Source organism: Hyperolius riggenbachi, chromosome 12 (assembly GCF_040937935.1).
Source record: "Hyperolius riggenbachi isolate aHypRig1 chromosome 12, aHypRig1.pri, whole genome shotgun sequence".
Lineage (NCBI taxonomy): Eukaryota > Metazoa > Chordata > Amphibia > Anura > Hyperoliidae > Hyperolius > Hyperolius riggenbachi.
The window spans coordinates 128138486-128210574 of record NC_090657.1 but is presented as its reverse complement, the minus strand read 5'-3'; positions in this window follow the sequence as shown (position 1 = coordinate 128210574).

The window sequence follows — 72089 nt, the reverse complement described above, 5'->3', positions numbered from 1 at the left end:
CTACCGGCCATGGCTGAGATTTATGTACGTCAGCATCACTACCATTGAAATTGCCCAAATAAACAGGTTTTTGTGACCCTAGGCTATGACCTCTTTGGCCTAGGGGCCCGAAACTCACCAGTCATGTTCCCCCTAAGGGTCCCTACAATGCTAGAAAATGTGCCACTGCTGAGCCATTGCCCTTTGAAAAGATGTGAGATTTTGGAAAGTGAAATAGGGAGGCAATGAAAGCCTATGGGGGATTTTACCAATTTTGCACCCCTGTAACTCTGGTTTGCAGAGATGTAGGGACCCCATCTTTGGAATCCAAGTCTAACAATATGTCTTCTACCTGCATGAGACATTTCGTGAAATTCAGACGTTGCTACCGGCCATGGCTGAGATTTATGTCAGTCAGCATCACTACCATTGAAATTGCCCAAATAAACAGGTTTTTGTGACCCTAGGCTATGACCTCTTTGTCCTAGGGGCCCGAAACTCACCAGTCATGTTCCCCCTAAGGGTCCCTACAATGCAAGAAAATGTGCCACTGCTGAGCCATTGCCCTTTGAAAAGATGTGAGATTTTGGAAAGTGAAATAGGGAGGCAATGAAAGCCTATGGGGGATTTTACCAATTGTGCACCCCTGTAGCTCTGGTTTGCAGAGATGTAGGGACCCCATCTTTGGAATCCAAGTCTAACAATATGTCTTCTACCTGCATGAGACATTTCGTGAAATTCAGACGTTGCTACCGGCCATGGCTGAGATTTATGTACGTCAGCATCACTACCATTGAAATTGCCCAAATAAACAGGTTTTTGTGACCCTAGGCTATGACCTCTTTGTCCTAGGGGCCCGAAACTCACCAGTCATGTTCCCCCTAAGGGTCCCTACAATGCTAGAAAATGTGCCACTGCTGAGCCATTGCCCTTTGAAAAGATGTGAGATTTTGGAAAGTGAAATAGGGAGGCAATGAAAGCCTATGGGGGATTTTACCAATTTTGCACCCCTGTAACTCTGGTTTGCAGAGATGTAGGGACCCCATCTTTGGAATCCAAGTCTAACAATATGTCTTCTACCTGCATGAGACATTTCGTGAAAATTCAGACGTTGCTACCGGCCATGGCTGAGATTTATGTACGTCAGCATCACTACCATTGAAATTGCCCAAATAAACAGGTTTTTGTGACCCTAGGCTATGACCTCTTTGTCCTAGGGGCCCGAAACTCACCAGTCATGTTCCCCCTAAGGGTCCCTACAATGCTAGAAAATGTGCCACTGCTGAGCCATTGCCCTTTGAAAAGATGTGAGATTTTGGAAAGTGAAATAGGGAGGCAATGAAAGCCTATGGGGGATTTTACCAATTTTGCACCCCTGTAACTCTGGTTTGCAGAGATGTAGGGACCCCATCTTTGGAATCCAAGTCTAACAATATGTCTTCTACCTGCATGAGACATTTCGTGAAATTCAGACGTGACTAACGGCCATGGCTGAGATTTATGTACGTCAGCATCACTACCATTGAAATTGCCCAAATAAACAGGTTTTTGTGACCCTAGGCTATGACCTCTTTGGCCTAGGGGCCCGAAACTCACCAGTCATGTTCCCCCTAAGGGTCCCTACAATGCTAGAAAATGTGCCACTGCTGAGCCATTGCCCTTTGAAAAGATGTGAGATTTTGGAAAGTGAAATAGGGAGGCAATGAAAGCCTATGGGGGATTTTACCAATTTTGCACCCCTGTAACTCTGGTTTGCAGAGATGTAGGGACCCCATCTTTGGAATCCAAGTCTAACAATATGTCTTCTACCTGCATGAGACATTTTCGTGAAATTCAGACGTTGCTACCGGCCATGGCTGAGATTTATGTACGTCAGCATCACTACCATTGAAAATGCCCAAATAAACAGGTTTTTGTGACCCTAGGCTATGACCTCTTTGGCCTAGGGGCCCGAAACTCACCAGTCATGTTCCCCCTAAGGGTCCCTACAATGCTAGAAAATTTGCCACTGCTGAGCCATTGCCCTTTGAAAAGATGTGAGATTTTGGAAAGTAAAATAGGGAGGCAATGAAAGCCTATGGGGGATTTTACCAATTTTGCACCCCTGTAACTCTGGTTTGCAGAGATGTAGGGACCCCATCTTTGGAATCCAAGTCTAACAATATGTCTTCTACCTGCATGAGACATTTCGTGAAATTCAGACGTTGCTAACGGCCATGGCTGAGATTTATGTACGTCAGCATCACTACCATTGAAATTGCCCAAATAAACAGGTTTTTGTGACCCTAGGCTATGACCTCTTTGGCCTAGGGGCCCGAAACTCACCAGTCATGTTCTTCCTAAGGGTCCCTACAATGCTAGAAAATTTGCCACTGCTGAGCAATTGCCCTTTGAAAAGATGTGAGATTTTGGAAAGTGAAATAGGGAGGCAATGAAAGCCTATGGGTGATTTTACCAATTTTGCACCCCTGTAACTCTGGTTTGCAGAGATGTAGGGACCCCATCTTTGGAATCCAAGTCTAACAATATGTCTTCTACCTGCATGAGACATTTCGTGAAATTCAGACGTTGCTACCGGCCATGGCTGAGATTTATGTACGTCAGCATCACTACCATTGAAATTGCCCAAATAAACAGGTTTTTGTGACCCTAGGCTATGACCTCTTTGGCCTAGGGGCCCGAAACTCACCAGTCATGTTCCCCCTAAGGGTCCCTACAATGCTAGAAAATGTGCCACTGCTGAGCCATTGCCCTTTGAAAAGATGTGAGATTTTGGAAAGTGAAATAGGGAGGCAATGAAAGCCTATGGGGGATTTTACCAATTTTGCACCCCTGTAACTCTGGTTTGCAGAGATGTAGGGACCCCATCTTTGGAATCCAAGTCTAACAATATGTCTTCTACCTGCATGAGACATTTCGTGAAATTCAGACGTTGCTACCGGCCATGGCTGAGATTTATGTACGTCAGCATCACTACCATTGAAATTGCCCAAATAAACAGGTTTTTGTGACCCTAGTCTATGACCTCTTTGGCCTAGGGGCCCGAAACTCACCAGTCATGTTCCCCCTAAGGGTCCCTACAATGCTAGAAAATGTGCCACTGCTGAGCCATTGCCCTTTGAAAAGATGTGAGATTTTGGAAAGTAAAATAGGGAGGCAATGAAAGCCTATGGGGGATTTTACCAATTTTTCACCCCTGTAACTCTGGTTTGCAGAGATGTAGGGACCCCATCTTTGGAATCCAAGTCTAACAATATGTCTTCTACCTGCATGAGACATTTCGTGAAATTCAGACGTTGCTAACGGCCATGGCTGAGATTTATGTACGTCAGCATCACTACCATTGAAATTGCCCAAATAAACAGGTTTTTGTGACCCTAGGCTATGACCTCTTTGGCCTAGGGGCCCGAAACTCACCAGTCATGTTCCCCCTAAGGGTCCCTACAATGCTAGAAAATGTGCCACTGCTGAGCCATTGCCCTTTGAAAAGATGTGAGATTTTGGAAAGTGAAATAGGGAGGCAATGAAAGCCTATGGGGGATTTTACCAATTTTGCACCCCTGTAACTCTGGTTTGCAGAGATGTAGGGACCCCATCTTTGGAATCCAAGTCTAACAATATGTCTTCTACCTGCATGAGACATTTCGTGAAATTCAGACGTTGCTACCGGCCATGGCTGAGATTTATGTACGTCAGCATCACTACCATTGAAAATGCCCAAATAAACAGGTTTTTGTGACCCTAGGCTATGACCTCTTTGGCCTAGGGGCCCGAAACTCACCAGTCATGTTCCCCCTAAGGGTCCCTACAATGCTAGAAAATGTGCCACTGCTGAGCCATTGCCCTTTGAAAAGATGTGAGATTTTGGAAAGTGAAATAGGGAGGCAATGAAAGCCTATGGGGGATTTTACCAATTTTGCACCCCTGTAACTCTGGTTTGCAGAGATGTAGGGACCCCATCTTTGGAATCCAAGTCTAACAATATGTCTTCTACCTGCATGAGACATTTCGTGAAATTCAGACGTTGCTACCGGCCATGGCTGAGATTTATGTACGTCAGCATCACTACCATTGAAATTGCCCAAATAAACAGGTTTTTGTGACCTTAGGCTATGACCTCTTTGGCCTAGGGGCCCGAAACTCACCAGTCATGTTCCCCCTAAGGGTCCCTACAATGCTAGAAAATGTGCCACTGCTGAGCCATTGCCCTTTGAAAAGATGTGAGATTTTGGAAAGTGAAATAGGGAGGCAATGAAAGCCTATGGGGGATTTTACCAATTTTGCACCCCTGTAACTCTGGTTTGCAGAGATGTAGGGACCCCATCTTTGGAATCCAAGTCTAACAATATGTCTTCTACCTGCATGAGACATTTCGTGAAATTCAGACGTTGCTACCGGCCATGGCTGAGATTTATGTACGTCAGCATCACTACCATTGAAATTGCCCAAATAAACAGGTTTTTGTGACCCTAGGCTATGACCTCTTTGGCCTAGGGGCCCGAAACTCACCAGTCATGTTCCCCCTAAGGGTCCCTACAATGCTAGAAAATGTGCCACTGCTGAGCCATTGCCCTTTGAAAAGATGTAAGATTTTGGAAAGTGAAATAGGGAGGCAATGAAAGCCTATGGGGGATTTTACCAATTTTGCACCCCTGTAACTCTGGTTTGCAGAGATGTAGGGACCCCATCTTTGGAATCCAAGTCTAACAATATGTCTTCTACCTGCATGAGACATTTCGTGAAATTCAGACGTTGCTACCGGCCATGGCTGAGATTTATGTACGTCAGCATCACTACCATTAAAATTGCCCAAATAAACAGGTTTTTGTGACCCTAGGCTATGACCTCTTTGGCCTAGGGGCCCGAAACTCACCAGTCATGTTCCCCCTAAGGGTCCCTACAATGCTAGAAAATGTGCCACTGCTGAGCCATTGCCCTTTGAAAAGATGTGAGATTTTGGAAAGTGAAATAGGGAGGCAATGAAAGCCTATGGGGGATTTTACCAATTTTGCACCCCTGTAACTCTGGTTTGCAGAGATGTAGGGACCCCATCTTTGGAATCCAAGTCTAACAATATGTCTTCTACCTGCATGAGACATTTCGTGAAATTCAGACGTTGCTACCGGCCATGGCTGAGATTTATGTACGTCAGCATCACTACCATTGAAATTGCCCAAATAAACAGGTTTTTGTGACCCTAGGCTATGACCTCTTTGGCCTAGGGGCCCGAAACTCACCAGTCATGTTCCCCCTAAGGGTCCCTACAATGCTAGAAAATGTGCCACTGCTGAGCCATTGCCCTTTGAAAAGATGTGAGATTTTGGAAAGTGAAATAGGGAGGCAATGAAAGCCTATTAGGGATTTTACCAATTTTGCACCCCTGTAACTCTGGTTTGCAGAGATGTAGGGACCCCATCTTTGGAATCCAAGTCTAACAATATGTCTTCTACCTGCATGAGACATTTCGTGAAATTCAGACGTTGCTACCGGCCATGGCTGAGATTTATGTACGTCAGCATCACTACCATTGAAACTGCCCAAATAAACAGGTTTTTGTGACCCTAGGCTATGACCTCTTTGGCCTAGGGGCCCGAAACTCACCAGTCATGTTCTTCCTAAGGGTCCCTACAATGCTAGAAAATTTGCCACTGCTGAGCAATTGCCCTTTGAAAAGATGTGAGATTTTGGAAAGTAAAATAGGGAGGCAATGAAAGCCTATGGGGGATTTTACCAATTTTGCACTCCTGTAACTCTGGTTTGCAGAGATGTAGGGACCCCATCTTTGGAATCCAAGTCTAACAATATGTCTTCTACCTGCTTGAGACATTTCGTGAAATTCAGACGTTGCTAACGGCCATGGCTGAGATTTATGTACGTCAGCATCACTACCATTGAAATTGCCCAAATAAACAGGTTTTTGTGACCCTAGGCTATGACCTCTTTGGCCTAGGGGCCCGAAACTCACCAGTCATGTTCCCCCTAAGGGTCCCTACAATGCTAGAAAATGTGCCACTGCTGAGCCATTGCCCTTTGAAAAGATGTGAGATTTTGGAAAGTGAAATAGGGAGGCAATGAAAGCCTATGGGGGATTTTACCAATTTTGCACCCCTGTAACTCTGGTTTGCAGAGATGTAGGGACCCCATCTTTGGAATCCAAGTCTAACAATATGTCTTCTACCTGCATGAGACATTTCGTGAAATTCAGACGTTGCTACCGGCCATGGCTGAGATTTATGTACGTCAGCATCACTACCATTGAAATTGCCCAAATAAACAGGTTTTTGTGACCCTAGGCTATGACCTCTTTGGCCTAGGGGCCCGAAACTCACCAGTCATGTTCCCCCTAAGGGTCCCTACAATGCTAGAAAATTAGCCACTGCTGAGCCATTGCCCTTTGAAAAGATGTGAGATTTTGGAAAGTAAAATAGGGAGGCAATGAAAGCCTATGGGGGATTTTACCAATTTTGCACCCCTGTAACTCTGGTTTGCAGAGATGTAGGGACCCCATCTTTGGAATCCAAGTCTAACAATATGTCTTCTACCTGCATGAGACATTTCGTGAAATTCAGACGTTGCTACCGGCCATGGCTGAGATTTATGTACGTCAGCATCACTACCATTGAAAATGCCCAAATAAACAGGTTTTTGTGACCCTAGGCTATGACCTCTTTGGCCTAGGGGCCCGAAACTCACCAATCATGTTCCCCCTAAGGGTCCCTACAATGCTAGAAAATGTGCCACTGCTGAGCCATTGCCCTTTGAAAAGATGTGAGATTTTGGAAAGTGAAATAGGGAGGCAATGAAAGCCTATGGGGGATTTTACCAATTTTGCACCCCTGTAACTCTGGTTTGCAGAGATGTAGGGACCCCATCTTTGGAATCCAAGTCTAACAATATGTCTTCTACCTGCATGAGACATTTCGTGAAATTCAGACGTTGCTACCGGCCATGGCTGAGATTTATGTACGTCAGCATCACTACCATTGAAATTGCCCAAATAAACAGGTTTTTGTGACCCTAGGCTATGACCTCTTTGGCCTAGGGGCCCGAAACTCACCAGTCATGTTCCCCCTAAGGGTCCCTACAATGCTAGAAAATGTGCCACTGCTGAGCCATTGCCCTTTGAAAAGATGTGAGATTTTGGAAAGTGAAATAGGGAGGCAATGAAAGCCTATGGGGGATTTTACCAATTTTGCACCCCTGTAACTCTGGTTTGCAGAGATGTAGGGACCCCATCTTTGGAATCCAAGTCTAACAATATGTCTTCTACCTGCATGAGACATTTCGTGAAATTCAGACGTTGCTACCGGCCATGGCTGAGATTTATGTACGTCAGCATCACTACCATTGAAATTGCCCAAATAAACAGGTTTTTGTGACCCTAGGCTATGACCTCTTTGGCCTAGGGGCCCGAAACTCACCAGTCATGTTCCCCCTAAGGGTCCCTACAATGCTAGAAAATGTGCCACTGCTGAGCCATTGCCCTTTGAAAAGATGTGAGATTTTGGAAAGTGAAATAGGGAGGCAATGAAAGCCTATGGGGGATTTTACCAATTTTGCACCCCTGTAACTCTGGTTTGCAGAGATGTAGGGACCCCATCTTTGGAATCCAAGTCTAACAATATGTCTTCTACCTGCATGAGACATTTCGTGAAATTCAGACGTTGCTACCGGCCATGGCTGAGATTTATGTACGTCAGCATCACTACCATTGAAATTGCCCAAATAAACAGGTTTTTGTGACCCTAGGCTATGACCTCTTTGGCCTAGGGGCCCGAAACTCACCAGTCATGTTCCCCCTAAGGGTCCCTACAATGCTAGAAAATGTGCCACTGCTGAGCCATTGCCCTCTGAAAAAATGTGAGATTTTGGAAAGTAAAATAGGGAGGCAATGAAAGCCTATGGGGGATTTTACCAATTTTGCACTCCTGTAACTCTGGTTTGCAGAGATGTAGGGACCCCATCTTTGGAATCCAAGTCTAACAATATGTCTTCTACCTGCATGAGACATTTCGTGAAATTCAGACGTTGCTAACGGCCATGGCTGAGATTTATGTACGTCAGCATCACTACCATTGAAATTGCCCAAATAAACAGGTTTTTGTGACCCTAGGCTATGACCTCTTTGGCCTAGGGGCCCGAAACTCACCAGTCATGTTCCCCCTAAGGGTCCCTACAATGCTAGAAAATGTGCCACTGCTGAGCCATTGCCCTTTGAAAAGATGTGAGATTTTGGAAAGTGAAATAGGGAGGCAATGAAAGCCTATGGGGGATTTTACCAATTTTGCACCCCTGTAACTCTGGTTTGCAGAGATGTAGGGACCCCATCTTTGGAATCCAAGTCTAACAATATGTCTTCTACCTGCATGAGACATTTCGTGAAATTCAGACGTTGCTACAGGCCATGGCTAAGATTTATGTACGTCAGCATCACTACCATTGAAATTGCCCAAATAAACAGGTTTTTGTGACCCTAGGCTATGACCTCTTTGGCCTAGGGGCCCGAAACTCACCAGTCATGTTCCCCCTAAGGGTCCCTACAATGCTAGAAAATGTGCCACTGCTGAGCCATTGCCCTTTGAAAAGATGTGAGATTTTGGAAAGTGAAATAGGGAGGCAATGAAAGCCTATGGGGGATTTTACCAATTTTGCACCCCTGTAACTCTGGTTTGCAGAGATGTAGGGACCCCATCTTTGGAATCCAAGTCTAACAATATGTCTTCTACCTGCATGAGACATTTCGTGAAATTCAGACGTTGCTACCGGCCATGGCTGAGATTTATGTACGTCAGCATCACTACCATTGAAATTGCCCAAATAAACAGGTTTTTGTGACCCTAGGCTATGACCTCTTTGGCCTAGGGGCCCGAAACTCACCAGTCATGTTCCCCCTAAGGGTCCCTACAATGCTAGAAAATGTGCCACTGCTGAGCCATTGCCCTTTGAAAAGATGTGAGATTTTGGAAAGTGAAATAGGGAGGCAATGAAAGCCTATGGGGGATTTTACCAATTTTGCACCCCTGTAACTCTGGTTTGCAGAGATGTAGGGACCCCATCTTTGGAATCCAAGTCTAACAATATGTCTTCTACCTGCATGAGACATTTCGTGAAATTCAGACGTTGCTACCGGCCATGGCTGAGATTTATGTACGTCAGCATCACTACCATTGAAATTGCCCAAATAAACAGGTTTTTGTGACCCTAGGCTATGACCTCTTTGGCCTAGGGGCCCGAAACTCACCAGTCATGTTCCCCCTAAGGGTCCCTACAATGCTAGAAAATGTGCCACTGCTGAGCCATTGCCCTTTGAAAAGATGTGAGATTTTGGAAAGTGAAATAGGGAGGCAATGAAAGCCTATGGGGGATTTTACCAATTTTGCACCCCTGTAACTCTGGTTTGCAGAGATGTAGGGACCCCATCTTTGGAATCCAAGTCTAACAATATGTCTTCTACCTGCATGAGACATTTCGTGAAATTCAGACGTTGCTACCGGCCATGGCTGAGATTTATGTACGTCAGCATCACTACCATTGAAATTGCCCAAATAAACAGGTTTTTGTGACCCTAGGCTATGACCTCTTTGGCCTAGGGGCCCGAAACTCACCAGTCATGTTCCCCCTAAGGGTCCCTACAATGCTAGAAAATGTGCCACTGCTGAGCCATTGCCCTTTGAAAAGATGTGAGATTTTGGAAAGTGAAATAGGGAGGCAATGAAAGCCTATGGGGGATTTTACCAATTTTGCACCCCTGTAACTCTGGTTTGCAGAGATGTAGGGACCCCATCTTTGGAATCCAAGTCTAACAATATGTCTTCTACCTGCATGAGACATTTCGTGAAATTCAGACGTTGCTACCGGCCATGGCTGAGATTTATGTACGTCAGCATCACTACCATTGAAATTGCCCAAATAAACAGGTTTTTGTGACCCTAGGCTATGACCTCTTTGGCCTAGGGGCCCGAAACTCACCAGTCATGTTCCCCCTAAGGGTCCCTACAATGCTAGAAAATGTGCCACTGCTGAGCCATTGCCCTTTGAAAAGATGTGAGATTTTGGAAAGTGAAATAGGGAGGCAATGAAAGCCTATGGGGGATTTTACCAATTTTGCACCCCTGTAACTCTGGTTTGCAGAGATGTAGGGACCCCATCTTTGGAATCCAAGTCTAACAATATGTCTTCTACCTGCATGAGACATTTCGTGAAATTCAGACGTTGCTACCGGCCATGGCTGAGATTTATGTACGTCAGCATCACTACCATTGAAATTGCCCAAATAAACAGGTTTTTGTGACCCTAGGCTATGACCTCTTTGGCCTAGGGGCCCGAAACTCACCAGTCATGTTCCCCCTAAGGGTCCCTACAATGCTAGAAAATGTGCCACTGCTGAGCCATTGCCCTCTGAAAAAATGTGAGATTTTGGAAAGTAAAATAGGGAGGCAATGAAAGCCTATGGGGGATTTTACCAATTTTGCACTCCTGTAACTCTGGTTTGCAGAGATGTAGGGACCCCATCTTTGGAATCCAAGTCTAACAATATGTCTTCTACCTGCATGAGACATTTCGTGAAATTCAGACGTTGCTAACGGCCATGGCTGAGATTTATGTACGTCAGCATCACTACCATTGAAATTGCCCAAATAAACAGGTTTTTGTGACCCTAGGCTATGACCTCTTTGGCCTAGGGGCCCGAAACTCACCAGTCATGTTCCCCCTAAGGGTCCCTACAATGCTAGAAAATGTGCCACTGCTGAGCCATTGCCCTTTGAAAAGATGTGAGATTTTGGAAAGTGAAATAGGGAGGCAATGAAAGCCTATGGGGGATTTTACCAATTTTGCACCCCTGTAACTCTGGTTTGCAGAGATGTAGGGACCCCATCTTTGGAATCCAAGTCTAACAATATGTCTTCTACCTGCATGAGACATTTCGTGAAATTCAGACGTTGCTACAGGCCATGGCTAAGATTTATGTACGTCAGCATCACTACCATTGAAATTGCCCAAATAAACAGGTTTTTGTGACCCTAGGCTATGACCTCTTTGGCCTAGGGGCCCGAAACTCACCAGTCATGTTCCCCCTAAGGGTCCCTACAATGCTAGAAAATGTGCCACTGCTGAGCCATTGCCCTTTGAAAAGATGTGAGATTTTGGAAAGTGAAATAGGGAGGCAATGAAAGCCTATGGGGGATTTTACCAATTTTGCACCCCTGTAACTCTGGTTTGCAGAGATGTAGGGACCCCATCTTTGGAATCCAAGTCTAACAATATGTCTTCTACCTGCATGAGACATTTCGTGAAATTCAGACGTTGCTACCGGCCATGGCTGAGATTTATGTACGTCAGCATCACTACCATTGAAAATGCCCAAATAAACAGGTTTTTGTGACCCTAGGCTATGACCTCTTTGGCCTAGGGGCCCGAAACTCACCAGTCATGTTCCCCCTAAGGGTCCCTACAATGCTAGAAAATGTGCCACTGCTGAGCCATTGCCCTTTGAAAAGATGTGAGATTTTGGAAAGTGAAATAGGGAGGCAATGAAAGCCTATGGGGGATTTTACCAATTTTGCACCCCTGTAACTCTGGTTTGCAGAGATGTAGGGACCCCATCTTTGGAATCCAAGTCTAACAATATGTCTTCTACCTGCATGAGACATTTCGTGAAATTCAGACGTTGCTACCGGCCATGGCTGAGATTTATGTACGTCAGCATCACTACCATTGAAAATGCCCAAATAAACAGGTTTTTGTGACCCTAGGCTATGACCTCTTTGGCCTAGGGGCCCGAAACTCACCAGTCATGTTCCCCCTAAGGGTCCCTACAATGCTAGAAAATGTGCCACTGCTGAGCCATTGCCCTTTGAAAAGATGTGAGATTTTGGAAAGTGAAATAGGGAGGCAATGAAAGCCTATGGGGGATTTTACCAATTTTGCACCCCTGTAACTCTGGTTTGCAGAGATGTAGGGACCCCATCTTTGGAATCCAAGTCTAACAATATGTCTTCTACCTGCATGAGACATTTCGTGAAATTCAGACGTTGCTACCGGCCATGGCTGAGATTTATGTACGTCAGCATCACTACCATTGAAACTGCCCAAATAAACAGGTTTTTGTGACCCTAGGCTATGACCTCTTTGGCCTAGGGGCCCGAAACTCACCAGTCATGTTCTTCCTAAGGGTCCCTACAATGCTAGAAAATTTGCCACTGCTGAGCCATTGCCCTTTGAAAAGATGTGAGATTTTGGAAAGTAAAATAGGGAGGCAATGAAAGCCTATGGAGGATTTTACCAATTTTGCACTCCTGTAACTCTGGTTTGCAGAGATGTAGGGACCCCATCTTTGGAATCCAAGTCTAACAATATGTCTTCTACCTGCATGAGACATTTCGTGAAATTCAGACGTTGCTACCGGCCATGGCTGAGATTTATGTACGTCAGCATCACTACCATTGAAATTGCCCAAATAAACAGGTTTTTGTGACCCTAGGCTATGACCTCTTTGGCCTAGGGGCCCGAAACTCACCAGTCATGTTCCCCCTAAGGGTCCCTACAATGCTAGAAAATTAGCCACTGCTGAGCCATTGCCCTTTGAAAAGATGTGAGATTTTGGAAAGTAAAATAGGGAGGCAATGAAAGCCTATGGGGGATTTTACCAATTTTGCACCCCTGTAACTCTGGTTTGCAGAGATGTAGGGACCCCATCTTTGGAATCCAAGTCTAACAATATGTCTTCTACCTGCATGAGACATTTCGTGAAATTCAGACGTTGCTACCGGCCATGGCTGAGATTTATGTACGTCAGCATCACTACCATTGAAAATGCCCAAATAAACAGGTTTTTGTGACCCTAGGCTATGACCTCTTTGGCCTAGGGGCCCGAAACTCACCAGTCATGTTCCCCCTAAGGGTCCCTACAATGCTAGAAAATGTGCCACTGCTGAGCCATTGCCCTTTGAAAAGATGTGAGATTTTGGAAAGTGAAATAGGGAGGCAATGAAAGCCTATGGGGGATTTTACCAATTTTGCACCCCTGTAACTCTGGTTTGCAGAGATGTAGGGACCCCATCTTTGGAATCCAAGTCTAACAATATGTCTTCTACCTGCATGAGACATTTCGTGAAATTCAGACGTTGCTACCGGCCATGGCTGAGATTTATGTACGTCAGCATCACTACCATTGAAATTGCCCAAATAAACAGGTTTTTGTGACCCTAGGCTATGACCTCTTTGGCCTAGGGGCCCGAAACTCACCAGTCATGTTCCCCCTAAGGGTCCCTACAATGCTAGAAAATGTGCCACTGCTGAGCCATTGCCCTTTGAAAAGATGTGAGATTTTGGAAAGTGAAATAGGGAGGCAATGAAAGCCTATGGGGGATTTTACCAATTTTGCACCCCTGTAACTCTGGTTTGCAGAGATGTAGGGACCCCATCTTTGGAATCCAAGTCTAACAATATGTCTTCTACCTGCATGAGACATTTCGTGAAATTCAGACGTTGCTACCGGCCATGGCTGAGATTTATGTACGTCAGCATCACTACCATTGAAATTGCCCAAATACACAGGTTTTTGTGACCCTAGGCTATGACCTCTTTGGCATAGGGGCCCGAAACTCACCAGTCATGTTCCCCCTAAGGGTCCCTACAATGCTAGAAAATGTGCCACTGCTGAGCCATTGCCCTCTGAAAAGATGTGAGATTTTGGAAAGTAAAATAGGGAGGCAATGAAAGCCTATGGGGGATTTTACCAATTTTGCACTCCTGTAACTCTGGTTTGCAGAGATGTAGGGACCCCATCTTTGGAATCCAAGTCTAACAATATGTCTTCTACCTGCATGAGACATTTCGTGAAATTCAGACGTTGCTAACGGCCATGGCTGAGATTTATGTACGTCAGCATCACTACCATTGAAATTGCCCAAATAAACAGGTTTTTGTGACCCTAGGCTATGACCTCTTTGGCCTAGGGGCCCGAAACTCACCAGTCATGTTCCCCCTAAGGGTCCCTACAATGCTAGAAAATGTGCCACTGCTGAGCCATTGCCCTTTGAAAAGATGTGAGATTTTGGAAAGTGAAATAGGGAGGCAATGAAAGCCTATGGGGGATTTTACCAATTTTGCACCCCTGTAACTCTGGTTTGCAGAGATGTAGGGACCCCATCTTTGGAATCCAAGTCTAACAATATGTCTTCTACCTGCATGAGACATTTCGTGAAATTCAGACGTTGCTACCGGCCATGGCTGAGATTTATGTACGTCAGCATCACTACCATTGAAAATGCCCAAATAAACAGGTTTTTGTGACCCTAGGCTATGACCTCTTTGGCCTAGGGGCCCGAAACTCACCAGTCATGTTCCCCCTAAGGGTCCCTACAATGCTAGAAAATGTGCCACTGCTGAGCCATTGCCCTTTGAAAAGATGTGAGATTTTGGAAAGTGAAATAGGGAGGCAATGAAAGCCTATGGGGGATTTTACCAATTTTGCACCCCTGTAACTCTGGTTTGCAGAGATGTAGGGACCCCATCTTTGGAATCCAAGTCTAACAATATGTCTTCTACCTGCATGAGACATTTCGTGAAATTCAGACGTTGCTACCGGCCATGGCTGAGATTTATGTACGTCAGCATCACTACCATTGAAATTGCCCAAATAAACAGGTTTTTGTGACCCTAGTCTATGACCTCTTTGGCCTAGGGGCCCGAAACTCACCAGTCATGTTCCCCCTAAGGGTCCCTACAATGCTAGAAAATGTGCCACTGCTGAGCCATTGCCCTTTGAAAAGATGTGAGATTTTGGAAAGTGAAATAGGGAGGCAATGAAAGCCTATGGGGGATTTTACCAATTTTGCACCCCTGTAACTCTGGTTTGCAGAGATGTAGGGACCCCATCTTTGGAATCCAAGTCTAACAATATGTCTTCTACCTGCATGAGACATTTCGTGAAATTCAGACGTTGCTACCGGCCATGGCTGAGATTTATGTACGTCAGCATCACTACCATTGAAACTGCCCAAATAAACAGGTTTTTGTGACCCTAGGCTATGACCTCTTTGGCCTAGGGGCCCGAAACTCACCAGTCATGTTCTTCCTAAGGGTCCCTACAATGCTAGAAAATTTGCCACTGCTGAGCAATTGCCCTTTGAAAAGATGTGAGATTTTGGAAAGTAAAATAGGGAGGCAATGAAAGCCTATGGAGGATTTTACCAATTTTGCACTCCTGTAACTCTGGTTTGCAGAGATGTAGGGACCCCATCTTTGGAATCCAAGTCTAACAATATGTCTTCTACCTGCATGAGACATTTCGTGAAATTCAGACGTTGCTACCGGCCATGGCTGAGATTTATGTACGTCAGCATCACTACCATTGAAATTGCCCAAATAAACAGGTTTTTGTGACCCTAGGCTATGACCTCTTTGGCCTAGGGGCCCGAAACTCACCAGTCATGTTCCCCCTAAGGGTCCCTACAATGCTAGAAAATTAGCCACTGCTGAGCCATTGCCCTTTGAAAAGATGTGAGATTTTGGAAAGTAAAATAGGGAGGCAATGAAAGCCTATGGGGGATTTTACCAATTTTGCACCCCTGTAACTCTGGTTTGCAGAGATGTAGGGACCCCATCTTTGGAATCCAAGTCTAACAATATGTCTTCTACCTGCATGAGACATTTCGTGAAATTCAGACGTTGCTACCGGCCATGGCTGAGATTTATGTACGTCAGCATCACTACCATTGAAAATGCCCAAATAAACAGGTTTTTGTGACCCTAGGCTATGACCTCTTTGGCCTAGGGGCCCGAAACTCACCAGTCATGTTCCCCCTAAGGGTCCCTACAATGCTAGAAAATGTGCCACTGCTGAGCCATTGCCCTTTGAAAAGATGTGAGATTTTGGAAAGTGAAATAGGGAGGCAATGAAAGCCTATGGGGGATTTTACCAATTTTGCACCCCTGTAACTCTGGTTTGCAGAGATGTAGGGACCCCATCTTTGGAATCCAAGTCTAACAATATGTCTTCTACCTGCATGAGACATTTCGTGAAATTCAGACGTTGCTACCGGCCATGGCTGAGATTTATGTACGTCAGCATCACTACCATTGAAATTGCCCAAATAAACAGGTTTTTGTGACCCTAGGCTATGACCTCTTTGGCCTAGGGGCCCGAAACTTACCAGTCATGTTCCCCCTAAGGGTCCCTACAATGCTAGAAAATGTGCCACTGCTGAGCCATTGCCCTTTGAAAAGATGTGAGATTTTGGAAAGTGAAATAGGGAGGCAATGAAAGCCTATGGGGGATTTTACCAATTTTGCACCCCTGTAACTCTGGTTTGCAGAGATGTAGGGACCCCATCTTTGGAATCCAAGTCTAACAATATGTCTTCTACCTGCATGAGACATTTCGTGAAATTCAGACGTTGCTACCGGCCATGGCTGAGATTTATGTACGTCAGCATCACTACCATTGAAATTGCCCAAATAAACAGGTTTTTGTGACCCTAGGCTATGACCTCTTTGGCCTAGGGGCCCGAAACTCACCAGTCATGTTCCCCCTAAGGGTCCCTACAATGCTAGAAAATGTGCCACTGCTGAGCCATTGCCCTTTGAAAAGATGTGAGATTTTGGAAAGTGAAATAGGGAGGCAATGAAAGCCTATGGGGGATTTTACCAATTTTGCACCCCTGTAACTCTGGTTTGCAGAGATGTAGGGACCCCATCTTTGGAATCCAAGTCTAACAATATGTCTTCTACCTGCATGAGACATTTCGTGAAATTCAGACGTTGCTACCGGCCATGGCTGAGATTTATGTACGTCAGCATCACTACCATTGAAATTGCCCAAATAAACAGGTTTTTGTGACCCTAGGCTATGACCTCTTTGGCCTAGGGGCCCGAAACTCACCAGTCATGTTCCCCCTAAGGGTCCCTACAATGCTAGAAAATGTGCCACTGCTGAGCCATTGCCCTCTGAAAAGATGTGAGATTTTGGAAAGTAAAATAGGGAGGCAATGAAAGCCTATGGGGGATTTTACCAATTTTGCACTCCTGTAACTCTGGTTTGCAGAGATGTAGGGACCCCATCTTTGGAATCCAAGTCTAACAATATGTCTTCTACCTGCATGAGACATTTCGTGAAATTCAGACGTTGCTAACGGCCATGGCTGAGATTTATGTACGTCAGCATCACTACCATTGAAATTGCCCAAATAAACAGGTTTTTGTGACCCTAGGCTATGACCTCTTTGGCCTAGGGGCCCGAAACTCACCAGTCATGTTCCCCCTAAGGGTCCCTACAATGCTAGAAAATGTGCCACTGCTGAGCCATTGCCCTTTGAAAAGATGTGAGATTTTGGAAAGTGAAATAGGGAGGCAATGAAAGCCTATGGGGGATTTTACCAATTTTGCACCCCTGTAACTCTGGTTTGCAGAGATGTAGGGACCCCATCTTTGGAATCCAAGTCTAACAATATGTCTTCTACCTGCATGAGACATTTCGTGAAATTCAGACGTTGCTACCGGCCATGGCTGAGATTTATGTACGTCAGCATCACTACCATTGAAATTGCCCAAATAAACAGGTTTTTGTGACCCTAGGCTATGACCTCTTTGGCCTAGGGGCCCGAAACTCACCAGTCATGTTCCCCCTAAGGGTCCCTACAATGCTAGAAAATGTGCCACTGCTGAGCCATTGCCCTTTGAAAAGATGTGAGATTTTGGAAAGTGAAATAGGGAGGCAATGAAAGCCTATGGGGGATTTTACCAATTTTGCACCCCTGTAACTCTGGTTTGCAGAGATGTAGGGACCCCATCTTTGGAATCCAAGTCTAACAATATGTCTTCTACCTGCATGAGACATTTCGTGAAATTCAGACGTTGCTACCGGCCATGGCTGAGATTTATGTACGTCAGCATCACTACCATTGAAAATGCCCAAATAAACAGGTTTTTGTGACCCTAGGCTATGACCTCTTTGGCCTAGGGGCCCGAAACTCACCAGTCATGTTCCCCCTAAGGGTCCCTACAATGCTAGAAAATGTGCCACTGCTGAGCCATTGCCCTTTGAAAAGATGTGAGATTTTGGAAAGTGAAATAGGGAGGCAATGAAAGCCTATGGGGGATTTTACCAATTTTGCACCCCTGTAACTCTGGTTTGCAGAGATGTAGGGACCCCATCTTTGGAATCCAAGTCTAACAATATGTCTTCTACCTGCATGAGACATTTCGTGAAATTCAGACGTTGCTACCGGCCATGGCTGAGATTTATGTACGTCAGCATCACTACCATTGAAATTGCCCAAATAAACAGGTTTTTGTGACCCTAGTCTATGACCTCTTTGGCCTAGGGGCCCGAAACTCACCAGTCATGTTCCCCCTAAGGGTCCCTACAATGCTAGAAAATGTGCCACTGCTGAGCCATTGCCCTTTGAAAAGATGTGAGATTTTGGAAAGTGAAATAGGGAGGCAATGAAAGCCTATGGGGGATTTTACCAATTTTGCACCCCTGTAACTCTGGTTTGCAGAGATGTAGGGACCCCATCTTTGGAATCCAAGTCTAACAATATGTCTTCTACCTGCATGAGACATTTCGTGAAATTCAGACGTTGCTACCGGCCATGGCTGAGATTTATGTACGTCAGCATCACTACCATTGAAACTGCCCAAATAAACAGGTTTTTGTGACCCTAGGCTATGACCTCTTTGGCCTAGGGGCCCGAAACTCACCAGTCATGTTCTTCCTAAGGGTCCCTACAATGCTAGAAAATTTGCCACTGCTGAGCAATTGCCCTTTGAAAAGATGTGAGATTTTGGAAAGTAAAATAGGGAGGCAATGAAAGCCTATGGAGGATTTTACCAATTTTGCACCCCTGTAACTCTGGTTTGCAGAGATGTAGGGACCCCATCTTTGGAATCCAAGTCTAACAATATGTCTTCTACCTGCATGAGACATTTCGTGAAATTCAGACGTTGCTACCGGCCATGGCTGAGATTTATGTACGTCAGCATCACTACCATTGAAATTGCCCAAATAAACAGGTTTTTGTGACCCTAGGCTATGACCTCTTTGGCCTAGGGGCCCGAAACTCACCAGTCATGTTCCCCCTAAGGGTCCCTACAATGCTAGAAAATTTGCCACTGCTGAGCCATTGCCCTTTGAAAAGATGTGAGATTTTGGAAAGTGAAATAGGGAGGCAATGAAAGCCTATGGGGGATTTTACCAATTTTGCACCCCTGTAACTCTGGTTTGCAGAGATGTAGGGACCCCATCTTTGGAATCCAAGTCTAACAATATGTCTTCTACCTGCATGAGACATTTCGTGAAATTCAGACGTTGCTACCGGCCATGGCTGAGATTTATGTACGTCAGCATCACTACCATTGAAATTGCCCAAATAAACAGGTTTTTGTGACCCTAGGCTATGACCTCTTTGGCCTAGGGGCCCGAAACTCACCAGTCATGTTCCCCCTAAGGGTCCCTACAATGCTAGAAAATTAGCCACTGCTGAGCCATTGCCCTTTGAAAAGATGTGAGATTTTGGAAAGTAAAATAGGGAGGCAATGAAAGCCTATGGGGGATTTTACCAATTTTGCACCCCTGTAACTCTGGTTTGCAGAGATGTAGGGACCCCATCTTTGGAATCCAAGTCTAACAATATGTCTTCTACCTGCATGAGACATTTCGTGAAATTCAGACGTTGCTACCGGCCATGGCTGAGATTTATGTACGTCAGCATCACTACCATTGAAAATGCCCAAATAAACAGGTTTTTGTGACCCTAGGCTATGACCTCTTTGGCCTAGGGGCCCGAAACTCACCAGTCATGTTCCCCCTAAGGGTCCCTACAATGCTAGAAAATGTGCCACTGCTGAGCCATTGCCCTTTGAAAAGATGTGAGATTTTGGAAAGTGAAATAGGGAGGCAATGAAAGCCTATGGGGGATTTTACCAATTTTGCACCCCTGTAACTCTGGTTTGCAGAGATGTAGGGACCCCATCTTTGGAATCCAAGTCTAACAATATGTCTTCTACCTGCATGAGACATTTCGTGAAATTCAGACGTTGCTACCGGCCATGGCTGAGATTTATGTACGTCAGCATCACTACCATTGAAATTGCCCAAATAAACAGGTTTTTGTGACCCTAGGCTATGACCTCTTTGGCCTAGGGGCCCGAAACTCACCAGTCATGTTCCCCCTAAGGGTCCCTACAATGCTAGAAAATTAGCCACTGCTGAGCCATTGCCCTTTGAAAAGATGTGAGATTTTGGAAAGTAAAATAGGGAGGCAATGAAAGCCTATGGGGGATTTTACCAATTTTGCACCCCTGTAACTCTGGTTTGCAGAGATGTAGGGACCCCATCTTTGGAATCCAAGTCTAACAATATGTCTTCTACCTGCATGAGACATTTCGTGAAATTCAGACGTTGCTACCGGCCATGGCTGAGATTTATGTACGTCAGCATCACTACCATTGAAAATGCCCAAATAAACAGGTTTTTGTGACCCTAGGCTATGACCTCTTTGGCCTAGGGGCCCGAAACTCACCAGTCATGTTCCCCCTAAGGGTCCCTACAATGCTAGAAAATGTGCCACTGCTGAGCCATTGCCCTTTGAAAAGATGTGAGATTTTGGAAAGTGAAATAGGGAGGCAATGAAAGCCTATGGGGGATTTTACCAATTTTGCACCCCTGTAACTCTGGTTTGCAGAGATGTAGGGACCCCATCTTTGGAATCCAAGTCTAACAATATGTCTTCTACCTGCATGAGACATTTCGTGAAATTCAGACGTTGCTAACGGCCATGGCTGAGATTTATGTACGTCAGCATCACTACCATTGAAATTGCCCAAATAAACAGGTTTTTGTGACCCTAGGCTATGACCTCTTTGGCCTAGGGGCCCGAAACTCACCAGTCATGTTCCCCCTAAGGGTCCCTACAATGCTAGAAAATGTGCCACTGCTGAGCCATTGCCCTTTGAAAAGATGTGAGATTTTGGAAAGTGAAATAGGGAGGCAATGAAAGCCTATGGGGGATTTTACCAATTTTGCACCCCTGTAACTCTGGTTTGCAGAGATGTAGGGACCCCATCTTTGGAATCCAAGTCTAACAATATGTCTTCTACCTGCATGAGACATTTCGTGAAATTCAGACGTTGCTACCGGCCATGGCTGAGATTTATGTACGTCAGCATCACTACCATTGAAATTGCCCAAATAAACAGGTTTTTGTGACCCTAGGCTATGACCTCTTTGGCCTAGGGGCCCGAAACTCACCAGTCATGTTCCCCCTAAGGGTCCCTACAATGCTAGAAAATGTGCCACTGCTGAGCCATTGCCCTTTGAAAAGATGTGAGATTTTGGAAAGTGAAATAGGGAGGCAATGAAAGCCTATGGGGGATTTTACCAATTTTGCACCCCTGTAACTCTGGTTTGCAGAGATGTAGGGACCCCATCTTTGGAATCCAAGTCTAACAATATGTCTTCTACCTGCATGAGACATTTCGTGAAATTCAGACGTTGCTACCGGCCATGGCTGAGATTTATGTACGTCAGCATCACTACCATTGAAATTGCCCAAATAAACAGGTTTTTGTGACCCTAGGCTATGACCTCTTTGGCCTAGGGGCCCGAAACTCACCAGTCATGTTCCCCCTAAGGGTCCCTACAATGCTAGAAAATGTGCCACTGCTGAGCCATTGCCCTCTGAAAAGATGTGAGATTTTGGAAAGTAAAATAGGGAGGCAATGAAAGCCTATGGGGGATTTTACCAATTTTGCACTCCTGTAACTCTGGTTTGCAGAGATGTAGGGACCCCATCTTTGGAATCCAAGTCTAACAATATGTCTTCTACCTGCATGAGACATTTCGTGAAATTCAGACGTTGCTAACGGCCATGGCTGAGATTTATGTACGTCAGCATCACTACCATTGAAATTGCCCAAATAAACAGGTTTTTGTGACCCTAGGCTATGACCTCTTTGGCCTAGGGGCCCGAAACTCACCAGTCATGTTCCCCCTAAGGGTCCCTACAATGCTAGAAAATGTGCCACTGCTGAGCCATTGCCCTTTGAAAAGATGTGAGATTTTGGAAAGTGAAATAGGGAGGCAATGAAAGCCTATGGGGGATTTTACCAATTTTGCACCCCTGTAACTCTGGTTTGCAGAGATGTAGGGACCCCATCTTTGGAATCCAAGTCTAACAATATGTCTTCTACCTGCATGAGACATTTCGTGAAATTCAGACGTTGCTACCGGCCATGGCTGAGATTTATGTACGTCAGCATCACTACCATTGAAATTGCCCAAATAAACAGGTTTTTGTGACCCTAGGCTATGACCTCTTTGGCCTAGGGGCCCGAAACTCACCAGTCATGTTCCCCCTAAGGGTCCCTACAATGCTAGAAAATGTGCCACTGCTGAGCCATTGCCCTTTGAAAAGATGTGAGATTTTGGAAAGTGAAATAGGGAGGCAATGAAAGCCTATGGGGGATTTTACCAATTTTGCACCCCTGTAACTCTGGTTTGCAGAGATGTAGGGACCCCATCTTTGGAATCCAAGTCTAACAATATGTCTTCTACCTGCATGAGACATTTCGTGAAATTCAGACGTTGCTACCGGCCATGGCTGAGATTTATGTACGTCAGCATCACTACCATTGAAAATGCCCAAATAAACAGGTTTTTGTGACCCTAGGCTATGACCTCTTTGGCCTAGGGGCCCGAAACTCACCAGTCATGTTCCCCCTAAGGGTCCCTACAATGCTAGAAAATGTGCCACTGCTGAGCCATTGCCCTTTGAAAAGATGTGAGATTTTGGAAAGTGAAATAGGGAGGCAATGAAAGCCTATGGGGGATTTTACCAATTTTGCACCCCTGTAAGGCCTTGTTTCCATCTATGCGCTTCTATCCGCTTCTGTCCGCTTTTCAGCAACATGTATCAATCTGTACCATTGATGTGCTGATAAAAAGCGGACAGAAGCGGACAGATGGAAACAAGGCCTAACTCTGGTTTGCAGAGATGTAGGGACCCCATCTTTGGAATCCAAGTCTAACAATATGTCTTCTACCTGCATGAGACATTTCGTGAAATTCAGACGTTGCTACCGGCCATGGCTGAGATTTATGTACGTCAGCATCACTACCATTGAAATTGCCCAAATAAACAGGTTTTTGTGACCCTAGTCTATGACCTCTTTGGCCTAGGGGCCCGAAACTCACCAGTCATGTTCCCCCTAAGGGTCCCTACAATGCTAGAAAATGTGCCACTGCTGAGCCATTGCCCTTTGAAAAGATGTGAGATTTTGGAAAGTGAAATAGGGAGGCAATGAAAGCCTATGGGGGATTTTACCAATTTTGCACCCCTGTAACTCTGGTTTGCAGAGATGTAGGGACCCCATCTTTGGAATCCAAGTCTAACAATATGTCTTCTACCTGCATGAGACATTTCGTGAAATTCAGACGTTGCTACCGGCCATGGCTGAGATTTATGTACGTCAGCATCACTACCATTGAAACTGCCCAAATAAACAGGTTTTTGTGACCCTAGGCTATGACCTCTTTGGCCTAGGGGCCCGAAACTCACCAGTCATGTTCTTCCTAAGGGTCCCTACAATGCTAGAAAATTTGCCACTGCTGAGCAATTGCCCTTTGAAAAGATGTGAGATTTTGGAAAGTAAAATAGGGAGGCAATGAAAGCCTATGGAGGATTTTACCAATTTTGCACCCCTGTAACTCTGGTTTGCAGAGATGTAGGGACCCCATCTTTGGAATCCAAGTCTAACAATATGTCTTCTACCTGCATGAGACATTTCGTGAAATTCAGACGTTGCTACCGGCCATGGCTGAGATTTATGTACGTCAGCATCACTACCATTGAAATTGCCCAAATAAACAGGTTTTTGTGACCCTAGGCTATGACCTCTTTGGCCTAGGGGCCCGAAACTCACCAGTCATGTTCCCCCTAAGGGTCCCTACAATGCTAGAAAATTTGCCACTGCTGAGCCATTGCCCTTTGAAAAGATGTGAGATTTTGGAAAGTGAAATAGGGAGGCAATGAAAGCCTATGGGGGATTTTACCAATTTTGCACCCCTGTAACTCTGGTTTGCAGAGATGTAGGGACCCCATCTTTGGAATCCAAGTCTAACAATATGTCTTCTACCTGCATGAGACATTTCGTGAAATTCAGACGTTGCTACCGGCCATGGCTGAGATTTATGTACGTCAGCATCACTACCATTGAAATTGCCCAAATAAACAGGTTTTTGTGACCCTAGGCTATGACCTCTTTGGCCTAGGGGCCCGAAACTCACCAGTCATGTTCCCCCTAAGGGTCCCTACAATGCTAGAAAATTAGCCACTGCTGAGCCATTGCCCTTTGAAAAGATGTGAGATTTTGGAAAGTAAAATAGGGAGGCAATGAAAGCCTATGGGGGATTTTACCAATTTTGCACCCCTGTAACTCTGGTTTGCAGAGATGTAGGGACCCCATCTTTGGAATCCAAGTCTAACAATATGTCTTCTACCTGCATGAGACATTTCGTGAAATTCAGACGTTGCTACCGGCCATGGCTGAGATTTATGTACGTCAGCATCACTACCATTGAAAATGCCCAAATAAACAGGTTTTTGTGACCCTAGGCTATGACCTCTTTGGCCTAGGGGCCCGAAACTCACCAGTCATGTTCCCCCTAAGGGTCCCTACAATGCTAGAAAATGTGCCACTGCTGAGCCATTGCCCTTTGAAAAGATGTGAGATTTTGGAAAGTGAAATAGGGAGGCAATGAAAGCCTATGGGGGATTTTACCAATTTTGCACCCCTGTAACTCTGGTTTGCAGAGATGTAGGGACCCCATCTTTGGAATCCAAGTCTAACAATATGTCTTCTACCTGCATGAGACATTTCGTGAAATTCAGACGTTGCTACCGGCCATGGCTGAGATTTATGTACGTCAGCATCACTACCATTGAAATTGCCCAAATAAACAGGTTTTTGTGACCCTAGGCTATGACCTCTTTGGCCTAGGGGCCCGAAACTCACCAGTCATGTTCCCCCTAAGGGTCCCTACAATGCTAGAAAATTAGCCACTGCTGAGCCATTGCCCTTTGAAAAGATGTGAGATTTTGGAAAGTAAAATAGGGAGGCAATGAAAGCCTATGGGGGATTTTACCAATTTTGCACCCCTGTAACTCTGGTTTGCAGAGATGTAGGGACCCCATCTTTGGAATCCAAGTCTAACAATATGTCTTCTACCTGCATGAGACATTTCGTGAAATTCAGACGTTGCTACCGGCCATGGCTGAGATTTATGTACGTCAGCATCACTACCATTGAAAATGCCCAAATAAACAGGTTTTTGTGACCCTAGGCTATGACCTCTTTGGCCTAGGGGCCCGAAACTCACCAGTCATGTTCCCCCTAAGGGTCCCTACAATGCTAGAAAATGTGCCACTGCTGAGCCATTGCCCTTTGAAAAGATGTGAGATTTTGGAAAGTGAAATAGGGAGGCAATGAAAGCCTATGGGGGATTTTACCAATTTTGCACCCCTGTAACTCTGGTTTGCAGAGATGTAGGGACCCCATCTTTGGAATCCAAGTCTAACAATATGTCTTCTACCTGCATGAGACATTTCGTGAAATTCAGACGTTGCTACCGGCCATGGCTGAGATTTATGTACGTCAGCATCACTACCATTGAAAATGCCCAAATAAACAGGTTTTTGTGACCCTAGGCTATGACCTCTTTGGCCTAGGGGCCCGAAACTCACCAGTCATGTTCCCCCTAAGGGTCCCTACAATGCTAGAAAATGTGCCACTGCTGAGCCATTGCCCTTTGAAAAGATGTGAGATTTTGGAAAGTGAAATAGGGAGGCAATGAAAGCCTATGGGGGATTTTACCAATTTTGCACCCCTGTAACTCTGGTTTGCAGAGATGTAGGGACCCCATCTTTGGAATCCAAGTCTAACAATATGTCTTCTACCTGCATGAGACATTTCGTGAAATTCAGACGTTGCTACCGGCCATGGCTGAGATTTATGTACGTCAGCATCACTACCATTGAAATTGCCCAAATAAACAGGTTTTTGTGACCCTAGGCTATGACCTCTTTGGCCTAGGGGCCCGAAACTCACCAGTCATGTTCCCCCTAAGGGTCCCTACAATGCTAGAAAATTAGCCACTGCTGAGCCATTGCCCTTTGAAAAGATGTGAGATTTTGGAAAGTAAAATAGGGAGGCAATGAAAGCCTATGGGGGATTTTACCAATTTTGCACCCCTGTAACTCTGGTTTGCAGAGATGTAGGGACCCCATCTTTGGAATCCAAGTCTAACAATATGTCTTCTACCTGCATGAGACATTTCGTGAAATTCAGACGTTGCTACCGGCCATGGCTGAGATTTATGTACGTCAGCATCACTACCATTGAAAATGCCCAAATAAACAGGTTTTTGTGACCCTAGGCTATGACCTCTTTGGCCTAGGGGCCCGAAACTCACCAGTCATGTTCCCCCTAAGGGTCCCTACAATGCTAGAAAATGTGCCACTGCTGAGCCATTGCCCTTTGAAAAGATGTGAGATTTTGGAAAGTGAAATAGGGAGGCAATGAAAGCCTATGGGGGATTTTACCAATTTTGCACCCCTGTAACTCTGGTTTGCAGAGATGTAGGGACCCCATCTTTGGAATCCAAGTCTAACAATATGTCTTCTACCTGCATGAGACATTTCGCGAAATTCAGACGTTGCTAACGGCCATGGCTGAGATTTATGTACGTCAGCATCACTACCATTGAAACTGCCCAAATAAACAGGTTTTTGTGACCCTAGGCTATGACCTCTTTGGCCTAGGGGCCCGAAACTCACCAGTCATGTTCTTCCTAAGGGTCCCTACAATGCTAGAAAATTTGCCACTGCTGAGCAATTGCCCTTTGAAAAGATGTGAGATTTTGGAAAGTGAAATAGGGAGGCAATGAAAGCCTATGGGGGATTTTACCAATTTTGCACCCCTGTAACTCTGGTTTGCAGAGATGTAGGGACCCCATCTTTAGAATCCAAGTCTAACAATATGTCTTCTACCTGCATAAGACATTTCATGAAATTCAGACGTTGCTAACGGCCATGGCTGAGATTTATGTACGTCAGCATCACTACCATTGAAATTGCCCAAATAAACAGGTTTTTGTGACCCTAGGCTATGACCTCTTTGGCTTAGGGGCCCCGAAACTCACCAGTCATGTTCTCCCTAAGGGTCCCTACAATGCTAGAAAATTTGCCACTAATGAGCCATTGCCCTTTGAAAAGATGTGAGATTTTGGAAAGTGAAATAGGGAGGCAATGAAAGCCTATGGGGGATTTTACCAATTTTGCACCCCTGTAACTCTGGTTTGCAGAGATGTAGGGACCCCATCTTTGGAATCCAAGTCTAACAATATGTCTTCTACCTGCATGAGACATTTCGTGAAATTCAGACGTTGCTACCGGCCATGGCTGAGATTTATGTACGTCAGCATCACTACCATTGAAATTGCCCAAATAAACAGGTTTTTGTGACCCTAGGCTATGACCTCTTTGGCCTAGGGGCCCGAAACTCACCAGTCATGTTCCCCCTAAGGGTCCCTACAATGCTAGAAAATTTGCCACTGCTGAGCCATTGCCCTTTGAAAAGATGTGAGATTTTGGAAAGTAAAATACGGAGACAATGAAAGCCTATGGGGGATTTTACCAATTTTGCACCCCTGTAACTCTGGTTTGCAGAGATGTAGGGACCCCATCTTTGGAATCCAAGTCTAACAATATGTCTTCTACCTGCATGAGACATTTCGTGAAATTCAGACGTTGCTACTGGCCATGGCTGAGATTTATGTACGTCAGCATCACTACCATTGAAATTGCCCAAATAAACTGGTTTTTTTGACCCTAGGCTATGACCTCTTTGGCCTAGGGGTCCGAAACTCACCAGTTATAATCCCCCTAACAGTTCCTACAATGCTAGAAAATTTGCCACTGCTGAGCAATTGCCCTTTGAAAAGATGTGAGATTTTGGAACTGTAAATAGGAGGCCCAATGAAAGCCTATGGGGGATTTTACCAAATGTGGAGCCCTGTAACTCTGGTTTGCAGAGATGTAGGGAACCCATCTTTGGAGCCCAAGTCTAACAATATGTCTTCTACCTGCATGAGACATTTCGTGAGATTCAGACGTTGCTAACGGCCATTGCTGCCATTTATGGATGTCAGACTCGCCACCATTGAAATTGCCCAAATAAACAGGTTTTTGTGACCCTAGGCTATGACCTCTTCGGCCTAGGGGCCCAAAACTCACCAGTCATGTTCCCCCTAAGGGTAAATGGGGGATTTTACCAATTTTGGACCCCTGTAACTCTGGTTTGCAGAGATGTAGGGACCCCATCTTTGGAATCCAAGTCTAACAATATGTCTTTGTCAGGGTCATGCGGCAATGAGCTCACCTGGTCTGGGGGTCCTTGAGCTATCCTCTGTGCAGCCTGGCCGGATTGCTGCGGGGGAATCGGAGCGCCATGGTTTGCCGCGGGTCGCACTTCCGGGTCGGGCTCTGGGCGGAAGCATCTGTACGTGCGCATGCGTCTCTGGCGATGGTTTGGTCTCTGTTGCCAGGGGACGCGTGCGGAAGTGGGCAGAAGCGGCGTCTGGCATGTTGTACGCGTGCGCGGCATCAGGCGTACGTGATGACGCATGCGTGGCGCCAAATCCAATCCCAGAGCCGGCCCCCCTGCAGTATAAAAGGCAGCTGCTCACAGCACTCTGCGCTGATCTGTCTGTCAGCTAGTGTGTCTGTTCGCCAGTCCTGTTGTTTATATTTCTGATCCTCCTGTTGCTGACCCGGATTGCCCTGACTACTCTTGATCTCCACTCCTCTGGTTTGACCTCGGCTTGTTTCTGGACCTTCCTGTCTGCTGCCAGCCCCAACCCGGATTGTTACCCATCTTGACCCTATGCTGCCTGCCTCTGACCCGGATTGCCTAAACGTGCTGAACCTGTGCTGCCTGCCTCTGACCCGGATTGCCCAAACACTCTGAACCTGTGCTGCCTGCCTCTGACCCGGATTGCCCAAACACTCTGAACCTGTGCTGCCTGCCTCTGACCCGGATTGCCTAAACGTGCTGAACCTGTGCTGCCTGCCTCTGACCCGGATTGTTAAACTACTACATCCTCCTGTTATCTGCCACTCAGAGACATTTCAAGACTCACGTCCACATCGGGGTGTCCCCTGTTCTCCTATCCACTGTAGGGAATTCTGGAGTGCAACCTGGTGAACAATAGGCAGCTGAAAGTCCATCGTCCCTTGCGGGGCGTTTTGGTGAACACCCGTGGGCACTTAGACTCTGCACTCTAAGGGTTCTCTCACCTCAGTGGAGTGGTCAACAGAGCACCACCGTAACAGTACAGATCAGCCACTATGGACGCCTCTGGAGGGATGTCTCCTATTGACCAACTTTGCCAGCAGATCGCTAATTTGACACTGTCCGTTCAAAAGATCGAGCAAGGCTATCAGCAGTTACAAACCCAAGTGCAAGGAATTGCCACTTCACCTACACAAGGCCCTCCTCCTAGTGTTACAGTAACCACTCCTCAGCCGGAGCCTAAAATGCCACTACCGGATCGGTTCTCTGGTGACAGGAGTAAATTTAGACTCTTCAAAGGTGCCTGTCAACTATACTTCTCACTTCAGCCAAGAACATATGCTTCCGAGGCTTCCAAGGTTGGTGCCATAATCTCTTTGCTACAGGGGGAGCCACAAGCATGGGCCTTACAGATGATGGATCAGGGCCATGAGTCTGTTCAGACTGTGGCTACTCTTTTTGAAGCTTTAGGAGAGCTCTATGACGACCCAGGCACGGCAGCTACTGCTGAAACTGCTATCCAAGCACTTCGACAAGGAAGACGTCCGGTTGAAGAATATGTCACAGAGTTTCGCCGTTGGCAGAATGACACACAATGGAACGATGCAGCACTCCGGTTCCAGTTTCGCAAGGGACTCTCTGATCAGTTAAAGGACGAACTGGCTCGGGTCAGAGTTCCTGCTACTCTTAAAGAACTTATTGCTCTTTCGATTCAGATTGATCGACGCCTTCGGGAAAGGCGTTTGGAAAGAGCTGGAGGTGCTTCTTCTTCCTGGACTTATCCTATCCCTAGCTCAGGTCCTCCAGCATCTTCAGGAGTTTCAGCTACTGGGGGAGATGAAGTGGAACCCATGCAATTAGGTCTGGCTCGACCTTCACTCTCAGCTGAGGAACGTCAACGACGCTTTACCTCTCGTTTATGTCTATACTGTGGAGCCCCCGGACATTTTCGACAGGCTTGTCCCGTGAGACCAGCGGGTAAGAACCTGATGTCAGGATTTGATGGGGACCTTATGAAATTCCCTATCTCTACTCATGTTCCTTTGTTTTTGTTTCTTCAGGGCCCAGACGGAATCAGCGAGATTAAAGCTATTCTGGACTCTGGAGCTTGCTCATGTTTTTTGGATGCCACCCTTGCCAAGAGTCTCCACCTTCCTCTCCGTCAAAAGGAACAGAGTCTCTCCATTCAGCTTGCAGATGGATCCGGTATCAATTCCGGTCCAATCACTCATGAAATTGTTCCCCTCCTGGTTACTACCAATACTCATCATCAAGAATACCTCAGTTTCAACTTAATCAATTCCCCGTTATTCCCAATTATCCTTGGAATGCCTTGGTTACAGGCCCATAATCCCAGCGTAAACTGGAGAACTCAGGACGTCTCATTTACTTCTGAATACTGCAAATCATCCTGTCTTCTCCCTTGTGGCCCACTATTATGTTCAGAAGCTAAGAAATTAGACTGTATTCCTTCTGTGTACCGTGAGTTCATGGACGTTTTTGATAAGAAAGGGGCAGATAGATTACCCCCACATCGGATTTATGATTGCCCAATTGAACTTTGGCCCGGGTCAGAAATTCCGTTTGGTCACCTCTATTCTCTCTCTGAAGCTGAATTAGTGGTACTCAAGGAATATATAGACGAAAATTTGAAAAAAGGATTTATCCGACCTTCTACCTCTCCAGCCGGGGCAGGCATATTCTTTGTGGAAAAGAAGGACGGATCACTGAGGCCTTGTGTGGATTACAGGGAATTAAATAAAGTCACCGTTAAAAATAGATATCCTTTGCCACTTATCACAGATCTTTTTCAAAGAGTACGTTCTGCCAACATTTTTTCTAAACTGGATTTGAGAGGGGCATATAACCTGGTCCGTATACGAGAAGGTGATGAATGGAAGACAGCATTCCGCTCCCGCTTCGGTCATTTTGAATATTCAGTCATGCCGTTCGGATTGTGCAATGCTCCGGCAACCTTCCAGCATTTTGTTAACGACATATTTAGAGATTTCCTCGATGATTTTATGGTAGTTTACTTGGACGACATTCTTGTGTTCTCTTCATCTCTGGAAGAACATCAGGGGCATGTTAAATAGATTCTGGGAAGACTACGTACTCATGGGTTGTATGCCAAACCAGAGAAATGTGAATTCCACAAGGAAGAGATTCAATTCTTGGGACTGCAGATTTCTTCCCAAGGAGTTTCCATGGATCAAAAGAAGGTCTCAGCAATACTTGATTGGCCAGTCCCAACCGATAAAAAGAGTGTTCAACGATTTCTAGGATTTGCCAATTTTTATCGAAAATGTATTAACAATTTCTCCACAGTAGTTCTACCCATCACTCAATTGACCAAGCAGCACCACCATTTTCAATGGACAATAGAGGCTCAGAGGGCTTTCGAGGAACTTAAGCAACTATTCACATCTGCTCCAATCCTTAGGCATGCTGATCCTTCCTTACCCTTCGTGGTTGAAGTGGATGCTTCTGATAGGGCTATTGGGGCCATCATCTCCCAGCGTTTTGGTCCAAAGGCACTTCTACATCCTATTGCATTTTTCTCAAGAAAACTTAATTCTTCAGAAAAGAATTATGATATTGGTGACAAGGAACTGTTAGCAATTAAGTCAGCCCTGGAAGAATGGAGATACCTTCTGGAAGGGGCACGTCATCCAATTCTAATCTTCACGGATCACAAGAACCTAGAATACCTCAGAACAGCTAAGAGACTCAGACCTAGACAAGCAAGATGGGCATTGTTCTTCTCACGCTTCGATTTCCATGTAACATACCGTCCAGGATCAAAGAATGTGAAACCTGATGCTTTGTCCAGAATGTATTCCACAGAATCTGAGGAAGCAACTCTTGAGTCTCCGGACACCATTTTACCAGATCATAATTTCCTCTTATCCCTACCTGAAGTTATAGACCAGATCCGTCAAGCATCTACTGTTTTGCCTCCAGAGTGGAAAGATCAATTTCAATGTAAAGACGGAATTTTTTATAAAGATCATCAGATCATTGTACCTGAAACACTGCGAACATCAATACTTCAATGGAATCATGACTCCAAGCTGGCAGGTCACTTTGGCTTTAAGAAAACTCTTGATCTCCTTCAAAGGAAGTTTTGGTGGCCAACAATGTCTAAAGATTGTAAATTATTTGTGGACTCCTGTGCTACCTGTGCTAGATCCAAGACACCTAGACTCCGCCCATGGGGTTTGCTGTCACCACTTCCCATACCCACCCGCCCTTGGGACATGATCTCAATGGACTTCATTGTGGAACTTTCTCCATCTCAAGGGTTTACCACAATCCTAGTGGTAGTTGATAGATTTTCCAAAATGTCACATTTTATACCAATGAAGAAAATTCCTTCTGCAGTCCTTACTGCCCAGACCTTTCTACAAGAAATTGTCAAGTTGCATGGATTACCCTCTGATATCGTATCAGACCGTGGAGTACAGTTTACATCCAAGTTCTGGAAGGAGCTCTGTTCACAATTGGGGGTTAAGGTCTCATTATCCTCGGGGTACCATCCTCAATCTAATGGCCAGACGGAGAGAATTAATCAAGTTTTAGAGCAGTATCTTCGATGTTTTTCCTCATCAGCACAGGATGACTGGGTAACATTACTACCAATGGCAGAATTTTCTTTTAATAACGCTGTACATTCTTCTACGGATCAAACACCATTTTTTCTGAATTATGGATTCCATCCTACCAATATTCCTGGGGTACTGGAAGAGACTTCAGTTCCTGAAGTACAGGACAGGATTTCTAAATTAAATGAAAATTTCAAACTGGTGCGAGAAGTTTTACAGCAGACTCAGCAAACAATGAAAGAAGAAGCTGACAAGAGGAGAAGGAAGGGTCCAGAATTATTGTCAGGTGATATGGTCTGGTTGGCTACAACTAACTTGAGGTTACTCTGTCCTTCCAAGAAATTGGGGCCAAGGTATATTGGTCCATTTCCAGTTGAAAAGAAAATCAATGAGGTGGCTTTCAAACTTACCTTGCCTGGTTCCTTGAAGATACATCCAATCTTTCATGTCTCCTGTCTCAAAAAATTTGTTCCAGACACCTTTGGGCGCTCACCCAGTAACCCTCCACAACCAATTCTGGTAGATGGAGCTGAGGAATTTGAAGTAGAAAGAATTTTAGATTCCAGGCTCCGGTCGGGAGTGCTGCAGTATTTGGTCAAATGGAAAGGGTTTGGTGTAGAGGAGAATTCATGGGAACCCAGTCAGAATGTACATTCTCCCAGGTTGGTCATGGCATTTCACAGAAATCATCCCGAGAAACCCAGACCAGAGGTCATTCGGAGACTGCCATTAAGGGGGGGGGGCAATGTCAGGGTCATGCGGCAATGAGCTCACCTGGTCTGGGGGTCCTTGAGCTATCCTCTGTGCAGCCTGGCCGGATTTCTGCGGGGGAATTGGAGCGCCATGGTTTGCCGCGGGTCGCACTTCCGGGTCGGGCTCTGGGCGGAAGCATCTGTACGTGCGCATGCGTCTCTGAACCTGTGCTGCCTGCCTCTGACCCGGATTGCCCAAACACTCTGAACCTGTGCTGCCTGCCTCTGACCCAGATTGCCTAAACATGCTGAACCTGTGCTGCCTGCCTCTGACCCGGATTGTTAAACTACTACATCCTCCTGTTATCTGCCACTCAGAGACATTTCAAGACTCACCTCCACATCGGGGTGTCCCCTGTTCTCCTATCCACTGTAGGGAATTCTGGAGTGCAATCTGGTGAACAATAGGCAGCTGAAAGTCCATCGTCCCTTGCGGGGCGCTCTGGTGAACACCCGTGGGCACTTAGACTCTGCACTCTAAGGGTTCTCTCACCTCAGTGGAGTGGTCAACAGAGCACCACCGTAACAGTCTTCTACCTGCAATTCAGACGTTGCTAACGGTCATGGCTGAGATTTATGTACGTCAGCATCACTACCATTGAAATTGCCCAAATAAACAGGTTTTGTGACCCTAGGCTATGACCTCTTCGGCCTAGGACTGCATTGAATGCGACCCACGCATTGTGCGCATTCTGGACAACACCAATTACTGGGTTTATACCCTTCTGGATCCACGGTACAAACACAATGTTCCAAAACTGCTTGAAGAAAGAGTCAGACAGGTCAAAATGGAAGAATACCAGCAGGCCCTTGTGGAGACTTTAGAGAGGAGAATGACATCCTCCCCCTCCTCTAGCCAGTTGTACGCCGACAGACTGACTTCCGCAAACCCAGGACGACCAGGAGGGCAGCAAACAACACAAGCCGCAGCTAGTGCCCAAAAGGGAATGGTATCGGCAGTGTCCTTGGAGTAGGAACATTTTCTGACACCCATGCAGCAGCACACAGAACTGCAAGCGTGCAGATCCACCTCCAACACCGATCGCCTGGAGAAGATGGTCAAGGACTACATGTCAGATGGCATAGCTGTGTTGAACAATCCATCTGCACCCTTCAACTATTGGGTATCGAAGCTAGACACCTGGCACGAACTGGCAATGTACGCAATAGAGGTGCTGGCTTGCCTGGCAGCCAGCGTTATGTCGGAACGCTGTTTCAGTGCTGCCGGAGGCATCGTCACAGATCGGCGTATCCGCCTCTCCACAGAAAATGCAGACCGTCTGATTCAAATTAAAATGAATCAATCCTGGATTGGAAACGACTACGCAACACTCCCGGACCCCAACCAAGTAACATGAACAATGAACATCTGTGATGGGTTAGCGTTTCCGGTCCCTGTTTATTGAACCTCTCATCTGTATTACATTTATGACTGCATGGCGACAAAATGCAAATTGCTATCCGCACGCTTCTTGTCCTCATGCAAGGCCTGGGTTGTTGTGTCTCAAAGCGTGGCCTTCTCCTCCTGCGCCGCCCTCCTCCTGTTCCATCACGTGTGCTGCTGCTGGGTTAGCGTTACCGGTCCCTTTTCCTGGAACCTCTCATCTGTATTACATTTATGACTGCATGGCGACAAAATGCAAATTGCTATCCGCACACTTCTTGTCCTCATGCAAGGCCTGGGTTGTTGTGTCTCAAAACGTGGCCTTCTCCTCCTGCGCCGCCCTCCTCCTGTTCCATCACGTGTGCTGCTGCTGGGTTAGCGTTACCGGTCCCTTTTCTTGGAACCTCTCATCTGTACGATTTAATTGGTATGCTTGCTACTCCCTTGCAAAGTCTGCTGTACAATCTGTGACTCCAATCGTTATCTGCACGATTTAATTGGTACACTGCTGCATACATTGCTACTAAGATTGTTTAATATAAATTTAAGTAGTTCAGCAGTGTTAGTAAATTCCCATATTACATTTGTGAATCCTTTGTGTTCCGGCCCAGTGAGCAGTAATTATTTATTGCAGCAGGCCTGGTTTTTGGTAGCCACTCCCATCCTCAGCTGAACTGTTTTCCCAATTTCTAATTGAGAATCACTTCCAATTCAGCCATGGCAGCTACCATACCTATTTAAGAGCTGGAGCTTGGTCACTCGTGGCCTAGGTCACTTGTGCCATTTAATTCCTAAGTGCCATTTATTACAAAGTGCTTCACAACTTACCAAGAATTTACCAGGAATTCAAACAGGATTTAACAGCCACAGGACTCTGCTGGAAACAACTACTCTGCATTCACAACTGCCTCCAATGCTGTTGCTAAAAATGCCACTGCTGGACATATGCTGCACAGCCAAGTAGACTCTGCTTCCTTATTTACACAGGTTTGCTTGCACTAACTGCATACTCATTTAAACTGTTTAGTGGTTGGAAACTTCCTGGTTATAATCAGACCATTACCATGTTTACTGCACTTTTTCTTATGTTCTGCCTGTCTGCAAACATCTACAAGTTGCATTGCAATATGCATCCTCCCAAAGTACCACACACCATATTCATTTCACCTGCTCTGCTTTCCTCACCTTACTCAGCTTCTCACGAGCTGTTAGCTCTCCTGAAGACTCTCTCTCCCTCCAGCAGCTCAAAAACCTCACAAACATTTAAATCCCATTCACATTTGCTTACTCTCTCCCTCCTACTCTTACTTGCAGCTGGTGATATATCACCCAATCCTGGGCCACAGCCTGCTGCCAGACAAGCATCCCCTGCTGACCTGCTCCATACACTTCACAGCCCTCTGTCCACAAATAACCTCAACACCCATCCTCGCTCCAACCTTATTTCCATCCATCCCACCCACAAACACATACTCCCCCTACCCTGCGGTCTCTGGAATGCCAGATCCGTCCGCAACAAACTTACAGCAGTCCACGACCTCTTCCTCTCCAAATCCCTCACCATCCTTGCACTCACTGAGACATGGCTCACCCCCTCTGCCGCAGAGGCTGCCCTCTCCTATGGGGGTCTTCACCTCAGTCACACCCCCAGACCAGACAACAGGACCGGGGGAGGGGTGGGTCTGCTCCTCTCCCCATCCTGCACCTTCCGTGTCCTCACACCACCTACCTCTCTACAATTCACATCCTTTGAGGCCCACACCATTCGCCTCTACCACCCCCTCCCTGCCATTGTTGCGGTCTTATACCGCCCTCCGGGCTCCACCCCACAATTTCTCGATGACCTTGCCTCCTGGCTCCCTCATATCCTCTCCTCTGACCTCCCCACCATCATCCTTGGGGATTTCAATATTCCCATCGATGAAGCCCAGAGCTCTGCTGTGACCCGGCTACTCACCATTGCCAACTCACTTGGACTTGTACAACACGCCAACACCCCCACTCACACTGCAGGTCACACTCTCGACCTTGTATTCACTAAATCCACCACCATTGCAGACCTTGACATTGCACCCTTTCCACCCTCAGACCATCACCTTCTCACCTTCAACCTCCTCACGGAAGGCACCTCCAAACTAGCCACCCACCCACCTGGTCGATGGCAGCGAGACCTACGCAAGCTCAACCCTAGTGTCCTTGCTGACCCCCTTCATGCCCTCTCCTCCACTCTCCCCACCCTAACCTGTCCTAATCTTGCTGCAGCTCAATATCGCCAAACTCTCTCATCAGCCCTAGAGAAAGCTGCTCCACCAATATTTCGCCACAACCGACCCCCTAACCCCCAGCCCTGGCGCACTACCCATATTCGCATCCTCCAGAGGAAAACACGCGCCACTGAACGGAAATGGAGAAAAACTAGACTTAACCAGGATTTCCTACAGTACAAGACCAACCTGCTGCAGTTCCACACTGCCCTTGCTCATGCGAAGCAGGAATACTTTACCAAGCTCATCGGAGCACAAGCTTCCAACCCCCGGCGTCTTTTTGCCACCTTCAACTCCCTGCTTAAACCCACCCCCCCACCCTCCGTTTCCTCCCTCTCTGCCACAGATTTAGCCACCCACTTCACCAACAAAATTGTCTCCATCCGCCAGGAAATATCCAATCTCCAATCTTCACCTCCCACCCCCTCCCAACCAGCTCCTCCTCCACCCTATCCTCCCCTCACATCCTTCACTCCTACTACCACCGAGGAAGTCAACCACCTACTGCAGACTTCCCATACCACTACCTCCCCCCTTGACCCCATCCCTTCGGATTTACTCCATCCTCACTTCACGGAATTGGCCCCAGTCCTCACTACCCTGTTCAACCTCTCCCTATCCACAGGCACCTTCCCCACAGACTTCAAGCAGGCCATTGTACTACCCCTGCTCAAGAAACCCTCCCTCGACCCCTCGCTACCCTCCAACTACCGTCCTATCTCCCTCCTCCCCTTTGCCTCAAAACTCCTTGAGCGTCTGGTTCACAAACGCCTGACCCAGTACCTCAATGCTAACTCACTGCTAGACCCACTCCAATCTGGATTTCGGCCTGCCCACTCAACCAAAACTGCTCTCACCAAAGTGGTCAACGACCTTGCCTTAGCTAAAGCTGAAGGTAAATACTCCATTCTCCTCCTCCTTGACCTGTCAGCAGCTTTTGACACAGTAGATCATCCCCTACTCCTCCAGTCCCTCCAGTCCTTGGGCATTCACGATCTCGCCCTGTCCTGGCTTTCATCCTACCTCTCCAACCGCTCCTTCACGACCACATTCAATGAGTCCTCGTCCACCCCCAACCACCTCTCGGTGGGAGTCCCCCAAGGTTCGGTCCTTGGCCCCCTACTGTTCACCCTATACACATCCTCCATTGGCAAGGTTATCTCCTCCATGGGTTTTAACTACCATCTGTATGTAGATGACACCCAGATCTACCTCCACACCCCTGACATATCCACCACTACCATGGACAAGGTCTCCTCCTGCCTATCCGCCATCTCCTCCTGGATGTCTGCTAGGTTCCTGAAACTAAATCTAGACACAACGGAATTTATGATCTTCCCACCCCGGCCATCCACGAACCTCCCAGATGTGCATGTCACTGTTAACCACACTACCATTCGCCCTACCTCTCAAGCCCGCTGTCTGGGTGTCACCCTGGACTCCACACTCTCCTTCACTTCCCACATCCAAAACCTCACACAGTCCTGCAACTTCCACCTTCGTAACATCTGTAAGATTCGCCCTTTCCTGACCTCTGCCACCACCAAACTCCTCATCCATGCCCTCATAATTTCCCGCCTTGACTACTGCAATGCCTTGCTGTCTGGTCTCCCTATGACCCAAACAGCCCCACTGCAGTCCATCATGAATGCGGCAGCCAGAATTATCCACTGCTCCCACCGCTCCACCACGGCAGATCCCCTCCTAGAATCCCTCCACTGGCTTCCTATCCAGTCCAGAATCAGATTCAAGATACTGTGTCTGACCTACAAATCTGTCCACAAAACCTGTCCAACCTACATTTCCGATCTTACTCAGAGGTACACACCTAGCCGCTCACTCCGCTCTTCCAATGAACTTCGCCTAACCGCCCCCGCATCACCCAGTCCCATGCACGCCTCCAGGACTTCTCAAGAGCTGCTCCAACACTATGGAACTCCCTACCTCCACCCATTAGGGCAGCCCCCTCCTTCAACATCTTCAAGAAAGCCCTCAAAACTCACCTTTTCACTGTGGCCTACTACCCCTCACAAGTGCTCTAAACCTACAGCTGAACTCTGGTCCCCTACCATTCGTGTCCTTACCTCTCCCTCTAGATTGTAAGCCTTTGGGCAGGGTCCTCCTCCTTTTGTGTCCTACCTGATCTGGCACCTCCATTACTGTGAACCCATGCCATGCATTTGAGTGAACCTAACTTGCCTAATCTCCATGCTTCATCCAGTGACTAAGCATTACCTTGTACTAATACTGTGCTGTGTGATCTGGTTTTCTTGTATTCCTGTATTGTCATATTGCTGTATGTCACCCCTAAATATTGTCTGTAACCTAAATTAATGTTCAGCGCTGCGTAATATGTTGGCGCTTTATAAATACAATAAATAATAATAATAATAATCCTCTGCTAGGTATGATTTTATTTTTGCACCTCGCTTTATCGCATGGGCAAAACGGTTTCCATAGCCCTGTAAGAGAAAGTGTAATAAGGGCCCTGCCGTAACATAGATATTACGGTAGCTAAGACTACTCCTGGGCCTTTCTTGTAGTTGAAGAGATGAGTGAACTGTGACACAACACTTTTTTGTTTTCCTTTGGAGGGTTGGGTTTTTTTCAATGTGCTTGGAGGAGGTTTGCTGCGGGTGGTGGTAGCGGCTGAAGCAGCAGGCTGTGGCTACTGTCTTCCACACCCTGTGCTGGCCGCCTCGCCTCCTCCTCCTCCGACGAGCTGCCTTCAAGCAACTGTGCTGGTGGTAGTGGTGGCACATAGGGAGGATCCAGCACGTCGTCATCATCATCATCATCCCCAAACATCTCCTGTGAGCCCGCCTCAACCAACTCCTCTACCCCAACATCCCCTGCATCACGCCCCTCCTCCTCAGCACCAACAACAAACTTCTCCACCTCTAACTCCTCCTCCTCCTTGTATGTCCCCATCATGTCCACCTCAAACTGCTCCACAACATTCCTGTAAACGCTCGCAGTCACTGGGGTGAAGAAAGACCTCAGTGAGGGCAGGCTGGTCGCTGGGGTCGTCATGACCTCAAGCGGTGGTGGAGGCTTGCTGCGGACCGGAGTGCTGGTGGTGGTGGCACTGGTCCAGAGCCAGATTATCCACCAGGCAACACAGGCAGTTGCTTTGATCTAGTGAAAGGTCAGGGGCCCAGGCAGCCCCAATAAAGATTTATTGCCCCTGTTGATGTAACTCTTTATGGTCCGTTAAAAACAAAGTCTTCAGGAATGCTCTCCGTAACAAAGATAATAAGACACATACAGACAGTGTTTCCTCCTGTATCCTCCCCCTCCCCTCCTTAGTTTAGCTGTCAGACACAGGCTAATGTGTGATCTCTGTCCAGAGATCTCCACTAATAAAAATGTTTTGAAAACAAACAGCAGAACTACTTGCTAGCCAGGGCCAAGGTACATCTGTAGTTAACTTTTCTTCCATGATAGCATCATCATTTACCCTTAGTTTATCACCCTGAGGCATTACCTGGCAACAAAAAAGATGCAATTTGCAGAGGAGAGCAAAGTATCTATTACAGGGGGGAAGGAGGGAGATTTTCACCCCAGACTGCCTTTCATTCAGTGATTTAGGGCTGGTCTGGTGTATTCAGGTTTGTTATTGTAAGGCAAAGTGAAACACAAGGCTAGCTCATAAAAGTGCAATTAGAGTGTAGGCAAGCTGGTAAATATACACAGCATGATGCAGAGCTTGCCTGGAGGGTCTGTGGGAAAAATCTGTCTGGTCTCTCCCCATTGTTATAATGACTGCATGTGTGGATAAGGTGATAAACAAGTTGAAAAGTTTTTGACAGTCCCTAGACTCCAGGAGGGCTGCTTTCTAACTTGTGTGAGACACTGGCAGAGAAGTCCTATTACAGGCAAGTGGCCTCTGTTTGATGTGGGACTGCAATACAGATAAGCTATCTGCTCCATCTCAGGCTATTCTCAATTTCTCTACACTCCTCCTCTCTCTGGGCTAGTGCACGCCAAAATCACAATAGCAATCGCTAGCAATTTTCGAGTTCTATTTTGTGAAGTGATCTTTAGAGCGATTTTTGAATGAATTGCTCCAAAAAATGCTACATGCAGCATGCTTGCGATTTTGAAAAAATCACAACGCTGCTGTGGGAACACCCTCATAGGGTAACATTATCCAAGCGCTTTTCAAATCGCTCTTGGTGTGCACCAGCCCTCCCTCATTCACCTTTGTTTCCTTGTTCCCCTAATGCTGGGTGTTTGTGTCTTCTTGTAATACAGGAAAGCTAAATAAAAGTGCAATCCTGGTGAGGCAAGTATCTTCTTCCCTCTCTTTCAGCTTTTCTCTCCTCACCGTCAGAGGCGTAGCTAGGGCTTTCAGCGCCCGGGGACAAAGACTATTAATGTGCCCCCTAAGGTGAAAAAAGGGGCGTAGCCACGTACTACATGTGGGCGTGGTTATGGGTGAGGCCAAATGTACAGAAAGTTAGCAGTAGCGTAAGCAGACCTGCCAAGCAAGCTGTTGGATGAAGATATCCAATAATATAAATACATAATAATAATATGGTAGAACATAGGCAGGATTACACTAGGAGTGTGGTAGGATTAGATTGTGAGCTCCCTGTAGCCAAGGGTCTCTGGCTACTGACCTCAGGCCTTGAGCCTGAGGCCTCTAGTCAGAGACCCCACTAGGCCGCAGGCAAACTGCCTGGTGGTTTGGTGGGCAGTGGACTGGAGACCTTGGTCAGCAGTAAAGGGGGAGGGGGGCTGGTGAGTCTGGGAGTGAGAGGTCGCAGTAGCCAGTAGGCTGGCAGAAAATGTACAACACAGTCAGGCCGGTTGCAGCCTACAGCTGCCGGATAAAAATGGATCTGGGCTGGACTCTGGCAGGCAGGCAGCACCATTGCCAAAAAATATGTGGGCGGAGCATCCAAAATTGCCTTTGTGTCCTGTAATGGAATTATGGAAAGACAGGAGGAGGGAGGGGGTAACTGAGAGGATGCTGCAGCAACAATGGCAGGCAATACTTATATTGATTTCTAATAAGAAATTATTATCCCATTTCTCTGCCCCCCCCCCTCATTTCCTTCTTTGCCTGGCTGGGGTGGGGCGCCAGGCAGACTCGGAGGGCTTTTACATACATTTTTAACTGGTGGAGAATTTCTTTGCATGCTCCCACCTGATGCCCCCTGGAGACACAAAGATAAACCTCAACATATCACCACATGGCACATACCCCCCACCTACTGACCCCCTCCTTCACATCATATATACCTAAATTAAATATAGATCGATAGACCCCACCCTTCATATATACCTTCATACATACATATCATCATGTCATATATACCTTCTTACCCCTCCACCTCCTCCCAATCAACTATACCCAACCTTGCTTCCTGCACATATTATTGATATGTGTATGTATGAAGGTATATATGAAGGTAGGGTGGGTCTCTCTATCTAGGGGGGTCAGTATGTCTCCTATAAACAATTTATGGAATCTGCAGGAGGGTTGGGCATAGTTGATTGGGAGGAGGTGGAGGGGTAAGAAGGTATTATATATGACATGATGATATGTATGTATCATATATACACCTTCTTAACCCCCCCACCTCCTCCAATCAACTATGCCCAACCTTCCTGCAGCATTTTCCATAAACTGTTTATAGGAATAGTAGGAGACTGAGACATTCTACCTAACCTAACCGCTGCTCTCCCCAACAGTATCACCCCCCCCCCCCCAAAGTTCATGCTCACCCACCCTCCTTCTGCCAGGCTTCCTCTCTCTCAGTGAGCCTCACCGTCAGCGTCAATATATGCCTAATAGGCGCTGGTCCTCCTCCGCCTGGCAGCCCTGCCTGGGCTGGCTGTCTGCTGTAAATCGTCGTCCCCGTCCGGCTCCATGCGCTGTCTCCGACTCCGGCCTCCACCTGTCTTCTTCCTCCCTACCTCGTGACTCGTCCTCGGCAGCCAATGGGATGGGGATGGCGGCGCCTCGGTCTCTCTGCCGCTCTGCGTTGCGTTCCATTGCTATGGATGCTGCGCGGCGGTGCGGTGATGACGTGTGTGACGTCACTGACTGTGGAGACGTGGCCCGGCGCCGCTGGCAGCGAAAATAATAAATTTAGAAAAAAAAAGACACTGCAGCTGGGCGCCCATGGGGACCCAGCGCCCGGGGGCACTTGTCCTACCCCGACCCCCCCAAGCTACGCGTCTGCTCACCGTCTCTGCATAAGGGCTCAGACACACTATAAGCACTTTTCTGATTGATTTTACCGCGATCGCAATTTTACCATGATTAAAATGTAAGTCAATTTGAGCGGTTTTTAAAAAGCTCTCAGAAAGCTCTGATGGCTGAAAGGCGCTCAGAAAATCGCTTATAGTGTGTCTGAGCCCTTAGTATTTGTACGCTGTTGGTGAGTTGGGCGCCGGGAGTGCCGAATGACGGCTCTTCCTGCTGCCAATAAACTCCCTGATAGCGTTAAATACTATTCCCCCTCCAAGTTGTTGCGACTCTTAGGGAGGTGTAATTTTGGGTACATCGATCACCGGAGCCCCGAATTTCCCTTACGCGCCCCACGCAGCATATTATTGCTGCTATGGGGCTCCTGGTTTAGGTAACAGGTGCTAAGCGCCGTGCACCAAAACCACCTGCTTTGCCTTCTCTCCTCTCTCTAATCTTGTTATTAGAAACCATAACCTAAAGCTGGCCATGCATGCATCAACTGTTACAGACAGATTATTTCACTATGATCAAATCATAATGGCTTTTCCACCTGTCAGTACTGAGTATGGATGTGGCCTATAGGGTTTCATACTATAGTAAAGTGGGTTGTGTGCAGGCAGTGATGCACTGCCACTGACCACCAAAAAGGCATAGACGTTGAGGGGGAAGGGAGGGGAGTGAAAACAGTGATGGAAGGAGGGGTACCAAAACTTCGGAAATTAGCATTAGCAAGGCAGGGATCATGGTGCCAGGAGGGAGGTCAGTAAAGATGTGTGGCCTGACAGAGGGAGATGGTGCCAAAGGGAAGGACATACGTAAGTAGGGGGAAGAATGAGCCTTGGGGAAGTAAAGTGGCCATACATCTGTTGACATCTGGCTACCTATACTGGGGGGTGAGAGCTGGCTATATATACTAGGGGGTCATCTGACTACCTATAGTGGGGGGTCACTTGGCTACCTTTACTGGGGGATTGTCTTGGTATCTATTCTGGGGGGAAATCTGGCTACTACCTATAGTAGGGGGACATCCAACTACCTATACTGCAGGGACATCCAGTCACCTATACTGGGGAGGGGGGCATCCTTTCAACAGGATGGGAGAGGAGGGGGGCCCAAATGTATTGCTCTGCTTGGGGCCCTGTGTGGTCTTAATCCGGCTCTGCAATGGTATCGCTGGTGCTGGATGTCTGGCTGGAAACGGTGGCTTGCTGCCCCGCCATCATTTCTACCACAGCCGGCACCTGACTCTACGCAATGGGCCGGGGGCGACGACCCGTCTCAAAGATGGGCACAACACACTGCTGTTGCGCCTCTGCTCCCTCCTCCACAACTCTGTGGTTAGTGGCTGGCGGCGGACAAGTCACAGACCTGCTGGTGCTGGCAGTGGCTGCTGCAATGGCGCTGCCTCTCCTGCTGGTGCCTCGCCCTCTACCTCTGCCAGTCATTGTACAATTATACAAATACTACAATAAGAAAAAAAAATGTGTAGAAAACGGCGGGAAAGGGTGTAAACTTTAATAAAGAGTCTGGGTTGCTGGTGACTAGTGACAACAAAAAATTTAAGTTTTTTTTTATTTAAATAGTAGTAGTACTACTAACAGTAGTGTAGTCTACAGTAGTCGCTAACTAACTCATGTGACAGACAGTGACAATCAAAGTCGGTCACACACGGACTACCTATAATCCCTAACCTAACTAAGCTAGTAGTAGGCTAAGGCTGCCCTAGGCTAGCAGGCCTAGCCTGCACACAGACTAACACTAGCCTAGCACAGTATACAGTATACACTAGCTGACTGAAAACAATCAAATTACTATCTGTAACGGTTGGGTGTAGCAACTCAGATGTCTGATTATATGGTGATCTGCAGAATCACCAATAATGCAGATGCTATACCTGATTATGTGGTGATCTGCAGAATCACCAATAATACTAGTAAAGCCAAAAGGGTGCTAAGAGTGTAGTGCTTGGTGCAACCGTAATGTAATAGTTTGGCGAGACCTCACCAGAGGGGCTGGTGAGGTACAATCAGTACACTGACTGTATAATAGCGTACAAGCCCCAGCAAGCTGGAGATACTGATACTGAAGAGATATAATCTCCCGAGGAGCGGGTGATTCAAACTGTACTGCAGCCTAGTGATCACCTGAGGAGCAGGTGATTAAGACGGTACTGCAGCCTAGAGGACACCTGAGGAGCAGGTGATACAAACAATACAGTGACTAGTGATCACCTGAGGAGCAGGTGATTAAGACTGTACTACAGGCTAGTGAACTCCTGAGGGACAGGCGTTACAAACAGTACTGCAACTAATGATCACCTGAGGGGCAGGTGATTAAGACTGTACTGCAGGCAAGTGAACACCTGAGGAGCAGGAGTTACCAACAGTACTGCAACTAAAGATCACCTGAGGAGCAGGTGATCAAGACTGTACTGCAGGCTAGTGAACACCTGAGGAGCAGGAGTCACAAACAGTACTGCAACTAATGATCACCTGAGGGGCAGGTGATTAAGACTGTACTGCAGGCAAGTGAATACCTGAAGAGCAGGAGATGCTATACTAGAAATCCCTCACCAGAGGCTAGGCCCACTGGTGAGGACAGAGTGGTCAGACAGGCTAAGTTCGGCAACAGAGAGGTTAGTATCGGTACAGAATCGTGAGGCAATAGGATAACGGGTAAACAGGCAGAGGTTCAGCAACAAGTCAGAAAGGCAGAAGTACAGAATCAATGAGCAGATGCAAGGTCAGAGTATAGTCAGAATCATACACAGATAATCAATAACAATATAGCAATATCCTAGTCTAGGTGTGAAGTCCTTGGTTTCAACACCTGGGATCTAGTCTAAGGTCTGAGCGCTAACACTAAAGTATTCACGACAGCAGACAATCTCCGAATGAAGCCCGGAGGCTTAAGAAGCAGAGGAGACCTCACTGGCACGCCCCCTGCTATCAGCCAATCCTGGGCGCCGTGAGACTCCTCTGACGTCAGCCAACCAGCAGGTCAGCTGACGTGCCTCCTCCCAGCATAAAGGTCCCGTCTGTGTGCCCGCCCGCGCGAGACGGTGACCCTTTGATAGAATGAACGTTCCGTCCTCGGCGTCCTAGACGCCGAGAGGACGGGCAGAGGCATGGAGGCAGCTGCGGCGCCAGTGCTGTTCGTCGTAGCTGCCCCGTTGTTCATTACAGTACCCCCCCTCTAGGCGTGGACTCCGAACATGCACCACCCGGCCTATCTGGATGCAAACTATGAAACTCCTCCCTGAGTTCCTCCGCATGCATGCGAGAGACTGGTACCCAAGATCTTTCTTCTGTACCATACCCTCGCCAGTGGACCAGATACTGCAAGGAATTACGCACTCGCCGGCAATCCAAGATCTGTTCTATTTCGTACTCGGGCTCTCCATTGACTACCACGGGGGGGCGGGGGTTGGGGGAGTGGAATCCACATACACAGCAGGTTTTAAAAGTGACACGTGAAACGTCCTACCACCCCTGAAACTGGGTGGGAGCGACACCATGTAGGTAACATTATTCACTTTCTTAGAAACAGGATAGGGCCCTATAAATTTGGGACCCAATTTAACAGAGGGCTGCCTTAAGGATAGATGCCGAGTGGAAATCCACACCAAATCTCCCTATGCGAATTTCCATTCCACAGAACGTCTTTTGTCTGCTTGCCTTTTCTGAACCAAAAACGCTTTTCTTAAATTTTCCTTCACCTTTTCCCAGATGTTTCTCATGGTCTCTGACCAGTGTTCCAGAGCTGGAAACGGTCGGTGACGTCACTGTCAGGAACCGTCCCGCGGCACACCTGCGTATACGGTTCCCGACTGCGGGTTTGACCAGATCAAGCGGGGAGCAGCCTTATTCAAACTACAAACAAGGCTGGGACCCCTCAAACACTTCCCACTGCCACCACTAGCCGCTGCTAGACACGTCCACTCAGCTGTCGAGTGCTCAACACGCAATCTGTGTTTTCGTATTTGGGTTAGCTTTGCGCTTAGGCCGAATACAAGAACGCCACGCACACACACACAGTTGCAATATTACACTGTAGTGAAGCAAAACCACTAACAGTCATTCCGAACGATACTGTTAGACTTCCCACTCGGCTGTCAAGCGCAGAAGTGCCCCATACACACAATGCAACTACAATCTCATACGGTAGTGTCGCTCAATCATACAATCAGGCATGAACTTAGTTACACTTCAGTCTCTTCTAGGCTATGAGTGTTAGTTTAGTACAGCAGAAGTCAAGCTTATTAAATAACGATTTAATATTCCAGGAAAACGTGGAACAATGCAGAAAATAATATATACAAAAGATGTACAAAAAACAAAGTAAAAAGTTACAAAGTAAAAAGTTACAAGATTAAGAGTTTACAAAGATACACACAAGACAGGTTGCCGAAATAAAAGGGAAAAATAAACGTTACCGCGTTGTTTGAACGTCATTGGCCGCTTCGACCAGTAGTCGGGCAGCCCTTAGCGTCCTTGCTATCTCCAGAGAGCTACGAGTTGTGAAGGACCTGTGCAGGTTCTTATAGGCCCATTTGGTGCCTGGGGCATTGAATGTTCCATCCCCAAAACTAACGCAATTTCCCCGTTTGTGACATCACAGTCTGCCGAGCCACTTGTCACATCTGGGCTAGCTGTGACATGCAAATGTCAGAGCTTTCAACATTCCCTTCCTCTAATTTCCACAGGCAAAAATTGTATCTTGAGAACAACAAGTATCCTGTTTACACTTACAGATTTCAAAGCAATTCCACTTCCAGCCCACTATTCAGACTAAGAGGTAGCTGACCACCTGTGTGGGCTTCAACCTGGTTGGGTAATTGTCTAAGTAAGTGTTTCCTTGCTAGTGGCTAGGTAGACAGTTCCTAATTACTGTCCAGGTTCCATTGCCTATTGAAGGTGACTGGTCTATTCAATGAAGACAATGGCAGTTCCCTTGATCTCTGCCCTGAATGCAAATTTAATCTACATACAGACTCACATTATCCAGGTGACACCTTCCAAAAGCCAAACTGGCTGACATACCTACACCTCTGACAAAATAAACAGCAGATAGAAAAATGAAAGAAATATGTTCCTGTTATCCTTACATCATCAGCCTCATAACTAGCTGCTATATTCCTGACAGTCACCACTGGCAGTGGTGAAAATTTGGGTGATCTCTCCGTAACAATATGGAACGGAAAAAACCCTGAGGATGCAGACCTCAAATTATTGTGGGCGAACTCGGCGTAGGGTAAAAACTTAACCCAATCGGTCTGGGCATCAGCCACATAACACCTGAGGAACTGCTCAAGGGCCTGATTTACCCTCTCGGTCTGACCGTTGGTCTGTGGGTGGTAGCCGGAGGAAAACGATAACTTCATCCCCATTGAAGACAGAAGGCTTTCCAGAAGCAAGAAGTGAACTGGACTCCCCTATCTGACACCACATCCTCGGGAACTGTCTGGTACTCCAATCAATGTCCGGGGAATGCTTCTTTAACCACGGCATCCCCAGGATGACCGTGGATGTGGACATCTCTAACACCAAAAACTGCATTTGCTCCCTGTGCAGGGCCCCAATCTGGCATAATAATACAGGAGTCTGAGTGATGGTGAGTGGCAGTGGAGAATCGTCCACAGCTGTAATCTTAATCTGTTCCCCCACACTAATCAAAGAAAACCCAAACTGATCAGCAAATTTTTTAGACATGACATTAACAGCGGAACCCGAATCTATAGAAGCCTGGGTAGTGTGAACCTGACCCTCCCAGGTGATAGAGCATGGAAGCAACACACGTTTAATATTTAGAGGTAAGACTGGATCGCCTAGGGTAGTACCTCCAGCTACTCCTAGGCGATAGAGTTTTCCGCCTTCTTGGGACAAACGGAAACCATATGCCCTTTGTCAGCACAATATAAACATAGTTTCTCTACACGCCTTCTATTTTTCTCGACCTCTGAAAGCTTGGCATGACCAATCTGCATTGGCTCGTCCGCAGGTGTAGAGGAAGGCGTAGAAGCTGAGAAGGTACAAGAAGAGAACCTTCCTGGGGCCTTAGCTCGAGTTTGCTTTTGATAGCGAACTCGCCTATCAATTTTGATGGCCAAGGATATGGCCTCATCCAGGGTCTTGGGCTCTGGATGACCCAGCATGAGATCAGCCACAGCATCAAACAATCCTGTTAAAAAACAGTCTAAGAGTGCGTACTGCCCCCACCTGGCTGACACCGCCCATCTCCTGAACTCAGCAGCATTAACTTCAACTGGACTGTGTCCCTGCCTGAGGGTCTTTAACTTCCTCTCAGAAGTTACTGCCAAATCGGGATCATCGTAAATCACGGCCATAGCCTTAAAGAAATCTGTCACTGAAACCATGGCCTCATGTCCAGTAGGGAGACTATAAGCCCAGGACTGCGAATCTCCAGACAACAATGTCTTAATGAAGGTGACCCTGTAAGGAAACGCGGAAAATCAGCCGCCTCTACTCAGCGTGAGGCGGCTGTTTCCATGGAGAGCGTGGCGGAACGCGGAAAAACCGCCGCAACTGACGCGGCGGTTAGCGCGCATGGGTCAGCAGAGACATTGCAAAACAGTACTGGTGTGGCTGGGACTGATAGTCCACCTAGGTTCAGAATGACGCGCGTGCGCGCGGAGAGGCAGAACTTTTATGGCAGTCAGAGAAAGGTCAGCTGACCAGGCCGGTCAGCTGACAATTACAACAACTCTCATTGGTCCAGCACTTAAGGGAGGTGCTGGAGAGCACAGGTGTATATATACTGGGTGCTGGTCATTCTCTGGTTGTCTGTCGTTGCGATCACAACGTGGTAGCACTCAGACCTTGTTCGTATCTGTGTTCTAGCATAGTTTCCAAAGGTGTTGACGATCAAGGACCTCACACCTTAGCGTTAGGAATATTACCTGTATTATTTGTTATGACCTTTTGCCTGCCTGACTATTCTTCTGAAACTCTGATCCTGTACCTTGCTATTTCTGATATACTGTTGCCAAACTTTGCTCGTTCCTGACCTCTGTATTTGCCTTCTGACTCTGTACTTCGCTATTCTGATACCCGTTGCCAAACTCTGGCTGTCTATTGGATTACGTATCCGTCTTCTGAATCTGTACCTTATCTGTCTGTGTGTTAACGACCTGGCTTGTCCGACCTCGAGAACTGGCCTTACTCTTAGAGGCAGTTCCCAGACCTGTTAGTGACACCCTCTCACTGGTGTCACTATCGTTCTGTCCTTCCTACTCTCTGCCTAACTCCTCCCCCGGGAGAGTCTAGGCCATCGGAAGGAATATACGGTTGTGCAGTACACTCTACTGCTCCAGTACCTCCTCCTGAGGTGCTATTCTCATTGTACTTCTGTTTTACCCAAACACTCGCTTATCTCAGGTGTTCAGAGGTTAGTAGATATATCTGATACTGCAGATCACCAATAATCGGGTATATTCTGTATTCTCGGTGATACTGCAGTTCACCGGTAATCAGACCCTCTCTGTTACACCGATCGTTACAGAACGACAGACCAAAACAATATGGACGCACACACTGACCGTCTGGGCGCACTTGCCACTTCAGTGGATAACATCAACCAAGTGCTGGGTAATCACAAAGCGTTAATTGATGCCCTATCAGGGTCTGTACAAACCCTCCAGACGTCAGTGGATGAGGTGCGATCTCCTCCTAGCATTGACATACGTATGCCTGTACCCGAAAGATTTTCTGGCCACAGATCTGACTTTTGAAATTTTAGGAGTAGAGTGCAGGCGCGGAGCTAGGGGGGGTCGGGGTAGGACAAGTGCCCCGGGGCGCCTGGTCCCCAAGGGCGCCCTCCGCCTGGCTGAGCTGCGGGGGTTTTTTTTATTTGTTTTTTTTTTTTTTGGCGGGTGAGGGGAGCAGCGCAAAGAAGAGAGAGAGCTGTGCGGACGGTGGGGAAGGGGGGCCATATCCCCCCTCCTTCCCTCACCTTAGGTGCTCTCTCCCTCCCTCGCTGTCCCCTCCAATGTCCGGGTGGCTCTTGGCTGGCAGCGGCGGGCGGAACTCACCTCCGTCTCGCTCCAGCGCCGGGCGGAAGTTCGGGTGCGCAGCCGCTGCTCTGGTCTGGACCAGACCAGAGTAGTGGCAGATCCATCCGGCGCTGCGACGAGACGGAGGTAAGTTCCGCCCGCCGCTGCCAGCCACCCGGACATTGGAGGGGACAGCGAGGAAGGGAGAGCAGCTCTTCTCTGCGCTGCTTCCCTCCTGCTGGGGAGGGGGACACCTGACCTGGCTACCTACTCTGGGCACATATACCCCTGCCTACATATACTGGACTTATATCCCTGGCTACCTACTCTGGGCACATATACCCCTGGCTACCTACTCTGGGCACATATACCCCTGGCTACCTACTCTGGGCACATATACCCCTGGCTACCTACTCTGGGCACATATACCCCTGGCTACCTACTCTGGGCACATATACCCCTGGCTACCTACTCTGGGCACATATACCCCTGGCTACCTACTCTGGGCACATATACCCCTGGCTACCTACTCTGGGCACATATACCCCTGGCTACCTACTCTGGGCATATATACCCCTGGCTACCTACTCTGGGCACATATACCCCTGGCTACCTACTCTGGGCATATATACCCCTGGCTACCTACTCTGGGCACATATACCCCTGGCTACCTACTCTGGGCACATATACCCCTGCCTACATATACTGGGCATATACCCCTGGCTACCTACTCTGGGCACATATACCCCTGGCTACCTACTCTGAGCACATATACCTCTGGCTACCTACTCTGGGCACATATACCCCTGGCTACCTACTCTTGGCACATATACCCCTGCCTACATATACTGGGCATATACCCCTGGCTACCTACTCTGGGCACATATACCCCTGGCTACCTACTCTGGGCATATATACCCCTGGCTACCTACTCTGGGCACATATACCCCTGGCTACCTACTCTGGGCACATATACTACTGGCTACCTACTCTGGGCATATATACCCCTGGCTACCTACTCTGGGCACATATACCCCTGGCTACCTACTCTGGGCACATATACCCCTGCCTACATATACTGGGCATATACCCCTGGCTACCTACTCTGGGCACATATACCCCTGGCTACCTACTCTGGGCACATATACCCCTGGCTACCTACTCTGGGCACATATACCCCTGGCTACCTACTCTGGGCACATATACCCCTGGCTACCTACTCTGGGCACATATACCCCTGCCTACATATACTGGGCATATACCCCTGGCTACCTACTCTGGGCACATATACCCCTGGCTACCTACTCTGGGCACATATACCCCTGGCTACCTACTCTGGGCACATATACCCCTGGCTACCTACTCTTGGCACATATACCCCTGCCTACATATACTGGGCATATACCCCTGGCTACCTACTCTGGGCACATATACCCCTGGCTACCTACTCAGGGCACATATACCCCTGCCTACATATACTGGGCATATACCCCTGGCTACCTACTCTGGGCACATATACCCCTGGCTACCTACTCAGGGCACATATACCCCTGGCTACCTACTCTGGGCACATATTCCCCTGGCTACCTACTCTGGGCACATACCCCTGGCTACCTACTCTGGGCACATATACCCCTGCCTACATATACTGGGCATATACCCCTGGCTACCTACTCTGGGCACATATACCCCTGCCTACATATACTGGGTACATATACCCCTGGCTACATATACTGGGCATATATACCCCTGGCTACATATACTGGGCATATATACCCCTGGCTACATATACTGGGCACATATACCTCTGGCTACATATACTGGGGACACATACCCCTGCCTACATATACTGGGCACATATACCCCTGGCTACCTGTTCTGTGGACATCTCTACCCCTGGCTACCTGTTCTGGGGACATCTATACTGCTGGCCACCTATTCTGGGGACACCTATAGACCTGGGGCTACCTATTTTTGGGGAAGCACTGCTGTCAGATTGAGTGTATTTTGGGGAACTGCTGCCAGGTGAGAGGTGTCTACCATATTAAGGGGGCATTCTGCCTATTTATGTGAAATGCTGTCTATTTATGTGCCTCATGACTGCTGAATTTGTCTTGTTGGGGGCCTCATGGTTACTGAATTTGTCTTGTTGGGGGCCTCATGATTTGTTGGGGGCCTCAAGATCGCTGAATTTGTCTTGTTAGGGGCCTCATGATTGCTAAATTTGTCTTGTTAGGGGCCTCATGATTGCTGAATTTGTCTTGTTGGGGGCCTCAGGATTGCTAAATTTGTCTTGTTGGGGGCCTCATGATTGCTGAGTTGGTCATGTTGGGGGCCTCATGTTTACTCATGATTGCGGAATTTGTCTTGATGGGGGGGGCTCATGATTGCTGAATTTGTCTTGGAACATGCTGGAAGGTACATACTGAGGGAGGGTGGGTGAGCGTGAGCCTGCTAACCTCCATGTACATTTGAAGGGGCGTGACAAAATGTGGAGCACCCATAACCACGCCCACATTTGGTCACGACCCTTCACCTTAGGGGGCGCATTAATAGTCTTTGTCCCCGGGCGCTGAAAACCCTAGCTACGCCTCTGGTAGAGTGTTGTCTTATTTTGAGTTGAGACCCCGATCCTCGGGGACCGAGACCCAAAGGGTCACATTTATTAAAACCTTGTTATCTGGCGACTCTCAGACGTGGGCGTACAGTTTGCCCACCGGAGACCTAGCCCTTACTTCTGTGGAGGAATTTTTTAAAGCTATGGCGGTAATTTACGACGATCCGAACCTTGCCTCGACTTCTGAGCGGAAGCTCAAGCTTTTGCATCAAGGCAAGGGTCCGGTCGAAGATTATGCAGCTGAATTTAGGAGGTGGGCAGTTACAACCCGGTAGGACACTTATGCCCTGTTAGATTGTTTCTTGTCAGGACTGTCCGATGAGGTCTCTGATCTAATGCTAAGTCAGCCCGAGCCCAGAACAGTCGATGAGGCCATTTCAGCGGCTATTCGAATGGACCGCAGGCTGCGCTATCAAAGACAGACCAGGGGTAGTCACCGTGTCAGAGTAGTGTCATACGCCACAACCCCAGTGACCCCACCTCCTTCTGCCTCACCTCCTCCCTTCTCGCCTCCACCCGAGCCAATGCAGATTGGTCGGTCTAAGCTGTCCTAGGTGGAGCGAAGACGGAGGATGTCTGAACAGCTGTGTCTGTATTGTGCTGAAAGGGGACATAGAGTACGAAACTGTCCTAATAAGCCGGGAAACGCTACTGCCTAGGAGTTGTAGGGGGTAACATCCTAGGCGCCCGACTCTTACCCCTAGAAGATAAATGGTTGCTTCTTCCTTGTACAGTTACATGGGAAGATAAGACCGGGTCACTGAAGCCTTTGTTGATTCAGGCTCTGCAGCTAATTTTATGGATTTTGAGTTTGCTAAGAAACTGGGTATTTCACTCACCCCGGTAAAACCACCCATCCAAGTTACAGCTGTGGATTATTCCCCCCTGCAGAGGAATCATCCGTTATCCCAGACACCAGAGGTGGGAATCACTATAGGGGTGCTGCACAGAGAAAGATTGCAGTTCTTTGTGCTACACATGACAACCTCCACAGTTATCCTTGGCATGCCCTGGTTGCACCTCCACTCCCCACAGATCGATTGGGCCACCAGTCTGCCAACTAGCTGGTCAGATCATTGTGTTCAGCAGTTGTGAAGAAACGCGGAAAAGCCGCAGCTTCTCAGGGTGAGGCGGCTGTTTCCGCGTCCAGCATGGCGTCACAACGTGGAAACATCACCGCATGCCGCATAGGCAGAGCGGCGGAATCCGCATTGGGTGCGGCGGAATCCGCATTGGAGGCGGCGGACTTGCCGCATGGCAGTGTCCCTGACAAGGGGGCTGAGCGTGGGGAAGCCGCCGCTGGTGTAGTGAGCGGTGCGGCGGCTCCCACGCTCGGTCCGATGGATACATTACAAGACAGTACTGGTGTGGCTGGGACTGATAGTCCACCAAGATTCAGAGTGACACGCGCGCGCGCGCAGAGGCAGAGCTTATATAACAGCCAGAAGTGAGTCAGCTGACCAGGCTGGTCAGCTGACATTTTCCACAACTCTCATTGGTCCAGCAATTAGGGAGGGGCCTGGAGAGTGTTCTGGTATATATACTGCTGGCTGTTCAGTTGCTGGTTGTCTGGCGTTGCGATCACTACGTGGTAGCACGCAGACCTGAGTCAGATCCGAAAGTGTGCCGGGACCAGCTGGAGCTGTAATCCTACACTTAGCTAGATTTGTTGATAGTTTAAAGTACTAGTTTGATTGTGATTATCTGTTATGACCTTCTGCCTGCCTGACCATTCTCCTGAACTCTGATCCTGTACTTTGTCTTTCTGATACCCTGTTGCCGAACCCTGCCTGTACCTTAGACTTCGCCTCTGCCTTCTGAATCTGTACTTTATCTGTCCGTGTGGTTACGACCTGGCTTGTCCGACCTCGAGAACCGACCTTACTATTAGAGGCGGTTCCCAGTCCTGATAGTGACACTCCCTCTTGAGTGTCACTCTCGTTCTGTCGTTCCTTCTCTCAGCCTGACTCCTCCCTCCGGGATAGTCCAGAAGGAATTGGGCAGTACTCCTTACTGCTCTGAGGCCCAGTCCTCCCATTTATTACTGTTTGCACCAAACACTCTACACAGGTGTTCAGAGGTTAGTTTGTATATCGGATTATCGGTGATACTGCAGATCATCTATAATCTGGTATATATCTGTATTCCCAGTGATACTGCAGATCACCGGTAATCAGATCCTCTCTGTGCTACACCGATCGTTACAGCAGTGTTTAGGGAAGGTGAAGTTAGGCCAAACCAGGGTTCATTTGGAGGGTGTACCCGTGCAGTATTCTGAGTATTCAGACGTGTTCTGTCCCAAAGCTGCAGATAAGTTACTTCCCCATCGCCCGTTCGATTGCCCCATCGATCTCCGATCTCGTTGTATGCCTCCCAGGGGCCATCTTTATAATTTGTCTGGGCCAGAGAAAGTGGCCATGCAGGAATACATCCGTGAAAACCTAGCCAAAGGGTTCATTCGCCCGTCCCGGTCGCCCGCTGGCGTAGGTTTCTTTTTTGTTAAGAAAAAAGACGGTGGCCTGCGTCCCTGCATTGATTACCGGGGTTTGAATAAGATCACAGTGAAGAATCGCTATCCTTTGCCCTTGATAGACGACTTATTCACACAGATTACTGACGCTCAGATTTTTTCAAAATTGGATTTACGGGGTGCATACAACCTGGTGCGGATTAGAGAGGGCGATGAATGGAAGACGGCCTTTAACACGCCCGACAGGCATTACGAGTACTTAGTGATGCCCTTCGGGCTGTGTAATGCCCCGGCCGTCTTCCAAGAACTAATTAATGAGGTATTCAGAGAGGTGTTGGGCAAATTCGTCCTGGTTTACCTGGATGACATCCTTATTTTCTCCAACAACCTCTCCGAGCACAGATCCCATGTCAAGTTAGTGCTGAATAAATTAAGGCAAAACCTGCTTTATGCGAAACTGGAAAAATGCACCTTTGAGGTCACATCTTTTGCCTTCCTGGGATATATAATTTCCACCTCGGGCCTGTCTATGGACCCTGCCAAAGTCTCCGCTGTTCTGGAATGGCCACAGCCAGTGGGGTTGAAGTCTTTGCAGCGTTTTTTAGGCTTTGCGAATTACTATAAAAGGTTCATAAAGGGGTACTCCACTGTCATTGCACCCCTCACCACTCTCACTAAAAAAGGGGCAGATACCACCCACTGGTCTCCAGAAGCTCTGCAGGCATTTTCCACTTTAAAAGATCTGTTCTGCTCTGCACCCATCCTAAGACATGTAGACACGTCCTATCCCTTCATCGTTGAGGTGGACGCCTCGGAGGTTGGAGTGGGAGCTGTGCTGTTCCAGCGGTCTGGGTTGCAGGGAAGATTACACCCGTGTGCTTATTTCTCTTGTAGGTTCTCCCCAGCAGAGAGAAACTATGATATAGGCAACAAGGAGCTCCTAGCCATTAAACTGGTCTTTGAAGAATGGTGTCATTGGTTAGAAGGAGCAGAACATACGGTCACGGTTTACACTGATCACAAAAATCTGGAATACATCGAGGGGGCTAAAAGGTTAAGCCCTCATCAGGCTCAATGGTCACTGTTTTTCTCAAGGTTCAGATTTATTATTACGTACACGCCTGGTAGCAAGAATGTTAAGGCAGATGCCCTCTCCAGGTGCTTTGAACCAGAGACAGCACAGCCCTCCGTTCATGAGACCATTGTCCCACAGAAATTGGTGCTAGCTACAACTGAAACTTGGGAGGACTGGAAGGAGACTTTAAGTCCCTTCCAGCAGGACATCCCGGAAGGGAAACCGGAGGGGGTTATGTTTATTCCTCTACCATTTCATCTCCAGGTCTTGGAAATGTTCCATTCACACAAGGATGCGGGACATCCTGGGGCGTCTAGAACGCAAGATCTTGTGGCCAGGTGTGCTTGGTGGCCTTCGCTGGCAGCAGATTGCAAAGAGTTTGTTAGGGAGTGTACAGTATGTGCAAAAAGCAAGCCCTCCCAGCTGGCACCTGTAGGTACGATGCAGCCTTTTGCCCACCCCGAGTGAGCCATGGACTCATTTGTCCATGGATTTTGTGGGTGAGCTTCCCAGGTCTGAGGGCATGTCGGTCATTTGGGTGGTAGTCGACCGCTTCAGTAAGATGGCCCATTTTGTGCCCTTGAAAGGACTCCCCTCGGCCCAGGAACTGGCCGATTTGTTCATCACCCACGTTTTCCGGCTGCATGGCATTCCGGAAAACATAGTGTCAGATCGGGGAGTCCAATTTATTTCTAGATTCTGGAGGGCATTTTGCCACCAAATGGGCATGAAGCTGTCATATTCGGCAGGCTACCACCCACAGACCAATGGTCAGACTGAGAGAGTCAATCAGTCATTGGAGCAGTTTTTGAGGTGTTACGTGGCAGAGGCGCAGAATGACTGGGTCAAATTTCTGCCCTTCGCAGAATTTGCACAAAATAATTTGAAAAGTTCTTCCTCCGGATTTTCTCAGTTTCAGGTAGTGACGGGGAGATTGCCCAAGTTCTCACCATTGCCAGTGGCCTCCACTCCGTTTCCAGCTCTGGAGGCCTGGCAAAAGTCTTTTAAAGACATTTGGTGGACCGTGAGAAATAATTTGGAAAAAGCGTTTCAGAGTCAAAAGGGTCAAGCTGACAAGAGACGTTATTTGGAATGGAGTGTCATAAGACGGCGGCCTGACCGCATTCAGCAAGCGGAACGTGGAGGTTTGTCCGCGTCCGCATCAGCGGCACCATCCACCACATGGTCGCATGCGGAACGCGGAGAAACGTCCGCATCGGCGGTGCGATCCACCGTTCGGTCACAGGCCTCTCGGCATACTTTACGTCGAGGCTGTGGTCCGGTTCTTCCCTCACAGGCCTCAGGGCCTGTCCCACACCAACGCTATTCTCAATCCAGTCTGGACCCCGTAGGGGCTGCGCGCGTGTGCAATAAAGCCTTTTATACCCTTAGAAGGAGAGTCAGCTGACCAGCTGGTCAGCTGACCTCAGTAAGGTCCTTGAGCTGTGCTGCAAGGTCCTTGAGCTGTGTTGTGATTGGCTAATTGGCTGGGCGGGCTGTTTGAGCCCAGCACAGTATAAAAGCAGGCATTCTGTCAGTTGCAAGTTGTCTGCAGTAAGCGTTACTTTGTGATAGCCCTCAGACCTTAGCTAGATCTGAGAGAGACAGTCCTAGCTGGAGCAAGGCTCCTGTCTCTCATCAGTCAGATTTGTTATTTTCCTGATCTGCGACATATATTGGTTTTGCCAATATATTCGCAAGCACTATTGTTATCTGTGCCATTTTCTGATCTCCCGTTGCCGAACCTCTGCTTGTCTATTTCACTACGAGTTCGGCTTTCTGACTTTGTACCTCCGCCTATCTGATTTCCATTACTGACCTTGGCTAGATTTCTGACTCTGCTCTCTGTTTCACGATTCGGTACCTCGCAGCCAGTTTGTTACCGAACCGTTTCCGTCTGACTTTGCCCCCTTAAGTGGTTCTCCCACTAAAGGGTTTATTCTGCTGAATCCCTCCTTGCGGAGGTCTCAGTGGTTCCCCAGTATATCATTGCAGCTGGGGAACGCGATTCTAGCGTTACGTCATCTAGTCGCAGAATCGCACACACTGCGTTTCTCTTTTAGAGGTAGCCAGTCCTCTTAAAGATATCAGTGTGGTGGGTTTTCCACTGTCGTTATACCCGGTATCCAGGGTTACAAATAAATATCCGCATTATTGGTGATTCCGCAGATCACCATATAATCGGATATATCAGCATTATTGGTGATACTGCGGATCACCAACAATCTGAATACTCTGAGTGTGCACCAAACACCACACATTGTTACAGTACTGCAGACCACATTTATGAATATGGAAGGTCTGGTGGAACGATTGAATATGCTGTTAGCCACTATTGGAGAACTGTCCAAAACTGTGACCTTACAGCAAGCTCAGATCTCCCAGCTTACAGAGAGAATTAATGCCCTGTCTCCACCAGTGGTTCAACCTTCCCCTCACACAGTCGAGCCCAAGATGCCCCTTCCGGAAACATTTTCTGGCTCACGGGCCGACTTTAGTAACTTAGCATATAGTAGCATATTTCCAGATGAAACCTGTGTCGTCCGGTTCAGAGGCACAGAGGGTTACTCTGATTAGGACCCTCTTACAGGGAGATTCCCAGACCTGGGCATTTAGCCTTCCCGAAGGTCATACTGCCTTGTCATCGGTGTCTGAATTCTTTAAAGCGATGGCCATTATCTACGATGATCCCGACATCGCCGGCACAGCCGAGCGCAAGCTCAGGGAACTTAAACAAGGTAGTCGCATGGTTGAGGAGTATGCGGCAGAGTTCAGGAAGTGGGCAGTCTCAGTGAGGTGGGATCAATTCACACTATTAGACACGTATATGAATGGGTTATTTGATTCCATCTCTGATGTCATCATAAGCCACCCTGAACCGAAAAGTTTAGATGAGGCCATAACACTGTCCATTAAAATTGATAGACGTATTTGTTATCATAAGAAGGGCAGATCTTTAGCACTCGCCAGGGTGTCCCATGCGGTTAGTCCTCTTGAGGTCTCGGAGGAGGAACCGATGCAATTGGGGCACGGCCATCTGACAGGTTCTGAGAGAGCTAGGAGAATGAAGGAGGGACTATGCCTATACTGTGGGGAGAAGGGTCACCGAGTGCAGAAGTGCAGCAAGAGGGCGGGAAACTTGTCCGCTTTGGGCTGGTTGGAGGTACCGCCCTAAGCGAGCAAACCCTACCTCCATATCACAGTAAGATCTTGCTGCCTTGTTCCCTTCAATGGGAGAATCGAGTTTGTCACACTTCTGCATTCATCGACTCGGGCTCCGCCGCCAATTTCATAGATCATGATCTAGCTTTAAGGTTCAATATCCCCATTCTCCCCATTCAGAAGCATATCTATGTCACCGCAATCGATGACTCCCCACTGCAAGACAAGTCACCTCTTTGTCAAACTCCGTTTCTCACCCTCCAGATTGGGGTCCTTCACACAGAAAACATTCAGTTCTTTGTTTTAAAGATGGCCACCTCGTCAGTCATCCTGGGTCTCCCTTGGTTGAGGAAGCATTCTCCCCAGATAAATTGGAGGGAGAGGCAACTGTCTGCATGGTCACACTATTGTCAGGAGAATTGTTTAGGGTCTGTATCAGTCTGTTCCTCTGAGGTTCACATTGAAGGGGTTCCACCTCAGTATTCTGAATTCAGTGACGTGTTTTGTGCCCGGTCTGCGGACAGGTTGCCTCCCCATAGACCCTATGACTGTCCTGTTGAGCTGAGACCAGGTACTATGCCCCCTCGGGGACGGTTGTACAATCTTTCTGGTCCCGAGAAGATCGCGATGAAGGATTATATCAGGGAGAACTTGGAGAAGGGCTTTATCCGTCCTTCCAAGTCCCCTGCGGGAGCGGGGTTCTTCTTTGTTAAGAAGAAAGACGGTGGTCTTCGCCCGTGTATAGATTATAGACAACTTAACAAGATCACCATCAAAAACAGTTACCCTCTCCCACTCATCGACGATCTATTCTCACAGATTACTGATGCCTGTGTTTTTTCCAAGTTGGATCTGTGGGGGGCATACAACCTTATTCGTATCTGAGAGGGCGACGAGTGGAAGACCGCGTTTAATACACCTGACGGTCACTATGAGTACCTCGTCATGCCCTTCGGATTATGCAATGCCCCGGCGGTCTTTCAAGAGTTCGTCAATGATATCTTTAGAGATGTATCAGGCAGATTCTTAGTGGTTTATCTTGACGACATTTTAATTTTTTCGAAAGACTTGCAGCAGCATAGGCAGCATGTTAGGTTTGTCCTCCAAAAACTACGTGAGAACCAATTATACGCCAAGTTGGAGAAATGTATTTTCGAAGTCAGGGAGGTAGCCTTTCTGGTATACATTATCTCCACATCTGGGTTGGCAATGGATCCTAGTAAGGTCGCAGCAGTCCTGGAATGGCCACAGCCTTCAGGCCTCAAGGCACTGCAGAGGTTTTTAGGATTCGCCAACTATTACAGGAGGTTCATTAAGGGGTACTCTTCGGTGGTGGCCCCTATGACCCAGTTGACAAGAAAGGGGGCTGATGCTAGTAACTGGCCATCTGATGCAGTTAAGGCCTTTGAGTTGTTGAAAGCAGCCTTCTGTTCCGCTCCCATCTTGCGTCATCCTGACGTCACCCGCCCCTTCATTGTGGAGGTGGATGCGTCCGATGTAGGAGTCGGCGCAGTTTGGCTTTTGGCCCGGATGGTAAGGTCCATCCGTGTGCATACTTCTCAAGGAGGTTTGCGCCTGCGGAGAAAAATTATGATGTGGGGAATCGAGAGCTGTTGGCCATCAAACTGGCACTGGAGGAGTGGCGCCATTGGTTGGAAGGGGCAGAGTTCCCTTTTACAGTGTATACAGATCACAAAAACCTTGAATACATCGAGAAAGCCAAGAGGTTAACGCCCAGACAGGCCAGATGGGCGCTTTTCTTTTCTCGTTTTGATTTTGTGATCACGTATAGGCCAGGTGACAAGAACGTTAAGGCTGATGCCTTGTCTAGGTGCTTTGAGCCTGAGTCTGCCCCATCTGCTACTCCCACTAATATCCTCCCTGAAAAGTACTTTCTGGCAGCTACTGAGATCTCGAAGGATCTTTCCAAGGTGCTTTCGGCATGTCAGGCTAATGTTCCTAAGGGGAAACCCGAGGGTCTCCTGTATGTTCTCATCCGTTTCCGAGGGCAAGTGCTACGTATGTTTCATGAACACAAGAATGTGGGACACCCGGGCATTGCCCGTACACAGGAACTGTTGAGTAGGGCTGTCTGGTGGCCTTCTTTCATGTCCGACTGTGAGGAGTTTGTCAAGTCCTGTTCTGTCTGTGCCAGGTGCAAATCCTCCAGGAAGGCTCCAGCCGGGTCTCTCCAACCCCTGCCTTCTCCACAGGTTCCATGGTCCCACATCTCCATGGACTTTGTGGGTGAACTGCCTGAATCTGACGGTAAGACCGTCATCTGGGTCGTAACTGACAGGTTCAGTACGATGGCACATTTTGCTGCTCTGCAAGGGTTGCCGTCTGCTCAGGATTTGGCAGAACTATTTGTGCATAACATCTTTAAGCTTCATGGAATTCCTGTGGATGTGGTTTCAGACCGAGGGGTACAGTTTGTATCAAAGTTCTGGAGGTCCTTTTGCAAAGATTTGGGCATCTCTCTGCCTTTGTCGTCTGGCTACCATCCCCAGACCAATGGGCAGACAGAGAGAATCAACCAATCCCTTGAACAATTCTTGAGATGTTATGTGGCAGAGGCGCAACATCTGTGGGTGAAATTCTTGCCATTTGCTGAATTCGCTCACAATAATCTCAGGAACACATCTTCCGGATATTCTCCATTTCAGGTCGTTTACGGTAGATCACCCAAATTCTCGTCGCTTCCAGTCAGGGAGTCACCTCTTCCGGCTCTCCAGGAGTGGCAAGGAGCCTTCAAGAAAATTTGGGAGAATGTCAGGTACAATCTGAATAAGGCCTTTAAGATCCAGAAAAAGTATGCGGACAAGAGACGTTCCATAGTTACATATATAGTTACATAGTTATTTTGGTTGAAAAAAGACATACGTCCATCGAGTTCAACCAGTATAAAGTACAACACCAGCCTGCTCCCTCACATATCCCTGTTGATCCAGAGGAAGGCGAAAAAACCCTTACAAGGCATGGTCCAATTAGCCCCTAAAGGGAAAAATTCCTTCCCGACTCCAGATGGCAATCAGATAAAATCCCTGGATCAACATCATTAGGCATTACCTAGTAATTGTAGCCATGGATGTCTTTCAACGCAAGGAAAGCATCTAAGCCCCCTTTAAATGCAGGTATAGAGTTTGCCATAACGACTTCCTGTGGCAATGCATTCCACATCTTAATCACTCTTACTGTAAAGAACCCTTTCCTAAATAAATGGTTAAAACGTTTTTCCTCCATGCGCAGATCATGTCCTCTAGTCCTTTGAGAAGGCCTAGGGACAAAAAGCTCATCCGCCAAGGTATTATATTGCCCTCTGATGTATTTATACATGTTAATTAGATCCCCTCTAAGGCGTCTTTTCTCTAGACTAAATAAACCCAGTTTATCTAACCTTTCTCGATAAGTGAGACCTTCCATCCCACGCATCAATTTTGTTGCTCGTCTCTGCACCTGCTCTAAAACTGCAATATCTTTTTTGTAATGTGGTGCCCAGAACTGAATTCCATATTCCAGATGTGGCCTTACTAGAGAGTTAAACAAGGGCAATATTATGCTAGCATCTCGAGTTTTTATTTCCCTTTTAATGCATCCCAAAATTTTGTTAGCTTTAGCTGCAGCTGCTTGGCATTGAGTACGATTATTTAACTTGCTGTCAATGAGTACTCCTAAGTCCTTCTCCAAGTTTGATGTCCCCAACTGTATCCCATTTATTTTGTATGGTGCTAGACCATTAGTACGTCCAAAATGCATGACCTTACATTTGTCAACATTGAATTTCATCTGCCATGTATGTGCCCATATAGCCATGCTATCCAGATCCTGTTGCAATATGACACTATCTTCCTGAGAGTTGATGATTCTGCACAATTTTGTATCATCTGCAAAAATAGCAACATTGCTCACTACTGCATCTACTAGGTCATTAATAAATAAATTGAAGAGCACTGGACCCAGAACAGACCCCTGTGGGACCCCACTGCTAACAGTCTCCCATTTTGAGTACGATCCATTGACCACAACTCTTTGTTTTCTGTCCATTAGCCAGTTCCCCATCCATGAACACAGACTCTTCCCCAGTCCTTGCATCCTCAACTTTTGCACCAGACTTTTGTGGGGAACAGTGTCGAAGGCCTTTGCAAAGTCCAAGTATATCACATCTACAGCATTCCCAATATCCATATTAGCATTCACTACCTCATAAAAGCTGAGCATGTTAGTCAAACAGGACCTGTCTTTAGTAAACCCATGTTGATGCTGAGAAATAAGATTATTTTCTACTATGAAGTCATGTATAGTATCTCTTAAGGTCCGTACACACGCCGGACTTTAGGCAACGACGGGTCCGTCGTTGCCTCCCGCTGGGTGGGCGTGCCAGCGACAGTCCGGCATGTGTACGCTCTGTCGTCAGACTGATACGGCTGTTTCTGAGCGATCCGCCCGGCGGATCGCTCAGGAACAGCCGTATCAGTCTGACGACAGAGCGTACACACGCCGTACTGTCGCTGGCACGCCCACCCAGCGGGAGGCAACGACGGACCCGTCGTTGCCTAAAGTCCGGCGTGTGTACGGACCTTTAGTAACCCCTCAAATAGTTTGCATACAACTGATGTTAAACTTACAGGTCTATAATTTCCTGGATCAGAATTTTTGCCCTTCTTAAATAATGGGAAAACGTGGGCTGTACGCCAATCCACAGGGACTCTGCCAGTTGCAAGAGAGTCACAAAAGATAAGATAAAGGGGTTTATCTATAACTGAACTTAATTCCCTTAGGACCCGAGGATGCATGCCATCCGGGCCAGGTGCCTTGTCTATTTTTAATTTATTTAGTCTTGCCTTCACTTCTTCCTGCGTTAAGTATTTAATATTACAGTTAGAAGATTGAGACTCTTCTGCCTCTGTAGTTTGCAACAGTGCGGTTTCTTTTGTGAAGACAGAAGCAAAGAAAGCATTTAATAACTCTGCTTTACCTTGGTCATCCACCATTGAGTTCCCATCCTCATCCTTTAGGAGTCCTATACAGTCAACCTTTCTTTTTTTAGAGTTAATGTACTTGTAAAACTTTTTTGGGTTAGATTTGATATCCTTAGCGATTTGTTTTTCAGCTTCAATCTTTGCCTGCCTAATTTCTTTTTTACAATTTTTATTGCACTCCTTATAATTGCTTAGTGCAGCCTCGGTCCCCTCCTGTTTTAAGACCTTATAGGCATTCTTTTTCCTCTTCATTTTATCTTTAACCTTTCTATTCATCCATAGAGGCCTTTTTTTATTCCTAGACATTTTGTTTCCATATGGGATATACATACTACAGTATTGATTGAGTATAAGTTTAAAAGCTTGCCATTTCCCTTCAGTGTCTTCCCCTTGTAGTACATTATCCCAGTTCACCAAACTTAGTGCCTGCCTAATTTGAGTGAACTTTGCTTTTCTAAAATTCATAGTTTTAGTGGTCCCGCTGCCCCGTGGCCTATCAGTCACCAGATCAAACGTTATCATGTTGTGATCACTATTTCCCAAATGTTCTTGAACCTGCACATTTGATACATTATCTGGTCTATTAGAAATGATCAGATCCAGTAACGCATGCCCCCTAGTTGGTTCAGTTACCATTTGAGTCAAGTAATTGTCCTGTAGTGCTGCCAGAAATCTGCTGCTTTTACCAGAATGGGTAGCCTCAATACTCCAGTCAATGTCTGGAAACTCCAGTCAATGTCTGGAATTGAACTTTGTTCCACGGGATTTTGTTTGGGTATCCGCCAAACATATCTCTCTCAAACAGCCATCGGCAAAACTGGGTCTCCGGTTTATTGGGCCTTTCCCTGTGGAAAGAAAGATTAATGATGTGACGTACAGGGTGAAACTACCTGCCAGTCTGAGATGTGGCAGGACATACCATGTCTCCCTATTGAAACCTGCTGTTAGGGTAGACTCGGCTCCCCCTTCTCTTGTGGTGGTCGATGGGGAACTGGAGTATGAGGTTCAGGATATCCTGGATTCTCGCATTGTACGCAATAAAGTACAGTATCTGGTACACTGGAAGGGGTATGGACCAGAGGAAAGATCATGGGTTCCCCTTCGAGATCTGCATGCCAAAGAGATAAGAAAGAAGTTTCATGAGTCACATCCCGGGAAACCTGGTGAGGCATGTCCGGAGGCCACGCCTGAAAGGGGGGGGGGGTACTGTCATAAGATGGCGGCCTGACCGCATTCAGCAAGCAGAACGCAGAGTTTTGTCCGCATCAGCGGCACCATCCACCACATGGTCGCATGCGGAACGCGGAGAAACGTCCGCATCGGCGGTGCGATCCACCGTTCGGTCACAGGCCTCTCGGCGTACTTTACGTCGAGGCTGTGGTCCGGTTCTTCCCTCACAGGCCTCAGGGCCTGTCCCACACCAACGCTATCCTCAATCCAGTCTGGACCCCGTAGGGGCTGCGCGCGTGTGCAATAAAGCCTTTTATACTCTTAGAAGGAGAGTCAGCTGACCAGCTGGTCAGCTGACATCAGTAAGGTCCTTGAGCTGTGCTGCAAGGTCCTTGAGCTGTGTTGTGATTGGCTGATTGGCTGGGCGGGCTGTTTGAGCCCAGCACAGTATAAAAGCAGGCATTCTGTCAGTTGCAAGTTGTCTGCAGTAAGCGTTACTTTGTGATAGCCCTCAGACCTTAGCTAGATCCGAGAGAGACAGTCCTAGCTGGAGCAAGGCTCCTGTCTCTCATCAGTCAGATTTGTTATTTTCCTGATCTGCGACATATATTGGTTTTGCCAATATATTCGCAAGCACTATTGTTATCTGTGCCATTTTCTGATCTCCCGTTGCCGAACCTCTGCTTGTCTATTTCACTACGAGATCGGCTTTCTGACTTTGTACCTCTGCCTATCTGATTTCCGTTACTGACCTTGGCTAGATTTCTGACTCTGCTCTCTGTTTCACGATTCGGTACCTCACAGCCAGTTTGTTACCGAACCGTTTCCGTCTAACTTTGCCCCCTTTAGTGGTTCTCCCACTAAAGGGTTTATTCTGCTGAATCCCTCCTTGCGGAGGTCTCAGTGGTTCCCCAGTATATCATTGCAGCTGGGGAACGCGATTCTAGCGTTACGTCATCTAGTCGTAGAATCGCACACACTGCGTTTCTCTTTTAGAGGTAGCCAATCCTCTTAAAGATATCAGTGTGGTGGGTTTTCCACTGTCGTTATACCCGGTATCCAGAGTTACAAATAAATATCCGCATTATTGGTGATTCCGCAGATCACCACATAATCGGATATATCAGCATTATTGGTGATACTGCGGATCACCAACAATCTGAATACTCTGAGCGTGCACCAAACACCACACATTGTTACATGGAGATTCCAACCAGGAGACTTGGTGTGGGTGTCCACACGTCACTTGACCCTGAAACAGCCCTCAGACAAGTTGGGCCCCAGGTTTGTCGGTCCATTTTCGGTGGCTAGAAAGATCAACAATGTTACTTATGCCATTGATCTTCCTGGCAGCATGCGTGGCGTAAGATCTTTCCACGTGTGGTGCAGAATTCAGTACAGTATTTGGTGCACCGGAAGGGGTATGGGATTGAGGAAAGGACATGGGTGCCTGAGTGTCGCATGCATGCTGACAAATTGAAAAGGGAATTCCACGCCTTACATCCGAGAAGCCGGGCAGGAGCTGTCCGGAGTCCACTTCTCGGGGGGGGGGGGTACTGTAAGGAAACGCGGAAAATCAGCCGCCTCTACTCAGCGTGAGGCGGCTGTTTCCATGGAGAGCGTGGCGGAACGCGGAAAAACCGCCGCGTCTGACGCGGCGGTTAGCGCGCATGGGTCAGCAGAGACATTGCAAAACAGTACTGGTGTGGCTGGGACTGATAGTCCACCTAGGTTCAGAATGACGCGCGTGCGCGCGGAGAGGCAGAACTTTTATGGCAGTCAGAGAAAGGTCAGCTGACCAGGCCGGTCAGCTGACAATTACAACAACCCTCATTGGTCCAGCACTTAAGGGAGGTGCTGGAGAGCACAGGTGTATATATACTGGGTGCTGGTCATTCTCTGGTTGTCTGTCGTTGCGATCACAACGTGGTAGCACTCAGACCTTGTTCGTATCTGTGTTCTAGCATAGTTTCCAAAGGTGTTGACGATCAAGGACCTCACACCTTAGCGTTAGGAATATTACTTGTATTATTTGTTATGACCTTTTGCCTGCCAGACTATTCTTCTGAAACTCTGATCCTGTACCTTGCTATTTCTGATATCCTGTTGCCAAACTTTGCTCGTTCCTGACCTCTGTATTTGCCTTCTGACTCTGTACTTCGCTATTCTGATACCCGTTGCCAAACTCTGGCTGTCTATTGGATTACGTATCCGTCTTCTGAATCTGTACCTTATCTGTCTGTGTGTTAACGACCTGGCTTGTCCGACCTCGAGAACTGGCTTTACTGTTAGAGGCAGTTCCCAGACCTGTTAGTGACACCCTCTCACTGGTGTCACTATCGTTCTGTCCTTCCTACTCTCTGCCTAACTCCTCCCCCGGGAGAGTCTAGGCCATCGGAAGGAATATACGGTTGTGCAGTACACTCTACTGCTCCAGTACCTCCTCCTGAGGTGCCATTCTCATTGTACTTCTGTTTCACCTAAACACTCGCTTATCTCAGGTGTTCAGAGGTTAGTAGATATATCTGATTATCGGTGATACTGCAGATCACCAATAATCGGGTATATTCTGTATTCTCGGTGATACTGCAGTTCACCGGTAATCAGACCCTCTCTGTTACACCGATCGTTACAGACCCTCTGACCTTCTGTACCAGAAGAGACGGGTTGTAATTCAAAATATGATAGAAATCTATGTTTAAAGTTACGAAAATCCGAGCGATGCCCCGAGAATTTCTCAGGTGGGGGCACCCTCGGTTCGATCACAGAAGGGGGTGACACTCTTGTAAGCGGTTAACTGACTCAGTCAGTTGCTCAATCTGAGTCTGTTGTGCGTTAACCGTTTTATTGAGTTCATTAACAGTAGTGGCTAACACATCGACCCGGTTGCAGAGTGTCTCCATATTTTTCTGGTCTGCTGTTCTGTAACGGTTGGGTGTAGCAACTCAGATGTCTGATTATATGGTGATCTGCAGAATCACCAATAATGCAGACGCTATACCTGATTATGTGGTGATCTGCAGAATCACCAATAATACTAGTATAGCCAAAAGGGTGATAAGAGTGTAGTGCTTGGTGCAACCGTAATGTAATAGAGGGGCTGGTGAGGTACAATCAGTACACTGACTGTATAATAGCATACAAGCCCCAGCAAGCTGGAGATACTGATACTGAAGAGATATAATCTCCCGAGGAGCGGGTGATTCAGACTGTACTGCAGCCTAGTGATCACCTGAGGAGCAGGTGATACAAACAATACAGCGACTAGTGATCACCTGAGGAGCAGGTGATTAAGACTGTACTACAGGCTAGTGAACTCCTGAGGGAAAGGAGTTACAAACAGTACTGCAACTAATGATCACCTGAGGGGCAGGTGATTAAGACTGTACTGCAGGCTAGTGAATACCTGAGGAGCAGGAGTTACCAACAGTACTGCAACTAAAGATCACCTGAGGAGCAGGTGATCAAGACTGTACTGCAGGCTAGTGAACACCTGAGGAGCAGGAGTCACAAACAGTACTGCAACTAATGATCACCTGAGGGGCAGGTGATTAAGACTGTACTGCAGACTAGTGAATACCTGAAGAGCAGGAGATGCTATACTAGAAATCCCTCACCAGAGGCTAGGCCCACTGGTGAGGACAGAGTGGTCAGACAGGCTAAGTTCGGCAACAGAGAGGTTAGTATCGGTACAGAATCGTGAGGCAATAGGATAACGGGTAAACAGGCAGAGGTTCAGCAACAAGTCAGAAAGGCAGAAGTACAGAATCAATGAGCAGATGCAAGGTCAGAGTATAGCCAGAATCATACACAGATAATCAATAACAATATAGCAATATCCTAGTCTAGGTGTGAAGTCCTTGGTTTCAACACCTGGGATCTAGTCTAAGGTCTGAGCGCTAACACTAAAGTATTCACGACAGCAGACAATCTCCGAATGAAGCCCGGAGGCTTAAAGGGAACCAGAGAGGATGCAATATACATACCTGGGGCTTCCTCCAGCCCCATACGCTCGGATCGCTCCCACGCCGCAGTCCTCCTCTGCCTGGAATTGCCGCCACCGGGTCCCGTCATTGCCGCGAGTCGGCAAGTCGGCCGGCGGACGCGGCCAATTCTCCGCATCACCGGGTTCTCTCCCCATACTGATACGCATGTGGCCGCTAACTGCGCAGCCGCATGCGTACATGTATGGAGGGAGCCCCTGTGATGCGGACAATTGGCCGCGTCCGCCGGAAGTGACGGGCCCGGTACCGGCGGATCCAGGAAGCTGAGGACGGCGGCGTGGGAGCAATTCAGGCTTATGGGGCTGGAAGAAGCCCCAGGTATGTATAAAATCTTTTTCTTTTTCCACCCCCCGTTCCTCTCTGGTTCCCTTTAAGAAGCAGAGGAGACCTCACTGGCACGCCCCCTGCAATCAGCCAATCCTGGGCGCTGTGAGACTCCTCTGACGTCAGCCGACCAACAGGTCAGCTGACGAGCCTCCTCCCAGCATAAAGGTCCCGTCTTTGCGCACGCCCGCGCGAGACGGTGACCCTTTGATAGAATGAGCGTTCCGTCCTCGGCGTCCTAGACGCCAGGAGGACGGGCAGAGGCACGGAGGCAGCTGTGGCGGCGGTGCTGTTCGCCACAGCTGCACCGTTGTTCATTACACCATCTATCTATAAATGAGTATAATAGAAGTGTTTAGGAGGTGTTTAGGAAGCAAAACGCTAGGTTTAGCACAAGAAGCACTTGTTCAGACACGCAGCAGCACTGGAGATGCTCTCTCAGTACCGCTCAGTCACACAGCAAGGACGGGCTCCGCAACATGGCCGCCGCTTTATATAGAGGAGGGGAGGGCCAGGCTCCCCTCCTCTGATTGGTTGCTAGGGCCTCGGCTGGAGGAGTTCTGATTGGCCCAATGACGTCATCCCTGGATACCAAAGCCAAACTCGTGATCACTGCGTCATCCGTCTGAATTCAAGTGCGCCTATTCGGGAACCATTCAAATTCTAATTCTGTACCAGCATTAGGCTTCGGCTTCGACTTCACCAACCATGAAAATCTACCCAAATAATCGGGTGC